The sequence below is a fragment of the Ursus arctos genome, unplaced genomic scaffold, assembly GCF_023065955.2.
Source record: "Ursus arctos isolate Adak ecotype North America unplaced genomic scaffold, UrsArc2.0 scaffold_24, whole genome shotgun sequence".
Lineage (NCBI taxonomy): Eukaryota > Metazoa > Chordata > Mammalia > Carnivora > Ursidae > Ursus > Ursus arctos.
In genome coordinates, this window is record NW_026622919.1 from 6,640,065 (window position 1) to 6,709,519 (window position 69,455).

Here is a 69,455-nt window from a genome sequence, read left to right on the forward strand (position 1 = left end):
TCCTGCTAGGGTTCATTTCGCAAGATGCTCGGGTAGCTGCTCCACATAATGTGTCTGGGTTCTTAGGTGCAGTTGGGGGAGAGGTCCGTGCAGCGTGATGACGTCATCTCACCCGAACTGGAAGCTCAGATACAGGGACGGATGTGTTGTTAGAAGTAAGATGGTAATGTGGGGGTTGGTGTCCAGACAAAGTGTGGAGGGTGTCCCAGTGAGGGGCCTCTGGGCATGGGTGTCAGTGTCCGAGTAGAGTGAGGAAGCCCTCTCCAAGGAGACTCAGCCCAGGCTGGGGTGGCGGAATCCAAAAAGGGTGAGAAGGGCATCCACACAGGAGGCGGATTGGTGTAGGACTTCAAAGCCCACGAAGGGTGAGGCTGGGGGCAGGGAGGCATGGGAGGTTGGCATGGGTGTCAAGGAGGGGTCTGCGCCTTCCAGGAGAGTCTCTTCCAGGGAACGAGATACTGGTTCTTTGCACCAGAACTTAGAGTTCACCCTTCACTTCTCATACAGAAATGGCACACTCAGGGCTCCCCCTGTGGTGCCGACCATCTTCTGGCAGGTGCTCAGAAACAGAGAGCCTGGAAGACACAGCCTGGTGTCCTTCTCCTTACCCACACAAGGGAAAGGGCCTTTGTCACTTCCCAGGAGTGTGAGTTCCCACTGTGACGATAAAGCAGGTCCCACTGAGTCATTCCACAGTAGCCCCTGCCCCTGCCATTTATCATTGTCTTTATAAATCACATGAAACGTTCCCTGCCAGCCACTGCAGGGGGCAGACACCCTCACATCTCCTCTGAGCATCTCCTGATTCTGGACAAATGAGGCACAAGACACCATACAGGTCATTTAAGCACTTCCCTTCACACACAAGGAAGCAGGCCAGACAGAAGCCGCTTGTCCAGTGCTGCAGAGCCCCGGGCATGTGAGCCAGAATTGGAAACATGGTCTTCGATCCCAAGTCTGGCGCTGTTTCTGCCCACCCAGGATGTGCGAGGTTGGTTCTGTCTAATGAACAGTTATGTGTTGGTCTGCCCGCTTTAGGTTGGTTCCTCTTCCAAGACCAGCACGCAAATGTCCAACATAACAAATACGGCACAGACACCATGCTGGGCTAAGCTTTTCATCCTAGCACTCTTGGATCTGTTGAAATCCAGTTGAGGGCCCCCCTAAATCTCCTCCACCATTACTCTAGACTCTTGGAAAGACTTCTCAACTGGTGGGTCCTTGGCATCTTCCCTGATTAGGGCTTTGCCATATGAATTTTGCTGGGGGGGTGGTGGGACGACACAGACATTCAGGCCATGGCAGGTGAGTATAGACATCTTATAGTCTAAACCAGACTCTGATCTTCCTCCAAACACAGCCTTCCACATTTCTGTTCACTGCAATCTCATACCCCCAGCTGCTCAGCCCTGAACTTAGGAGTGGCTCCTGATTCCTCTCTTGCCATATCTAATCTGTTAAGATATCCCGTTACTCTTTCTTCAAAATATCAATGTCCAGATTCTAACCAGGCTCCACTTGCCCACTGCTCCTAACTGAGTGTGGGTCACCACGGACGGCTGGTCATTCACAGACTAACTGGCATCCCAGTTGTTGCTATGGCCCGTCCTCACCTAGACGGTCTACCCCCCACTCAATGGGAGGAACAACAGTGATAGGAAAACACGAGCAGCTTCCTGTCTCTTCCATGCTCAAAACCCTCCATGGCCCATACCCCACTCTGCATTTCTCTCTGGCCTCTCTTTGGTCCTCACGGGCCTCCAGGTCTGCTCCCGATTCCTGGCTCCTGACCCCAGCCTCTGAGTGACCCGTCTTCCTGGCCACTGTCTCCTCCAGCCACAGGACAATAGCTCTTACGGAGCTTTGAAGGGACCTGCACCCCAGCTGTCACTGCTGCCAGCCGGCCCACCTCGGTGGGGAGCTGGGACTCACGCTTTTGCCTTTTCCAGACTGCTGGCCTCTGAGTGGCCCTCGCACCGTGATGGTCACCACTGCAGGGGGATCTCTGAGCATGACCTATTGGCATGAGAAGGAATTCAAGACACTTTAACCAATACTGATGTGGAGAACCATGTCATCAGCCAAGGAAGACTGTGAAGACTTTGGGGAAAGAGGCGGTGACAATCAGAGGCCACGTGTCCATCTTTGACCATCTTTGGGACCCGACCTTCACAGGTACCGTGGAGAACCTCCCTGAGGGTAATGCAGGAAGTGAATGTGTGAGATTAAAGCGAGTCCTCGCCGACTGTCAAAGTGACTGTTGATTTTCCCTGGCAAGTCCCTCCTTTGTGCCATCACCAGGGCTCATCTTGCTCTAGGGCCCACTGTGCATCCTGTTTAAAGTTAGTTCCTGGAAAGGGGAACCTTCTTACACTGTTGGTGGGAATACAAGCTGGTGCAGCCACTCTGGAAAACAGTATGGAGGTTCCCCAAAAAGTTGAAACTAGAGCTACCCTATGACCCAGCAATGGCACTACTAGGTCTCTACCCCAAAGATACAAATGTAGTGATCCAAAGGGGCACCTGCACCCCAACATTTATAGCAGCAATGTCCACAATAGCCAAACTATGGAAAGAGCCCAGATGTCCATCGACAGATGAATGGATAAAGAAGAAGTGGTCTATATACACAATGGAATATTACTCAGCCATCAAAACATATGAAATCTTGCTATTTGTAACCACATGGATGGAACTAGAAGGTATTGTGCTAAGTGAAATAAGTCAATCAGAGAACGACAATTATCACATGATCTCACTCTTATGTGGGATTTAAGAAACAAAATAGGGGATCATAGAGGAAGAGGGGGAAAAATAAAACAAGATAAAATCAGAGAGGGAGACAAACCATAAGAGACTCTTAATCATAGGAAACAAACTGAGGGTTGCTGGAGGGGAGTGGGGGGGATGGGGTAACTGGGTGATGGACATTAAGAAGGAAATGTGATGTAATGAGCACTGGGTGTTACATAAGACTGATGAATCAGTGAACTCTCCCTCTGAAACTAATAATACACTATATGTTAATTAATCGAATTTAAATAACAAAAATTAAAAAATAGAAAAGGTAATTCTAAGAGAAATTTAAAAGTTATAATTAGAATTTAGTTGCCATTTTGGGTTTAATATACTTTGTCATGACTTCTATTATATAATATTATGTTTATTAGCTGTCTATTAATATCTTGGAAGATAACAATCTAAGAGATTGTTAACACAAAAAAAATTAAAAATAAATAAAATTGGTTCCAGTCCAATTGCCACGTCCTCTGCCTATGGCCAAGCGTCTTGTCTGTGGCTAAAGAAATGAACCTCGGTTGGCTAAGCAGACCCCACGACCTCTTCCTGCCTTGACCTGAGACCCACAGGAAGCCATGAAGCCTGCATGCCCTGGAGTGAACTTCCACCTAAGCTAATAGAAACCTCCAGTCGCAGGTTTGCAATTCCTGCCACCTGTCCCTATGAGGGCATTATGCTACTCCACCCATTGACGTCAGGGCTGGCCAATGAAGGAGGTGCCTAAGAGACATGAACCCCTCTAAACTGAAGCTCTGGGAGCCACTGTGTGGTTTCCCTCTTCCTGTTGCAGACAGAGGCTGCTCCTTCAGGCTGGGTCCCCAAGTGAAGGTGGCCCACTGCAGACATGTAACATGAGTGAGAGAGCAGCATCACTTAGAAAAAGCTGACCCATACAGCCCTGGGCACAACAGCCCTCTGTTTACCTGGAATGAAGGTGGAGAGAGGGCCTTTCTGGGAAAGTCTGTGGCTATGAATTGTCCCCTCCGCAGACTCAGACACTACCTTCCAAGGGAAGAGTGTTTAACGGTGCTTCCTGCACCTGCCTCGCCCCAACGGGGCTCCTCCAGGGAGACTAAGGAGCAGGTGACCCTTTCCTTGTTCCCAGGGCTGTGAGCAGCTCTTGGGGGCTCTGTCCTTACAGGGCTGGTGGTGTAAGACGGGCAGTGGGCTCAGAGTGGCCTCTCACTGGCAGATGGCTGTCACAGGAAGGACAGATCTATCCCTAAGAAGCCTTCCTGAGCTGCCTAGGCCAATTGCCGATGGAACCATCTCTGGGCTCAAAGAGGGACACACACCCATGCCACACACACACTCACCTGCCCCCAACTGTACGCAGCTGGGGCGAGCTGGGAAGGAGGGGGTGAGTTTGAATCCTAGCCTGAGAGCAATCATGTAACTCGCCTAGGGTCACGCAGCTAATAAACAGCGAGGTGGAACTTTCTGGGGCACGTCACAGATCATATTTGAGGGGGAATGATTTTCCTTTAAGGTCATGTTGAAAAGAAAATCCTAATCCTCAGGCGAAATGTCACAAGGACTAGTGAGAAGACGGTACAAAAATGAATATGAATCTTTGTAGCTCTTCCCGTACCCAGCCCCTAAGGGTTAACAAGGGAGCGATGGAGCCCAAGTAAATGGAAGCTAATGAAATGGAAAATCCTTCTGCTTCTAGCAAACTTCCTCCTTCCTAGCTCTGCCAGTTTCTGTGTCATCGTTGAGCACGTTGTGCAGGAAATGACCTTCCACCATAAGAGGGGAAGGTACACGCACACACACGCACACGCACACACACACTCATGCACACACACACAAAACATCAGAATATATAAGGTCTCCCAGTAGAGCAAAAAACAAGCAGGCAAGTTATTTACTGAAACATCCAGCTAAGAATGCTTGACGATGGGATCCCAGAATTTTAGGCTTTTCTATTTACGTGAATCTGAGTTCTTGGATAAGATATCTCAAATTTGTACCTGACTTTATAAGTCCTCTCAGGCTGTTTTGTGTCATTTGGCACATTTCTGGCCAAGTGCACCTGAGTTACTGAAACTTCAGTAGCCACGAGAATCTTGGGGCCCATTTAACCACATAGGTTAAAGGTGAGGTTTGAGGGTGGCTTGGTGCCAAAGTGCTGGGCCCTGGTCAAGAGCACGTGACCAAGACAGGAACCCATTCAAGGCCTCTGGGGGCTGGTGAGGCCAGACTGAGGGCTGGGGGTTGAAAAAGGCAGAGCCCACACCGAGAGGGGACCCAGCCTCACACTCTGCTCCAGCAAGAGCCAGAGACAGGGCCGGCGCATGGGGGTGCCCCTTCGTAGGCATGCCAGGCCCCCACTCAGAAGGGCTTGATTTAATGCTCCTTTGTCACTATCTTGAAATTATTGGGTTCTGGGGCAAAGGCATTTCCATTTTGCCCTGGGCCCTGCAAATAGAGGGTCTTGTCCAGAGAAGGCTTGGTCATGCCTTTTCTTCGCAGGACTGCTCATGCCAGCCACATTAGCCACAGGGCATTTGCTATTCATAGATGGGGGGCCGGGGAGGGTCGGGGGGTTGCTTGGAAAATCTAGGTGGAAGTCAGTGTGACCGCCTGGCTGAATGGCACCAGGGTGTGTCAGCTGCGGGTGAAGTTATGGTAAGGGTGTCATCTCAGAGGGAACAGAAACAAGAACTGTGCATTCAAGTGTGCTTCTGACGACGAACTTCAGCAAGCCGTCTACTGACCACATATGCCCTGAGCCCCTCGCTTCCCCCATTTTCTGAGCAGTGTGAGAAAAGAACCAAGAAGCTGAAGAAGGAAGCAGAGAAATGCCAAGAAAAGCAGAAGAGGAGACAGGGTCAGCGGGCCCTGGGCGAGAAGGCTCCAGCTGCAGCTGGAGAGACACCAGAGGGACGGGACCATGTGGTTGCCATCAGCTCTGCTGCTCTTCTGTGTCCCAGGTGAGCGGGGCTGGGCAGGTCAGGGTGACAGTGGTGTGGGGCAAGGCTGGCAATGGGGAAGGGAAGAGTTGAGGATACAAGCAAAGAGGGGAAGAGGTGAGCACGGAGAAGCCTCGACCAGGGGAAGAGGAGGAGTTATTAATGGTAAGATGAGAGCACACATGGAGCGCTAAAGAAATTGGCCACTTGAATCATCACTCCCACCATTCTGGAAATCAGGAATTCTGTCTTCTGCATCAGCTCTGGGGAGGAGAGCAGAAAACTAATACTAATTGGACTAACCACTGCACGACCCGACTTTCCCTGTAATCGAATCCAATTCTTATTGCAATCCTATGAAAACTAGAGACCAAGACACAGAGAGATGCAAATTATTTACTCTAGATCAGCTCATCGAAGGCAGCTTTCTTTCCAAGGTCATCACCTTTTTTTTTTTTTTAAATAATACGTTGGTCACTCAGTACATAAGCCCCCTTGTGAATAGGCATTTATGTATCCCAGGTGCTGACATAGGCCCCCATGGGGGGCCCTGTGTCTCTGACAGGTCTGGCCTGGCCCGGGGGCGGGGGCGGGGGGGGGGCTGCACTCTGAACCCCCCCGTCTCCCCCAAAGGTGACATGGCTGGAGACTTGTGGACATCCAACTCTGAGAGTTCCCATCAACACAGTTTCTCTCTTTTTTGTTTTGGACACTGGAAGGAAAATAACTTTATTACAAGTGGGGGGAAAAGTCAAGACAACTCACCAGTTTGCTCTGGTCCTATGCAAACACAAATGTAGCAATTAGAATACAAAGTAATCTGAGGTCAGAGCCAACTTTCAGAGCCCAAGCAGGAAAAAATCTGTATTACATTAATTCCCATTTCCCCTCCCTTCTAGCTGTATTAATCAAGGTGCACCAAAACCCTTAAAAATATCACTCCCAAAATAGGACACTAAAATTCAGAACATAAAGATACTCTGCATGATAAAGCTGACTGACCGATCTTAGACTTTTAAACCTTAACCAACTTTAAATAACAATGCTTTAGTTAAGTGACTAAATTAAAAAATAAATTTAAAAAATAAAGCACGTTTAAAACACCAAGTTTTAGTGACCAGGATAGGTAAAGTAATTTTATTATAAATTTGAGGATCTAAAAAGTAATTTGTTACATTTACAAAGATAAATCTGGCCCGTATCAAGCATGTCTGTCGTGCACAGTGACACGGGGCTTCTCGGGCAGGAGAAGATACACACAGCCCCACTGCCCTTCAGGGATGGGACCAGCCAGACGAAAAAAAAATTATACTGACTCAGAACTAGGTCACACTGATGAGATCAGTTTGGTTTACACTCTGGCATTGGGACGGCGAAGGTTCGGGATAGGTCTCATTGAAGGTTGCCTCCAGCAATGCAAGCGTCTCTTTTCCTATTTTTTTTTTTTTTAAGATTTTTTATTTATTTATGTGACAGAGAGACAGCCAGCGAGAGAGGGAACACAAGCAGGGAGAGTGGGAGAGGAAGAAGCAGGCTCCTAGCCGAGGAGCCCGATGTGGGACTCGATCCCGGAACGCCGGGATCACGCCCTGAGCCGAAGGCAGACACTTAACGACTGCGCTACCCAGGCGCCCCTCTTTTCCTACTTTTTATCTCAATGATACGGAGGAGACTTTCTGTAATTAAGGAGAGTTGTGATTCAATTGGTCTGTAAACCTGAGTCTGAAAATGCATAGGAGCTGGTTGACGTAAGAAGACCGACGCCAGGCAAAGGGAAAACACAGAGGCCGGGGTTCTAGACCGTGACAGTCCAGCCACAGAGGTGCTGCGGGCAAGTCATGACAAGCCCAGCAGGGGGGCCATTCACACAAGGGCCAGAAGAGACCTCAAGCTAAGCCAGCGTCCTGCTTCTAAAGGAGATAAATGTGTCTAGCCAGTTACTTGCCCTTGCACTCAGAGGATGGAACCCGAGGTCTCTTTTACTTTGTAATGATGTTTTTAAGATTACTAAAGGCAGCATCTTTGAAGTCAGAGCTGTAGGAAGCATCGGGGGCTTGTGGGGTCCAGAGCAATCACGGTCCGGGTCAGGAGAGGAGCGAGCAGCACCCAGAGGCCGCTGAGACAGAGGGGAGAGCACCCTGGTGCTTCAGGGGATGAGTTTACTCCCAGGGGCCATTAGGCAACAATGCCAGTTGACAATTTTGGCTCTCGCCACTGGGGGAAGGGCGCTGCTGGTAATTAGTGGGGGAGGGGCCAGGGGTTTTGCTGAACTTTCTACCGTGCACCTGGGAGTCGGGACTTTCTTTTCCAGAGCCTGGTGGGCAGGAAGCTTGCTGTGGGGGTAGAGGGTGGGGTGGGGGGACACGGTGCTGAATCAGGTTCAGGGTCTGGGTGTAACAGAGCGTTCCTGACAATGTTTTCTCATCCAGCCCTGAGGAAGCAGCCCCACATGTTCAAGGCTGGGGCTTAAGCAACTGAAAGAGGAAGCAGAGTGGGAACCTTGCCCTGAAGGGTCCACCCACCCCCACTCAGGTGCCCCTATAGCCTAACCCCAGTTGGGAGCAATTGTATAGAGAAGATTCAGTGTTGTTGCCCCCATGGCCCCCAGCCCCAAGTCTGTGTCTGGAGGACCTCAGGCTGGGGCATTTTGCGCCCTTGAGCACAGATCCTCAACCTCCCCACTGCTGACGATGGGCCTGGATCATTCTGTGTCGAGGGGCTGTCTTGTGCCCTGTAGGACGCTTAGCAGCATCCCTGGCCTCTCCCCACTGGATGCCAGTAGCAGCTGACCACCCCTCAAGCTGTGACAACCAGAAATGTCTTCAAACATTGCCGAATGTCTCCTGGGGGGGCACTGTCACCCCCAGTTGAGGGCCACTGCTTTGCAGACTGTGGGTGGTTAGACAGACAGCCTTGTGATGGCGAATATCGGTCAGTGGGCCACTTGAGCTTGCTTTCTGGGAAACGCAGTGAGAAAATGCAAGGTATTTAGAATGAAGAAGCAAAACATTTAATTTCTCTTCTAATTTTAGAATAAAAAACAGGAAAGCCTCATATTCTGTGGATGACAATGTATTGCCTGGATAGGTGGATGGAGGGAGGTAAGAATGGATGGATGGGTGGACAGATGGATAGACGGACAGACAGAAGGATGACAGGTAGGTAGAGGACATGCACAATTCTTTTTCAGAAGTTTGGCATTAGGTATCCCTTTGCCCTGGGTTACCACCCTTCCTTGCTAAGAGCAGGTCAGACAATAGCCATGCCTTGGAGTGATGAGGACCGTTCAGGTGTCTGGGGCTGGCATGGCTCTTCAGGCAGGAAGCACAGAGTTTAGGAGGCTGCGTCCTGATTATTTAAAACTGGGGCCTCCAGGGCGACTGGAGGAGGGAGGACAGTGTCAAAGCCTTGGAGGTGGCGCAGAGCTAGAGATGAGGCCCAGGGCATGCCAAGGTTGGTGGGTGGCTGCCGAGGGGTGGGGGAAGGAGCAGCGTGGAGCAGGGAGTCCCTGAAGACGTTAGGTGATGGCAAGTGTTGCCAAAGGATTCTGTCCTGGGAGGAAAATCCAAGTGCGTTTATCCTTAAATCATAGCCAAAATGAACCCCTTCCTGATGGCCTCTTTATACCCCCTGGCCACTCCCATCTCCCGTGTGACATAGACCTTGAGCAAGAGGTTCCACCCGAACAAGAGGGGTTATAAGCTTGGGGTCTACAGATGATCATTTGGGAAGGGGACCTGCCAGAAAGAAGCTGATGGCTTCTTCTAGCTCTCAATACTGCTCTTCGTCTGGCCTTCCTTGGTTCCCATTCTTGTTTCCTGTTTCCTATTCCATCTGCCTGTTCATCCACGCATCCGTCCATCCATTTATCTGGAGTATACTCAGTGGCGTCATCAGTTCTTGGTGATGGACGAGCACAACAGCTGTTTTCTCTCATGACTGATATATCTGGGAACCCAGAACCTGTCTGGGGCCACCCCAAATCTCCCGCTCCCCCCACATTCTAAGTTGGCTGAGCACACACAGGCTGGGCATGGCCTCTAGAGTCTCAGAATCCCACACCAAGCATCTCCTCGGGTCTCCCCCCTTGTGTCTGCCAACAGCCCATACCTCCCTGGTTCCTACCCCTCCCCCCTCCAGCCTCAGGGTGACATCTGGGCTTCCAGGGGACATGACCCCTCAAGGCCCCTCCAGCCCAGGCTCTTCAGGTGAAGAAAACATTGATGGTGTCTTTCAGGCTCTTTGTCTCTGAGTGGCCCCAGCACTGTGATGGGCACCGTGGGGGGATCCCTGGGCGTGCAGTGTCGGTACGAGGAGAAATACAAGACTTTTACCAAATACTGGTGCCGGCAACCATGCCTGCCACTTTGGAACCAGCTTGTGGCCACCGGACAGTCTGAGGAAGAGATGAGGAGTGGCCGCGTGTCCATCGTGGACCATTCTGGAGACCTCGCCTTCACTGTGACCTTGGAGAACCTCACTGCAGCTGATGCAGGAAAGTACAGGTGTGGGATCGCAACAATAATGCACGAAGAAGGACTCCATGGATTCCTGCCTGACCTCTTTTTCCAGGTTCAAGTGTTTGTGTCCCCCAGGTAAGACCCTGCTTTTCTCCACTGCCACGGAAGACGGGATCTGAGCTCATCCCTGCAGAGCACTGGAGGAAATCTCAACTCAGGAGAAAAGAATCAGGCCAGGTGTTTGGGCCTCAGAGACTCAGGGCCAAGTGGGCTGGGTGGGTGTGAGTGCGTGGGAAATGTGGGTGCATGGGAGTGTGCACGAGTGTGAAAGAGCATGCCTGTGCATGCGTGTGTGAGAGACTATGTGTGCAAGCCCATGAGAATGAGGGAGGGTGTGAGTGTGACATCCTGCCGCTAGCCCAGGTCCTGATAAGAGCTGCGGGCCTCTGGAATTCTGAGGCTGGTGTGGATATGGAGGGCCCTGGGACATGTGTCTCTATCAGGACCAGGGGCTTGTGCTGCCCTCCTGTCCTCACAAAGTTGTGTGTCCCTGTTTTCTGACTTCCCTGACTTGATCTCTGCAGTCTTCTGGCAGGGTGGACAAGGAAGGGGGGCTGCACGGCTGGGGGTGGGACCTGAGGCCTATCTCCTGTGCCAACATACAAACATTTCTGTTTCCAGTGAGATGAGGGACGCTGAAGTGCTTAATGGGGAAGGCGATGCTTCTCTGGTCCTGGATTATGATATGTCCCCCTGCAGAGCAGATTGGGATGGTGTTGAATGGGGATATGCCACACTCTGCCAGGCCTGGGTCTGGCTAGGGGGAGATGGTGGTCCCAGAAGCTCTGTGCAGCCCCTTCCCTGGGTTCCCTCTGCTTTGTGAAGTCTCAGAGAGTTTCTGGGAGCCAGAACCTCCTGGGTCCCCTCATCTCCCTTTCTCTCCGTTCCTCACCACCACAACCTCAGGTGTCTGCTGCGTCCTTATGCTCAAGGTCAAGACTTGAGCTGAAGGACAAGATCTGGGGTCCTGAGCAAGGGGCTGTTTGGCCTGGTACCAACGAGCTTTGATGCCGATATTGACTTTTGAGGCCACAGGACCTGGGCACAAAGGCAGATGCAGGAAAGACAGAACCGGGGCCTCCTGTCCCGGAGGAAACTCCTACCCATCACTGCGTCCCTCCCACAGGTCCCCGCGCGGCAGCGTCCACTTCCTGCTCCTCATTCTCCTCAAGGTGCCCCTGTTTCTGATGATGCTCAGTGCCGTCCTCTGGGTCAACAGGCCTCAGTGGGCAGTTTGTGGGACACGGAGTCGGCCTGCTGAAGACAACCTGCAGCCCTCCTTGCCCGTCCATACCCTGTCCAGAGACACCGCCGCTCAGACTAGAGAAGGAAGAACTTCGGACCCCAACCTTCTATCTCTTCTGACCTTGTTGCCAAAAACTGGTAAATAAAAAAAAAAAGCTTGAAAAAACGCAATAAAATATCTCACACACACGTGTGCGTATACCGTAGACGTGCATAGGGCTTGGCTGGGAGAAGGGGAAAACATTCCCCAGGACTCCTAACGTCCCGGCAGACAGCGCCAAGCACAGCCTGGCTGGCCAGGGGTGCCCAAGGTGAGGGAGGGCCTGCTTTTTGGTGACCTTGCCCTCCTGAGAACCCCCAGTGCAGCCTCTCCACTCAACATTCCTTCCTTTCTCCATCCACTCACCAAACAGTCACCAGGAGCCTGCGTAGCGCCGGGCTTGTGTCTGGGTGCTGGGGATATAGCGGTCAACAAAACTTGGGCTTTCTATTCTGAAGGTGATTTCAGAAACTAAAGAAATAAAGAATATCGGTTTATAAGAAGTGTCATGAAGAAGAATGGATGAGAGTTCAGAGGATGGGGTGACAGTGGACAGGGAGAGCTTCTTCGTTATTATTATTATCATTATTATTATTTTTATTACTATGTTCAGTTAGCCACTGTATTGTGCATCTTAGTTTTTGATGTAGTGATCAATGATTCATTAGTTACGGATCACACCCCGTGCTCATCACAACACGCGCCCTCCTCAATACCCATCACCCGGCTGCTCCATTCCCAGCCTCCCCTCTGAAAGCCTCAGTTTGTTTCCCGGAGTCCATAGTCTCTCATGGTTCGTCTCCCCCTCTGGTTCTGCCCCCCGCCCTTCATTTTCCCTTCCTTCTTCTAATGTCCTCCCTGCTATTCCTTATGTTCCACAAATAACTGAAACCATAGGATAATTGTCTGTCTCTGCTTGACTACTGAGCATTTATCCCAAAGATGTAGATGTAAAATTTTTTTACTTTAATTCAATTAATTAACATCTAAGGTATTACTAGTTTCAGAGGGAGAGTTCACTGATTCATGAGTCTTATGTAACACCCAGGGCTCATTACACCCCGTGCCCTCCTTAATGTCCATCACCCAGTTACTCCATCCCCCACCCCACTCCCCTCCAGCAATCCTCAGTTTGTTTCCTATGATTAAGAGTCTCTTATGCTTTGTACAATAGGCATTTCTAGTTCCCAAGTCCTGGATGAGAAGGAAGGTAACAACCAGAGGACACCTCCTGTAGTTCTTCAAGCCACCAAAAGATGGCGATAGTGGCCACTTGCAGAACTTCTGGGCAGACTCTCTTCAAGGGACTGAAAATAATTCTGCTCTAAGGGGATTGCTTCTCAGCTGCTGAGTCCCTCCTGGCTGATTCATTGCTCTGATCCTGGCCACCCCCGGGGTTAGAACTAGACCCACTGCACCCTGATGACCTTTCCTCCCCAGGCTGAGTTCCACAGCCTGCCTCACTCCCCAAGCCCCATCCTGTTCATCAGCCTGAGCTGGTGGCTTAGGAATCCCTGTGTCTCCCTTGGGGCCAACTAGAGGGGGACCCAACATTCACAGGTGCAGAGCTCAAGGAGCAACCAGGGGTCTGGATTCCCGAGGGTAGTTCAGATTGGATTAGTCGGGGCCCTACCACCTGTGCCCGGGAAGGGGCTAGAACCAGGCAGAAAGACAGGGCACGTGTGACTCCAGCCCAGGGCTTCAGCTTTATTGAAGCAGCACCCACACGGCTCCTCTGGGTTCTTTCCCCCTGGAAGAGGGAGAGAGAGCCGGTGCCCCCTACTGAGCGTGGGCAGCTGGCTTGGATCTTGGTGTGGTGACAAAGGACAGTGCAACGCTTCCTCTAATTGCCCAGGAGTGAGGGAAGCAGCTCTCTCAAGACTCACTATGACCAGTGCCAGCAAGGTCTGAGGAAAGGCGGCGGAGGGGATGAGAAGCGAGGAGACAGAGGTGCCAGGACCAAGAGAGATGGGCAGGAACGGGCAGGAGGTTGGGGTGGGAGGGTCTATCCTGCAGCGCAGGGACAGAGGGCTGCCTTTTGCTTCTGGCCTGGCATCCCATGAACAGCCTCAAAGGTCATCTCTAACATTATCTCCTAACTGAATTATCTGTACAATCAGGGCTGCGCTGACATACATGTTTATCCTACTATTTCTACGTGTGTTTTCTTCCTACCAAACCACAAATAAATTGACATTTTAATTCAGGCATCATTTTTATAACCTAATTAATTAAGCCTTATGATCATTTCTATATCGAAAACTTGATTCATGAGCTTTACACATTTCAAATACACTATATATATATATATATATATATATATATTTTTTTTTTTTTTTTTTTTTTTTGGTCCCCGGAGTGCCCACACTGTCCCTTCAGCCATAAGCTCTCAGCATCTCTCGAGCCCTGGTGCACACGGCCCAAGGGCCTCTGCTCCTCATCCCCTTCTACTCAGAGCCTCAACAGATGGCTGAGGCCCGCCCACCCCAGGGAGAGCAACCGACCTCACTGAGTCCCTGGATTCCAATGCTCATCTCATCCAGAAACATCCTCCCAGACACACCCACACATAGTCTTCCATCTGAGCAGCCCGTGGCCAGGTAACCCATGACATTCTCCGTCACCCCGCGGACTCTAACCTGATGTCAAGTTTCTGTTGTAATCGCTCTGCCCACCTGCTGGGTCTCCCAACGTCCCAGCTCAACCAGGAGCTGCAGAAACTGAAGTGTTTTCAGAAGAGGGGAAGGGAGAGAGAGAAGGGGGAGATGGTGGTGGGCTGAGAAGCCTGAGGGAACAGTGAGTCTCTGTCAAGTTTCTCAGTTTGGGTTGCAATGGCCACCAGCTGCCGAACAAACCCTGTCATTCTTCTTCCTGGGTCTGAGGATGGTGCTTTGCGCTCTTGCTGGCTCTTGGCCACTGTCTCCCTGCCAGAGTCATGGTCTGAGGGAAAGGCCCTTGAGCAGTTGTGCCAGAGGAATCTGGGTTCGAATCCTGCCATCATCGCTTCCAATATGCTTCTGGTCGGTTTGCTGACTGAGCTGTTGGCAGGAAGCTAGGGGATGGGGGGAGATTATGTAAAGACATGAAAGTAAACCTCCCCCCAAAATCAAGCAAAGTTTCAGAGGGATGCTTTCATGTTTTAGTTTTTGGTTTTTACATTCCTTTTTTTTTTTTTTAAGATTTTATTTATTTATTTGACAGAGAGAGACAGCCAGCGAGAGAGGGAACACAAGCAGGGGGAGTGGGAGAGGAAGATGCAGGCTCATAGCGGAGGAGCCTGATGTGGGACTCGATCCCATAACGCCGGGATCACGCCCTGAGCCGAAGGCAGACGCTTAACGACTGCGCCACCCAGGCGCCCCTGGGTTTTACATTCTTTGATTGGAGAGTCGCACAAGAGCAGGACATCGCACAAATCCGAAATCCACAGCTTACTGACGTTTTAGGAAGGGATATCCTTCCTGGCCTCCACTCAGATCACATCTCCTCGTCCTTCGACAGGGGTCCTGTGCATTGTATCAGGTGGGTGTGTGGCCCACAGGTATGGCGGAAGCAGCGGTATACAACTTGCAAGGATAACTCATAAATGTATTGTGTCTTGCTCTTTCTGGGACACACACTCGGAGGAAGCTGGGCGCCTTATCATGAAGACACTAACGTAGTTGTATTGGGCGAGGAGCTAAGGTCTCCAGGCAACAACCATGTGAGGGCTCCATCTTGGAAGCAGCTCCTCCAGGCCAGGGCAGCCGTCCGATGAGTACAGCCTGGTCAACATCCTGACCACAACCTCGTGCAAGGACACCCTGAGCCACAACCACCCACAGGAGCCACTCTCCGATTCGTGACTCTAGGGACGTGTGAGAGAATAAATACTTATTGTTTCCAGACACGAAGTTTTGGGGGAATCTGTTATGCCGCCATCGACATCGAATCTGTTGGACCACCCTTTCCTAGGGCCTATGTCTGCAGCCAATTGAGTCCTTATTCATTCAGTCAGTCGCTCATTTGCTCACAAGGAAACATTTACCATCTGTCATTTGTCACATGGTGCTGTTGGGCGCTGGGTCATCTGTGATGAATGAAACAGACCCAGAACGCTGCTATGATATGAGGTCTAGCCTAGTGGGGGAGATGGATAGAAACCACCAACATATAACATACTCACAAGGTTTGATGAACTACGGAGGAAGCAAGCAGCGGTTGGTGATGGAGACAACTGGCTGCCCCACAGGAAGAGTGATCTGGGAGGCCTTTCTGCGGGAGTGACATCCAAGGTGAAATCTAAAGAAGAAGAAGGACCATGGCAGAGAGATGAGGTGGGCAAAGGATCCAGGGAGAGGGACAAGCAGATGCGAAGGCCTTGGGCAGGGACGGGCACTGTGGCTGGAGCACGGGGACATTGGGGTGGGGGAGTAAAATGGAACCGCAGAACCCAGCAGTATCTGCGTCCACTCAGGCCACGTAAGCCAAGCAAGGAGAGTGGGTTTTCTGAAGGGTGTGGGACAATGGGTGTACTTCAGGAGGAAGAGAGGATATGGGCAGACGGAGAGTGCTAGAAGAAGTATTAGTGGGGAGTGGCAGAGAGAGGAATCCTGAGTGACAGGGTCTGGTTGCAGTAACTCTCGGAATATTGTTGCCTTTCACCTGGATAAGATAGTGTGGAGGAGGGGCGGATCTGGGGACAGAGTGTTTAGGGGACTTGAGAGACCTGGGTGTGCATGACATGAGGAGCTGGCCTAACCCAGGCAGGACGTCGGACCCTGCACCCTGACCTGCCTCCCAACCATTTCCAGCATAAATTCACCCCAATCCCATCATGTCATGAGAACAAGCCACTCTGAGACAGCACAGACCCACCTCCCCACTTCCTGGCAAGGACCGTCCCCCATCTGCACCTTGAAGAGGCCCCGGTCACCCCTGTGAACCCAAAAGGGACACTGGCAGCCAGTGCTTTGTCAGACCACCCTCTTGTTACACAACCGCCCCTCCTGCCCCTGCATGGAGAGAAGCCCAGTCTCAGCTTCACATGTCCCCAGCGTCCCCTAACCTCCTTCAATCTCTGGACACTCTTGTCCATTGTCAGTACTCTGCCCTGCGAGTCACAGTAGAGTGGACTTTCCAGAGAAGAAAGAGTCAAATGTGAGGAGCTCAAGGGGTGGGTGACGCCTGCTCCACGTCCATGTCTGGACAACAGGGAAACACACAGGAGGGAAGCACAGCCTTGGGGATTTGTACCCTGGCTGGGAATGCAGAACCCAAATGGGACCTTTGAACACATGAGGTCACAGTGCCAAGTTGTGGGGCCAGAGAAGAGCAGGGTCCCATGGGGACTGTGGGTGCCTGGAGCTGCAGGCTGGGGGGTCCTAACACCCCTTGGTCACCTCTGATGCCTGAGAGGATGGGCTACTGGGGGCTCCACCCCAGACATGGTCCATCCTGACCACAAGGAAGTGACATGTCATGCGGGTGAGGAAGTCCCTCAGAGCAGGAAATGTTCAAGTGTGGCCACACTCTGTGGGATGAGTGTGGACAGTGAGAGGAGCAGCTGTGGACTGTGGAAGGGACAGCAATCTGAATGCCATCTTGGACCAGGAGCTGTCCTGACATTGGGATTGAGAGGATCCGGGTCACCAGGACGAGGGCTCTGCCTCGGACCGGGCTGCTTCTCTTCCCAGCTTCCTGCACCCCGACCGGCTTGAGTCACCGTGGAAGAAGATCGTGAGACCAAACACAGAAGATCGTGAGACCAAACACAGATCGTGAGACGAGGAAGCAAAGAGGCCTCGGAAAGCAGAAGTGGGCCGTGGAGACCGGACCCTCTGTGAGGAGGCTTGAAATTGCCCCCCCTCAGGAGCCTGGCTTTGCAGGGGGGTGACGTCTGTGCTGTAGACATGACCCCGGGGAACGGGAGGCCGTGGCTGCCCGTAGCTCTGCTCCTTCTGCAGGTCCCAGGTGAGCGGGGCTGAGCCTGGGCTGGGAAGTCTGCCCTGAGTGGGAGGGAGGGAGACAGGGGACGGGGTGTGGGGCGGCCCAGGGGATGGAGGGAGGACGTGGGAGGGAGGAGGGAGAGGAGAGAAGATTCTAGGGTCGGCCAGCACTGCCTCAGCAGTGACCAGGAGGATTCAGTGTATAAAGCAGGTGAGTCGTGTCCACTATAGTGGACAGAGCTGCCCGGACGATGGGGGGAGGAGGTCCTACACACCTGTACTGCAGTGTCACAGTCAGAAACGAGGTCTCAGCACATTACACACACACACACACACACACACACACACACCATGGACACCCTCTCCTTGTGCCACTCTGTGAGGAGGGAACTACATCTCCTCCCTCTGGTCTCAGGAAAAGCCTGTCTCCTGCCAAGTTCTCCTCCAGACCCCAAGGGCCCTTGAGGGACTCAAGAGTCTCTTGACTCCGGGTCCCCTAGACCCAGGCCCATCTGATGAGGACCCACACTTGGCTGTGTTTTCCAGGCTGTTCGTCTCTGAGTGGCCCCAACTCCACAATGGGCACCGTGGGGGGATCCCTGAGTGTGCAGTGTCGGTACGAGGAGAAATTCAGAGAGACTGCCAAATACTGGTGCAAAACCCCATGTTTGAGGGATATTGTGGTGACCAAAGAGGCAGACAGAGAAGTGAGGACCGGTCGTGTGTCCATCAGGGACCATCGTGCAGACCTCACCTTCACAGTGACCTTGGAGAACCTCACAGAGGATGATGCAGGAACGTACCGGTGTGGGATGGATACATCAGGGCTCCCAGGATATATGATCGATCTCACCTTCCGCGTTGTGGTGTCTGTGAGCCCAGGTGAGCTGTGCACACCCCTCCCCCAGCGCCAGCGCCAGGCCTGCCTGAGACTGGGCTGATCACCCGACCCTGTCAGGAAAGTGCTGGGGCCTAGGATAGAAGAGTGGGATGAGGATGGGGTGGGTGAAGATGTGCCTGTATGTGTGTGTGTGTGTGTGTGTGTGTGTGTCCGTGTGTGTGTGTGTGTGTGTGCATGTATTGTGTCTGGTATCTGTCCGTGTGTGTGTCTAGGTGTGTGTGCATTTGTGTGTGCGGGGTGGTGTGGTCTGCACACTCACACAAGCCCGTGCACCCTCGGGCTGTCCTGGGCGCCTCTCCGTGCCCCGTCCTGACACACTCTCCCAACTAAAGCTTTCCCAGGGTGGGCAGTGGGACTGGCCCTGCGTCTGGGGTCGGCTGCCTTCCTGTCCTGACAAGGGTCCTGTCCACGCTGAAGGGGAACCGAGTCTCTTCCCGGACCTCTCTCATCCTCCCAATGGAGAACGGGACCCCTAGGGCATTCGCTCCTCCCCCTGACTGGCCGCCATGACCCCGGGGCTCTAACAGGACATCACTGTGTCATGGATGGTTCCTGAGGTGCCAGTGTCACAGCTGTGTTCCTGGGGGTCTGCAGCAGACTCGACAGGGGCCCAAGAAGGAGCCCCAGACCCTGATGTGGGGCTTCTGTGAGCATTCGGGGACCACCCTGCCCCTCCAGCTTGACACACCCCAACCTTGTCTAGCACCTTGTTCCCACAGGAGGAGACCCAGAGAAACCCCTGAAAGCTCCCCTCAGACAAAGGAGAAGAACAATGAGAAAAATGAGTTCTCAGCTCTTATGGTTCCAAATTTACTTCCTTGTGCTGCTAAGAATTCTTTACTAGAACCCTGTTTTTGTTTCCTAACAACCAGAGGGAGGTCATCCATCTAAGTGGGTAGATTTGTATCTTGGGTTCTTATCCTGATGTTGTCCCTGGTTCCTCTGAGGTTGTTCTTATGGGTCTTCGATTCTCTCACCCGGACATTTCCCTGCCAGGCTCTTTGTGGGATCCTAGGTAACAGTGAGGAGCCGAGCATCCTGGGACACCACCGGCTGTGTGAGGGAAAGACCTCTGTCCAGCTGGCTTCAGGACAGTCCACTATCTGTGGGGTCCCCCGGGTGTGTGTCTGTCTCTCTAGATCTTTCTGTCTATCTTTCTGTCCTGTGGCCACCCAGGGCCATAGGTCTGGCTGACTGTTCGGGGGCCGAGTGCTTTGAGGTCCAGGGTCCCATCATTCAGTGTAGACTCTGCCGAGTGCCCTGTTTCATGACCCTCACTGCAGACATCAGCCCTGCTAAGGGCCCTGCACCCACCCCCAGCTCTGGCTCCCTCTCTACAGAGTAAACCTCACCCCAACCTCTTTCAGGGGAACCAAGGTGTGGGGTGGCTGAGCCCGGAGCCCTGGGCCCTTTGCACACACTCTCACATGCCGTGGGGAGCAAGACGACTCTCCCTCTGAAAGCGCCCCCCCTGGCCAGGGTGCACGTGGAGAGGGCCCAGGGGGAGGGCCAGAGTTCCAGGCAGGCCGCAGTGTGGCTGAGGGGGGATGTGGAGCCAGGACATCTGTCGTGATGGCCCAAGTGACCAGGACTATGTGAGTCAGAGCCACAGAGCTGACGGAGGGTGGGAGAGCCCGAGGGAGGACAGCAGGCCTGACATGTGCTTCTCCCTCAGCCCGCACGGCAGCCCCCAGCTCTCTGAGGCCTACCAGCATCCCAGGTCTTCACACGACCCTGCCGGCCCCCACGTGGAGCACCGTGACCCTGCAGGAGACCCCCAATCCCAGCCAACATCCTGGGTAAGGGGCTATCAGGGGAGACCTTTGACACCTGGGTGATTGCTCGGCAACACGGAGGGCTGAGGCACGAGGGTGTGACTGTCTCAGCCTAGGTCCCTCACTTCTTTACCAATGCCATCCCTGATGGTGCAAGTCCTACCAAGGTCCAGGTGCTGTCTAGGGATACGGCTCTGGGCCACCAAGACACCATCCTGCTGACACTTTGACCCAGTGAAGGAGTCAACCCGTTCATCAGTAGACGTAATGCCAGTTCGTGATGAATGCTTGGGGGCAATAGGACAGACGGGTCGGGGAGAGCCTGTGTGGGAGGGCGACGGGGCGACGGCATTTCTGTTTAATACACAATGGTCTGGAGGCCTGGCCTGTGAGAGGACGTTTCCCTGGAGACCTGTAGGATTTGGGGAGCCGACACTCGGGTATCTGCAGAGGTCCGGCTCTGGGGACAGGGAAGAGCACCTACAAGTGTTCTGCAAAGGGGGGCTCAGGACCCAGCCCAGGCCAGGTGCTCTGGGGGCCCCTGCACACTCTCTCCCCTGCTTCCCCCTCTGTCATCCCCCGCGCAGGCCCTCACTGGAGACCAGGCTTCTAAGGGAGAGGAGAGGTAACTGTGGTCATCCATTCCCTCCACCATTAACCCCTGAATGTCAAGGCTAAGGGTTGGAGGCCCCACAGAGGCGCCAGAAGCTCCCTGGGACTGAAGCAAACATTCATGGGAAATACTGTCTATGGGAGAGCAGACATCAGACAAGTAACCCCGGCAGTCGTGTCTAGTCCACAGACAGGGTAACCCCCAGTGGGGAGGGCTTAGGTAGAACCCTTTTCCCGGCCCAGGTCCTGCCTGCTCCCCAGCATCTCCCTCACGACACTCCAATGGCGGGACCCTTTCCATGTCCACATCCTGTCTCAAGGGCAATTGTTAGCCTGAAGGTCACAGGAGGGGTCTGTTGGGTGGGGCTGCCCCGCCCACGGACCCACCTGGGACTGATGTCTGTGTGGACTATTGTGGCCTCAGGACATGGGTGCAGGGACAGAAGGAAACGGGGGGTACCAGGGTGTCTCCCTGAAGATGTGGTCACTGCCTGTCACCGTGTCCCCCACAGGTCCCTGCTCAGCAATATCTACTTCCTGCTCCTGGTCTTCCTGGAGGTGCCCGTGCTTCTGAGCATGCTCAGTGCTGTCCTCTGGGTGAACAGGCCTCAGGGGCCTTGGGTGGAGGTCGATTCAGCCGGATAATGAAAACCAGCAAGACCAATTTTCCACTGATGACCCGCCCGGGAACACAGCCCATCTGATGGATGGGAATGGCCTTCTGACCAATACATCCAGCCATTGTCCATATTTCTATTAGAATACTCTAAACTTTTTTGGTAACTTTTCCTGCAATGTATTATAGACACAAAGATTGTTTCCAATAAATGCATACCCCTTAAGCCCGGAATACTCTTCAACCCTTGGGTGCCCACGTCATAGCTTGAGTAATAAACATCGTTCATATTTCTGAAGTCCCAGGCTCCCCTCTGAGGAAACCAACTATGAATTTCACATTCATGTTTTCCTTGTTTTCCTCATGGGTTTGCCATATATATGCATATATTTTTTCAAACGATATACTTATATGTTTTAGCAGTCCCCACGTTTACTTTTATTTTTTCTAGCTTTATTTAGATATAACTGACATATAATATTAAGTGAGCCGAAGGGGTAGGGTATGTTGATTTAATGCACATATATTGCGAACTGATTATTACTGTGGGGTTAGCTAACATCCCACCATGTCTCATCACTACTGTTTCTTTTTTGTGGTGAGAACATGTAATATCTTCTCTCTTAGCAACTTTCAAGTGTTTAATAGGACATTATTAACTGTAGTCGCCATGCTATGCATAGGTCTCCAGAATGTATTCTTCTTATAATCGGAAGTCTGTATCCTTTGACCAATCCAATTAAAACATGGGCAGAGAGGGGTGCCTGGGTGGCTCAGTTGGTTAAGCACCCACCTCTTGATTTCAGCTCATGAGCTCAAGCCCCATGTCAGGCTCAGCATCGAGCTCCACACTGAGCTCGTGGAGCCTGCTTAAGATTCTCTCCCTCTTCCCCTCCACTCATGCTCTCTCAGTCTCTCTCTCTCTCAAAAAAAAAAAAGGGCAGATGAACTGAATAGACATTTTTCCAAAGAAGACATATTAATGGCCACAGGTACATAAAAAAGTGCTCCACATCCCTTTGTCAGGCAAAGGCAAATCAGAACCACGATGAAACATCATCTCACACCTGTCAGAATGGCCATCACCAAAACGACAAGAGAGAGGAAGCATTGGTGAGAATGTGGAGGAATGGAAACCCGTGTGCACTGTTAGGGGAACTCTAAACTGGTCGAAGGAGCTGGTGAGTGGGTGCTCAGAAAGCACTTGTAAGTAGAAGAGCAGGGCACAGACCTGTATCCCCGCAATTACTCTTCCCCCTTGAGCTGGCCTGGCTGCATGGGGACACCAGCAGGGACACCCTGCCCCATCTGTGCAGAACAAGGTGGGCTCCAACCCCTTTGCACATCCCACACTCCCATGAGCCCTTCTGCTCTGAGCTCTCCCCTATGATCACCTCTGGTCCACTTTGTGTGGCATTTGCCCCTTGCTCTCAGCCCAGACAGGGAACTCAACTAATTTCTCAATTTTGACACAAGATTATTCACGCAAGGATGGTGCACATGGGGCAAACTTTCCTGAAGGATTGACATGAAGAAGAGAGTTTCCATCTCAGAGTCAGGGAAAGGAGAGATTGAGATTCAAACAGCCTTATGCTTTTAAAACCCATTGGCCCTGTTCCTGAGTCCTGCTCCCAGGTGACGGCTGTCCTAACATCTCCACCTTCCTTCAGACCAGCTCTCGACAAAACACATAGACCCGATTAATAGTTCTACTCATCACAGTCTGTGTTGATGAAAACCTCCCATATGTTTTTTATTTTTAATTAATTTTTAAAGATTTATTTATTTATGAGAGAGAGAGCAGAGGGAGAGAGAGAGAATCTCAAGCGAACTCCCCACTAGTGCTGAGCCCAACGCGGGGCCCGATCCCAAGACCCTGAGATCATGACACGAGCCGAAACCAAGAGTAAGCCACTTAATTGACTGAGCCACTCAGGGACCCCCAACATATTTTTTAAAAAACGAGACCAATCACGTTATAGGAATTGTTATTTTGTTGTTGCTGTTACTGGGCTGTATGAGCTCTTTACATATTTGGGATATTTACCCCTTACCTGCTATATGAGTTGCCAATATTTCTGCCCATTCTGTGGGTTATCTTTTTATTTTATTGTTTCTATTGTGCACAAGTTTTTAATTTGATGCAGTCCTACTTATTAATTTTTGCTTTTGTTTCTTGTGCTTTTGGTGTCACGTCTAAAAAGTATTGCCAAGACCAATGTCAAGGAGCTTTTCCCCTGTTATCTCCTGTAAGTGTCACAGTTTTGGGTCTTAAATTTAAGTTTTAATCCATTTTAAGTTACTATTTGTGAGCTGTCCAGTTTCATTCTTCTGCAAACGGTTCTCCCGTTTTCCTATCACCATTTCTTGACGGGACTGTACTTTGCCCCATTGGCTATTCTTGGCTCCCTTGTCAAATATTATTAGTTGACTTTCTATGTGGGAGCTTATTCGTAGGCTTTCAATTCTGCTCTATATGTTTTGTCTTTTTAAAGTTTTTTTTATTGAAGTCATCTCTACACCCAACATGGGGCTCGAACTCATAACCCCAAGATCAAGAGTCACACGCTCTTCCAACTGAGCCAGCCAGGCACCCCTCAATTCTCATCTGTATGTTCTTATGCCAGTAACATACTGTTTCGATTACTCTTTGTAATATGATTTGCGTCACGATAGGACTGAGCCCTCTTCCTCCTCTCAGCCCTTTTGCATGGGCCCCCAACCGCAGGACTTCCAGGAAGACCTCTTCCCTCCACAGCCTGGCCTGGACACGAGGCCAGATACCGTTTGCTTCCCAAAGCTGTTCTTCAAGAATTGTAGCTACTGGGTTATTAATCAGCATGCTAATTAAATTATGTCAGGTTAAGGCTGGAATTTACCTTATTACTGATGAGGAAACCCAGGCCATCAGCCTTCCCTCTCTCAGCCTCTGCCCTGCCCTTATTTTATGCGACTCTTCATCTGGCATCTGAGGTTTTGCCCCGGACGCTAAAACAGATGTGGAGTGCTAGCCCGATCCCAGCATTGGGTCCTCAGAGCTTCACACACTTTTTCTCACTTAATTCGCGTAACAACTCTTCTGTTATTCCCATCAAAACCCAGTTTACAGATAGACAAACTGAGCCTCAGAAAAGTTCAGTGAGTTGTCCATGGTCACACAGCTTGTAAGTGGTGCTCGGGGTTAGAGCCCAGGTCCGTCTGATCCTGCAGCCTGCACTGTCATCTCCGGGTATGCCAAGCTTGCTCACGTGACACCTGCATGGGAAGGAGGTTCCCTGCCACTGGGACCCGTTGCTGTGGTAGAGAAACATTTCTGGAGTTGACACCCAGACTATTGTACCCCTTGGACCCAAAGCCCGGTAGGCCAGATGCCCCCTGCTCTGGCCCCGCTGCAGACACGTATCCTGCCCCTCCTTACTCCACACAGCCCAGGTTCCTCTTTCCTAAGCAGCGGTGACTCGTGTGCCCTGTGCACCAGCCCTTCCAAGAAATGACACTCAATTTGTTGACTAATTAAAAGCAGGAAACCCTCTATAAAAGGAAGTGAGTGGGTCAGAAACTCAAAGGCAGTCCAGATAAACAACGTGCAAGCTTGGGCTCAGGCCGAGCTGCGAGAGTGCAGCTGGGATCCGGGGGTGCTCTTCAGTGGTCGGCAGAGGGGCAAGGAGCCTGGGAGGCAGGACCATGCGGCTGTGGCTAGTTCTTCTCCTGCTCAGCCTCCCAGGTGAGTGCGGTGGGGGCTCCGGGGACTTGGTACCCCTGGGACAGGGCAGGGGACTGAGAGTTATCCCAGGCAGAGGGGAGGTGTCGTATCGGGGGAAATGAGAGGTGGTTTTGTGAATTTATTCAGCAGAAGCACACTGGGTTCTTACTTTGTGCCAGGCATTCAGCAGGCCCTGAAGACTTGAAGGGAAAAAAGAAACAAGACTGCCCATTAGAAATGGGACCCCAGACAGCTCAGTGGGTGAGCAACCGATGGCAAGGCTCGAGGGAGGAGTGCTCAGAGGCCCAAGCAGGTTTGGCTAAAGGAGCTACAGAAAGCCATGCAGACACCAACCATGTGATGAGCCTTGAAGAGAAGGATCAGCCCTTCAAGCAGAGAAGGGAGAAGAGCGTTCCAGGGACAGAGGACTGCTTGACCAAGACACGGAGGCTTGAGAGGGGATGGTGCATTCGTGCACAGGGGTGATCAGTGTGCAGGGGGCTTTGGGGTGACTGGTGGGCCGTGAGGTTGGAAAGGCACTAGAAAAGATTAAGAAGGCCCTTTGACACCATGCCCAGGACCTGAGGCTTTCAAAGAGAAAATTGCTCAGGAACCGGGAGGGAGGTGGGAGGGGGTCATGTATCTTCTCTGTGGGAAGCCACTGCACACACTGAGAGCAGACATTAGGGTCAGCCCAAAAGTTTGCACGACGTATGCCGCATGTGTGGGCCGCACACAGCCTTCTCTATGAGCCAGGAGACAAGCCTTCTAGGAGAACAGACTGGTCTGCAGGGGTTCCCAAAAAAGGGCATAGCCAGGGACTTGGGAGCCTGGAGTTCTAGTCCTGACAGCAGTGCATGCCATGGGCAAGCCCCCTTCTTTTTCTAACACCTGGATTTCTAGTGTGAATGGAAGGTCTTTGATGCCCTTCCTAGCTGTAATGTTGGGGGACTCTGCTATTCGGATCAGATGTAAATAGACAAGGGCTGTGGTCTTTCTCGAAATATCAAGGCCATTTCTGATTTTATCAGTGGCGGAAGCCCTGTGATGATAAGTACAGATGGGCAGGGAGGGCGGCGGTTTCTCTGTGACTACTACGTTCCTTAGGCAGGACACCGAATAGCCCAGAATTCCCAAATGACAGCAGTTCAGAATGTCTGCCTCTCCCCCTGGACTCCAGGTTTGCATTTGAGTTCAGAGACCCCCATGTGCTCACTCTCTTAATCCCAACGTCCAGCACACCCGGAGGCCAAGGGAAAGGGTCAACCGCCTGGCCTCCCACGCACGATGTGCTCCCACAGTGGGGTCAGACGCACACACCCACAGGCACTCATGCCCCATTCACATCTGTGTGCTTACACACTCCTACAGAGTTAGACACACACTCACGTGCCGTGTCCCTCACATGCACACACCCACACAAACAGTCTTCTCCCCCAGATGGAGGCTGAGACCCACAGTGGCTGCTCTGTGGCTTTGGGCAGGGTGGCTTGGCTGCAGAAACAGGACAGGGTGTCCGTCCTTCTCCAATTTTGCAAGTTCACGAGGGAAAGGGGTGAAGTAATCAGTGATGCAAGAAAAGCCACCCCACTAACAGACTGCTTTTAGATGTTCTGGGGTTACTTCTGCAAAATGAAAAGGAGAGAAGGTGGATGGAGTGAAGTCAGAATGACCCAACTTCCAGTAGGACGTTCTTGTCGGGGCCTTTACACGGTCCTGCCGCAGCCCTGACGGGGAGGTAGGGCACCGGCACCGATGGTGCTCAGTGAGTGTTTACAAGTGGGGGAACGGGGCACAGACCTGCACCCCAGAAATTACTCTTCCCCCTTGAGCTGGCACGGCTGCATGGGGACACCAGCAGGGATGCCCTACCCCATCTGTGTGAAACAAGATGGATTCAAACCCCTTTGCACGTCCCACACCCCATGAGCTCCTCTGCTCTGAGCTCTCCCTTTGGCTGCCTTGTTATGAACCCAGAAGGGGGCTATCAACCCAGACAGGGAGCTCAACTGTTCTCTTGACTTTGACACAAGATTATTCACGCAAGCGTGGTGCACATGGGGCAAACTTTCCCGAAGGATTGACATGAAGGAGAGCGTTTCCATCTCAGAGTCAGGGAAAGGAGAGATTGAGATTCAAACAGCCTTATGCTTTTAAAACCCATTGGCCCTGTTCCTGAGTCCTGCTCCCAGCCGACTGCTGTCCTAACATCTCCACCTTCCTTCAGACCAGCTCTCGACAAAACACACAGACGGGATTAATAGTTCTACTCATCACAGTCTGTGTTTGTGAGAACTTCCCACATGTTTTTTTTTTTTTTTTAAACAAGCCCAATCGCATTATGAATGCTTTACTGCCAGATTAAATTAGCACAGCTGGGATTGGTAAAACTTCTATTTCAAAGGAGCAACATCTCTAATCCTGTTTATGATTGTCGGCAAATACCAGCCAACTGACCCCCAGCGTTGGGTCATAGCTGTGCTGTGTATTGTTGTCTTAACAAAGAAAACCACCCCTTCTGCCAACTCTTGTATTTGATTTTAACTGCCATCGGTTACTGTCTCTTAGCAATCTTTTTCCTAATTGAGTCCTTTCGATTATTAAAATTTTTTCTTTTTATCGGTTAATGGTATTGTAAACATTTACACATAATAGAAATGTAGATTTAGAAAGGGAAACTCCCCCCCCCAAGCCCCAGGTTCAGCACTGACCACTGTTAAGAGCTTACAACACCTATTGTCCAATTTTTTTCTATGCAGGCACCACAGAAAAACCACAGAAATGGAATCCAAACACTCAGGCAAATTTTAAAAACCCAGTAGTAACGTATCTGGGACGTCCTCCCTATTAGTACTAGTGGTTTGTCTTCTTTTAACGACGGTGTGGGAGGACGGTGATTGACTAGCCCACTCCCCCAGGAACGGTGTCGGAATTTGCTTCCAGAGTCTACTGTGTTTTACGTTATTAGCACTGTAATTAGCAGCCTTAAACTTCAGTGCCCCCTGGTGTGGAAATTAGAGTTCACGCCAGAATCAAAACGATTATGTCCCAGATCATGACAGCCAGCATCTTAGCAAAAACAACCGTAAACTTTATTGGTACCTTCCAGGATCCAGAGACCGTGCAAGACACGGGGACTGGGGATGGGGAAGAGAGAGAACATAAACCCAAAGTCTCTGCCATTCAGGAAAGAGTGTCCTAATAAGGGAGACAGAGAGACTGGTAATGGTGACAAAATACCAGTGTAACACTCAGCTTCCTATAAGGGCATGGAGAAATGGGAGGAAGCAGTTCTGGTTGGAAAGGGAATAAGGTGATCAGTAGGCTGGCTGGGCTCAGAGAAGGGTCTCCAGGTAGAAGGAGGGACGTGAGCAGTGACTTAGCTCCTGGGAGGGCACATCGGGGTCAGAGGAAGAGAAAAGTGGGTGTGGGTTATAGGGTCCAATGGAAGGCAAGGAGGAGCATGACATGGTGCTGGACAGAGAACTTGGATCTAGAAGGAAAAAAAAAAAAGTTGAATGCCCAACGAAAGCATTTTAAATCATTCTGAGGCAGTGGGGAGCGGCTGCAGCTGAGGACCAGGTGGGAACAATTTCAGCACGTAACTCCAGCAGTGACACGGAGACATTGGAGAAGGGACTGCAACAGGAGCTGGAGAAGCTTCTCTGACTGCCACAGCCCTGATCCAGGCACCAGATGAGCTCCTGACCTGGTGACAGGCTCTCACTGATGGGGCAACCCCCAAAAGAGTATCTGCGTTTGACACATACCCACGTCTTACAACAACCTGCAAAGTAGAGAGGAGCATAGCCATTTTGCAAATAGACCCAGGGAGGCGAGGTAGCTTCCCCAAGATTTCCCAAGTAGTGTGTGGTACATGCGCCTCCTTGTGTCCAAATTCGCTCTCTTTCTGCTGCGCCATGCTGTCATCACGAATCGTGACAGTAGGGAGGAAAGAAGGAAATCCTTTTGAGAAGCATTTTTGAGGTAGAGTGGACTAAATGGCCAACCAATCAGTTGTAGAGAAGGGAAAGACGGGATCAGTGGAGTTGCCAAGTTCGCTGTCAGCACGCTAGAGCGCTGTTGGTTTGGGGAGAGTAGAGTCAGTGCCGCTGATGGAATACTAAGTTTATTTCCAACGGCTACTGTAACAAATGGCCACAAGCTCAGTGGCTTGAAATGATAAAATTTATTATCTTACAGTTCTGAAAGTCAGAAGTCCAAAATGGTCTTTACTGGCCAAAAGCAAAGCGTTGGCAACGTTGCATTCCCTCTGGAGGTTCTAGGGAAGAATCCGCTTTCTCACCTTGTTCAGCTTCCAGAGGCTGCCCAACTCCTTGGCTCCTGGTCCCTGTATCGACCTTCAAAGCCAACAGCATAGCATCTTCCAATCTCCCTCTGACTCTGACACTAACTCTTTTTCGTCTTATACGAACCCTTCTGATGACATCAGACCCAACGAAATAATCCGGGATTATTACCCCACCTCGCACGTTCTTGGGATTACGACGTCAACATCTTTGGGAGGCATACACCTACTGAGCGCAAACGCAAACCTCAAGTGAACTAAGAGAACATCAGGGAGAAGGTACAGGGTGTGAGGTGGTGCACCTTCCGGCGCAACAGACCTGAGTCCCGTGGCCCCGTGGAGACGCCCCCCAGCCCCTGGCCGGACCCTGAGGCTCTGGGGCTAAGACAGTCAGGAGAGGCTTCCACTGGGTTTCTCTGCTTCTCCCTGCTTGTTCGCCTCCATGTGATCAAGGCACAAGAGGCCATTGCCAAGGACAAAGAGTGTCTGTCCAGCCACATGCATTCAGCTTGATGGAGTCGATCCCCAGAGCAGCACGATGCCCTTTCCACTTGTGCTTGTCCCTGACCCATCCCACTCCCCGCACACCTTTGCTAGTCTGCCACATGAGCCCTCCAAGGGAGAGGAGAAGTACTGAAGCAGGCCAAGTGCAGGGTGGATTTAGTCCTGTGACTCTGGACTTTGGGGTAGAGACGTACGGTGTGTATCTGGAAACGGTAGGCTGGAGCTAGGGAAAGAATGTGGGTCACAAACATGGATTTGGGGAATCATCAGCATGTTGACAATAACCAAAATCATAGGAAGGGAGAATCCCTGCATGGGGTTGAAATAAGGTGGGACAAAATGAGGCCTGGAGAGGGACCCCTGGGCTCCCCCCGCGACGCTCTGGGGCCGGTTCACACTGGCTTGGAAGACCCGACTCTTCTCAGCTGTGTGTCCGGTGGCATTACACTGACTGCCTGAGATCGACCAGGGTGGCAGTATTTACACGACAGAAACTGGAAAATGCTACAAATGGAGATTTTCTTCCCCAGAGGGCTAGTTGTGAAGTATTTATCAACATACCACTTTTGCACCAAGATTTAAAGAGGGAGGAAGAGAAATCAGTGGAGGCCTCAGAGATGAGCAGTCTGAGAAGGAGGAGAGCGGATGAGGACCAAGTTTCGAAGCCAAGACAGACAGTGTCAGAAAGTCAGGAGGGTCACGACTGCGGGCAGGACCAGGGAAGCGAGGACCGAAGAGGCTGGACATTATCACTGCGGGAGGTAATGGTGAAGCTGGACAAAGGGGGCGGATCTTTGGGGTCAGCCAGGGGGTGGCTGCAAAGGCCCGGACACTGGCTCAGTCCCTGGACACCAACCCGGGGCCACTTGAGCCCATGGGGCTCCCAGGCCAGGCCTGGCTCCAGGTGGCAGAAGTTGTATCTTGGGGTTCTGTTTTCCAGGCTGTTTCTCCATCCAAGGCCCAGAGTCTGTGAGGGGCCTAGCGGGGGGCTCCGTGACCGTGTGGTGTCGTTATACACCAAGATGGGAGGCTTACGAGAAGTGGTGGTGTCGCGGAGCAGAGTGGAACTCATGCCAGATCCTCGTTCAAACCAATGGATCGGAGCAAGAAGTGAAGGGAGACCGTGTGTCCATCAGGGACAACCAGAGACACGGCTTACTCACGGTGACCATGGAGGAGGTCAGGCGAGATGACACAGACACTTACTGGTGTGGGATTAGCAGAAATGGACCTGACCTTGGGGCGTCTGTCAAAGTGACCATTGACCCAGGTAAGAACTTTCTCGTTTACACAATGAGGCCCTCATGCTCAAGACAGAAAGAGTGAGGGCTTCCGCTTCCCCCTTCCCAAGGGTAGATGGGAAATGGTTGAGTACCTGAGAACAGTGTCCCCATCACCGTCCCTGAGGTCACATGAGGTATTGGACTGATGCACATGGGGCTGGCAGGTCTTAGGGTGGGGGTGGGGACGTGGACCCCGCCTTCACTGCCCATGTCCCAGGCCAGCTTTCCTGGGGACCCACAACCCTGGCAGCCCCACAGTCTCTCATCAGAGGCATGGATGGACCTTGGATGCTTTAGGTCCCAGGGCATGGCTCTGGGAAGTGGTCACTGGTAGTCACACTCCAGACCCGTGACTACACAGAGAGGGGCAGGGGGGATTCCTGGGGAAGCTCTGAGGGACCCAGCACTGAACCCCAGGAACTTGGCCAACCCAGAGTAGCTCTGGGCATTCGACAGTGCCTCTCCTCTCTGGGCCCCCAGCCGCCCTGCCCTCTGCTTTCCGTGGCTGCAGAAGAATGAGCAAGGAGTTAGAGGGACCCCAGAAGGGGCTCGAATAACAGTGGATGCTGTAAGGAGAAAGGAAGGCCAACGTCAGGGCCCCTCTGGCTGTCCTGGGGTCTCCTCGGGCCTAGGACTCAACTCAAAAATAGGTCGTGGACACTCAGTGCCAAGCTGGTGTCAAGAATCCAAGACCAAGCAGACGACCACAAACCGTCTTCATAGTTTCTCATAAAGGTGTTTAATTTTTCACAGCCATTGCTCACGGTTCAACCAGAGTGTGCCCTCTTACTCACCAGCCCTCCAGAGTCCTCCTTCTCCTCCTTACCTCCCCAATAATGGGGGCCCCGTTTCCAGAACCACGTGTCCGTGAGCCCAGCTCAGGCACTGCTTGAGGACTGGGGATGTCCTCCCCCCACACCCGGCTAAAGTCCCACCTAGAGGGGTAAGCGGAGAGAAGTAGAAAGACGGAGCTCTCTCCCCAGAAGCAACTGCCTTGCGTGCTTCTGGTTCCCTTTTATTTCTTCTTGCCACACCTGAGTCTATGGAAAGGCACTGAGAAGTGGTTCAGAAAACCCAGCGGAGGGCCCCTGGCTGGCTCAGTCAGTTAAGGGTCTGCCTCTTGGTTTCGGCTCCGGTCACGATCTCAGGGTCATAAGATCGAGCCCTGCGTGGGGCTCTGTGCTCAGCGGAGAGTCTGCTTGAAATTCTCTCTCTCCCTCTGCCCTTCCGGCCCCCTCTAAAATAAATAAACAAAATCTTAAAAACAAAAAAGGAAAGAAAGAAAGAAAGAAAGAAAGAAAGAAAGAAAGAAAGAAAGAGGGGCGCCTGGGTGGCACAACGGTTAAGCGTCTGCCTTCGGCTCAGGGCGTGATCCCGGCATTATGGGATCGAGCCCCACATCGGGCTCCTCCGCTATGAGCCTGCATCTTCCTCTCCCACTCCCCCTGCTTGTGTTCCCTCTCTCGCTGGCTGTCTCTCTCTCTGTCGAATAAATAAATAAAATCTTTAAAAAGAAAGAAAGAAAGAAAGAAAGAAAGAAAGAAAGAAAGAAAGAAAGAAAGAAAGAAAGAAAGGAAAAGAAAACTCAGCAGAAAGGGAGAAGCCTGGGGACTGTACCCAGAGACGCAGTTTCCCAGTCCAAGGGCAGGGGGACTCCTGGGGTACTGGGAGCTGCCCATGAGCCCTGTCTGTCCCCGTAACCTGTGGCTGACTCTGCCTGTGTCTAGCGGACAGGGTTCTGAGCACCCCGGCGAGCCTGCTTTCTACAACTACCAGCGGCCGTGCCGGGGCGTCGTCCAACTCCTACACCAGGTAAGTGGCTGCCGTCCTCACCCTGCCCCGGCCTGGGGCCTCTCCGACTCTGCTTCTGCGCCCTCATAGGATGCCAGAGCTGTCCCAGCCAGGGTCAAGGCCCAAAGCTACCCCCCCCACTAACCCACTCCTGCCCATGTCACCCCTCACCTCCCCTCTCCCCATTCCGCCCTCCCCAGGAAGCCCATCTGCAGAATCTTTCTCTATATTCAGTTGTCAACAAAAAAGCCCCGATGACCTGGAGCGTGCCCAGGGGAGATAAGACAGAATCCCCACGGTGCGAGGCCCCGGGTGCCAGGGAGCAGGAGCGCGGCTCAGCTGCCGGAGCTGGCATTTTCGGCAGCGGCAAAGGCACACAGCCTGTCATTGGTCACCCTAAGGGGCAGAGCCGAGACGCACTTTGGAGAAGGGGAGCCGCAGGACGTGCGCTGAGAAAGGAAGGTGGGCCCAGAGCAAAGCAAAACCAAGGAGGTGAAGTTCCTTCCGAAGGGCCGTCACAGTCGAGCCGGAGAGGTTCACGGTGGTCTTCGGAATGGGGCTGCCGGGCCCAGGGTCACAGGCCTTGCGGGGCTGGCCAATGCTCCACCTTGTCCGGCCGCTGGGAGTGACGGGGCCTGGGGGCCTAGGGCTCTGACGTCTCCGTCCCCTCTTGCAGGGACCACTACATTCTCCTGGTGTTCCTGAAGGTGCCCGTCCTGCTCGTGTTGGTCGGTGCCATCCTCTGCTTGAAGGGGTCTCAGCAGAGACCATCCATCTATATGAACTTGCCCTCTGTTCGCAGCAGACACACAGCCCCTTAGATGGACGAGCAGAACCTTCCGCCCCCGGACCCCATTTCCAGAGGAGACACAGGCTGTGGCAGAAATGCCTCTGGGTCCTCGGGAGGCAGTGACTGAGGCTGGGGTGCTGAGGGGCTGGCCGGGCACCCTCCCGACTCTGCACAGCTCAGGGACGCAACTTGGGGCCCCTTTTGAGGCGTCATGGCCTCCTGGACTTGTTCCCACTCCTTCGGGTAGCAAATGCCCACCTTGCCCAATGTGGGACCAAAGCTCATGGTCGGAGCTGTCGGGATGGGACCCAAACCGTGTCCTCTCAGCTGGAAGAAGTCGGGGCACAGAGCCAGCGACCAAAGCATAGAGAGAAGCAATAGGGGTGCAGACAGAGACAGAGATGGAGCCCTGCCCACGCCCTGGTCTCCTTCACGCCCGAGACCAGCTCGGCCCCCTCCATGTCCGAGCTTCTGATATATAAGGTTTTTTTCTGAGCCAGTCAAGTTGGGCCTCAGAAACTCCCTCAAGGTTGGGGAGGGCCGTCAGGAAAACTGAGGGAAATGGATTTTGCCTTTCCTACATGATGATATTTTAATAATCTTAATAATTTGTTTAAATAATCTTAATAATTAAAAATGTCTGTGATAAACGATTTTTTTTCATTTGTCCATTCGGGTGGACTCAGTCCCTTTGCGCCGTATGGGCCGTGGGTCCTCCCCCCGAAGGGAGCGTCACCTCACGTGAGAAGGAAGAGCCCCATTTGAGACGCGTCCACCCACATGCAACACACACCAACACGCCCGTTGGCGATGTTTGTTTTCCCCTGCAGCTTTACTGAGCTCTAACTGACAAATAAAACTATATATTTAAGGTGTAAATGTGATTTTTTAAAGGGGCACAAAGTGATGATTTAACATATTTTTGCCTCGTGAAATGAGCACCCAACCTAGTTCATTAACACACCCAACACGTTACATACTTCTCTCTCTCTCTTTTTTTTTTTTTTTTTGATGTGGGAAGAACACTTCAGATCTACCCTCTTAGCAAATTTCAAGTATACAACACAGTATTATTAACCATGGTCCTCATACTACACGAACTATACTCAACACAGAACCAGGTGTTCTCTGAGCAACATCACCCCATTTCCCCCCACGCCCCAGCCCTTGGTTCTATGTGGAGTGTTTCCCTCTGAAAGTCCTCGGAGGATGTGCCCACCCTGTCCTTTGTCCTCATAGGTAGGCACTGGTTCTCAGCCTCAGGAGGCCGTGGGAAGGTGCCTCACCAGGAATCCCTGTCCCTAACATGGTAGCCGGAACCTCCCCTCCCCACCCGGAAGCAAGAGTCCCCTCTCCTTACCCTTCAGCCAATGAGAAATTTCTCCCACTTTCACTTGGTGTAGGGCTCTGGTCAGTGGTGGGCCTGAAAATTCCACTGCGCTCAGAGAGCATAAACTTTGAGCCAGACTAAGAGCCTTTGAGTCACCCTGTTTGGGGACCAAGGTCCATAGTCCACCAGCTCCAAAGGTCCCTCTCTGAGAATACTTCCCTGGATCCAGCCTCCCCCGGATGCGACCAGACTCTGGGGACAAGCAGCTCTTGGGGGGCAAAGCCAGAGCCCGGCAGCTTCACCAGCTGGCCCCAATGGGTGCAAGGCCTCTGGCAATTGTTGCCTCGGTACCTGCTTTTCCCGCGGGGCCTTCTTGTTGATATTCAATGACTCCTACGTCTTTGGAGATTCTGTGGTTAGGTTGTTACTCTCGTGACATCATCAAAGAGAATGCACTGGAGTAGGCATCTGTGGTCTGTCCTGAACACCACCCCCACCACACATACACACACACACACACGCACACATGCACATACTTCTGGAAACTGCCCCTTGGGTTCCCACGAAAATGGTGAAGCAAAACTTGCCTCTTACACCCGCTGTCTGGGGTAGACAGAAAGGCAGACATTGTTAAGTTAGCCTCTGGGGCAGGATAGCATTTGCCAGCAAATGTGTTTCCACTAGGAGCCTGGTGCCAGGGCCCCCGTGCCCGCAAGCAGCTCCAGACTAGGACAGGGCTCACGTGCACACTCGAGTACACGTGTAACCAGGAGATGGTGGAGGCAGAGAAATGGAGAGAGCAGGAGCCGATTGCTCTTTGAAGAAGAAAGCACAACTTCTTCTTCCCCGTGAGTTCCTCCTCGTGGGTCCTTACTTCCTTTTTCTTTTTTTATGGAGATTTTTTTTTTTTTTTCCACTTCTGAGCAGCTTTGCAGACACAGAGGAAGTCCATCAAGAGCGGGGAGAAGCTGATCAGGGTCAGGAGAAGCAGCAGCAACCCCACCTGGGAAGGACACCACAGCGGGAAGGACCCTTACCACCACCTGGGACGTGGGGTACGTTCTTCTTCATGCTAACTATGTCCCGAATGGTGTTTTCTTAATAAATGAAGTTAAAGAAAGAAGTTTCCAGCACCTTCCAGCTCACTAGTCTGCCTTGTGCCACCTGCCTCAGGCTTTCCAGATCCCCATGGCTGGTCTGCTTATGTCCCCCCTGCTCTGCACCCGGGCTGTCTGGGAGTCAAGTCTGCACCCAGAATGCAGATCCAGGAATAGCCCTGGCTATTCTTCTGGGCTCCCCCTAAACCCATGCTGGGAAGGCTAATAGGGAAGAGGCCTGGGGTCTCATCCTCTTGCTGGAATGGCACCATGTGTTGCCCGTACCATCTCCATCACAGCTCCTAATTTGCTGGTCACCTTACTTCAAACCTTTTCTGAGCTTAGGCCCCTGCCATCTCCTGCCAGACCCGGTCGGGTTCATGAATCACCCTTGAGTCTGTGCGGCCCCACGATTGGGGCCAACTCAGCATGGCCAGGACGGGAGGCATCCTGAGGGTGGAGGCTAGCCTCAGTCCCCAAGAGATGGGACCACTGTCCAAGGGGAAGCTGTGAGGATGCCTTTTGGGGAAGCAGGGACAAGGCTGCTGTTGGCATTGAAAGCATGGGTTTGGGGCCAGGTCAGATCCTTACCCCTCCCTTATTCACCCGCCCATGCATTTCCTTCAACAAATGTGACTGAAGCATCTGTTAAGTCCGGGCACTCTTTTCAGGGCACACGGATTATTGTATGAATGAGGGGAGCCCTTTGCTGGCTCCTTCTATACACTTGGCTTGAAATGCAAGAGCCTGATCTCGTATCAACCGCTCTCCTTTTATCACTGAAGAGAAAGGTAGCAGCTGAGGAGGAAAATGATGGGTGCTCCTGCGGCAGCCACCGTTGGACATGATTTAGAAAGCACAGCTTGGGGGGCGCTTGGGAGGCGCCTGGGTGGCACAGCGGTTAAACGTCTGCCTTCGGCTCAGGGCGTGATCCCGGCATTATGGGATCGAGCCCCACATCAGGCTCCTCCGCTATGAGCCTGCATCTTCCTCTCCCACTCCCCCTGCTTGTGTTCCCTCTCTCGCTGGCTGTCTCTATCTCTGTCGAATAAATAAATAAAATCTTTAAAAAAAAAAAAAGCACAGCTTGGGATTAAAACAGTAACGAGATACTGCTGCACACCTATTAGAATGGCCAAAATCCAAGGGTGGGGGGATGGGGTAACTGGGTGATGGACATGAATGAGGGCACGTGATGTAATGAGCACTGGGTACCATATAAAACGGATGAATCACTGACCTCTACCTCTGAAACCAATAGCACATTATATGTCAATTAATTGAATTTAAAATTTTTTTTAAAGATTTTATTTATTTATTTGACAGAGACAGCCAGAGAGGGAACACAAGCAGGGGGAGTGGGAGAGGAAGAAGCAGGCTCCCAGCAGAGGAGCCCGATGTGGGGCTCGATCCCAGAACGCTGGGATCACGCCCTGAGCCGAAGGCAGACGCTTAACCACTGCGCCACCCAGGCGCCCCGTAATTGAATTTAAATTTTAAAAAATTAAAAAAAAAAAAAGAATGGCCAAAATCCAAAACACGGACAACACTAAATGCTGACAAGGACGTGGAGCAGCAGGAATTCTCGTTCATTGCTGATGGGAATGCAGATGGTACAGACACTTTTAAGACAGTTTGGAAGTTTCTCACAAAACTCAGCATCCTCTAACCATGTGACCCAGGAATCCTTGGTATTTACTCAAAGCAACTGAAAACTTATGTCCACACAAAAGCCTGCACACAGATGTTTATAGCAGCTTTATTCCTAATTGCCAAAACTTGGAAGCAACCCAGACATCCTTCAGTAGGTGAATGAATAAATCAACTGTGTTCCATCCAGACAGCGGAATATTATTCAACACTAGAAATAAATGAGCTATCAGGCCATAGAAAGACACGGAGGAACCATAAAGTTCTATTAGTAAATGAAAGAAGCCGATCTGAAATGTCTCCATACTGTATGATTCCAACTATACGACATTCTAGAAAAGGCAAAACTATGGAGACAGGAAAGAGACCGGCGGAGCACCAGGATTTTTAGGGCAGTGTAGCTACTCTGTGGGATACCATCATTGTGGACACACTTTTGTCTAAACTCATAGAATGTACAAAACCAAGAGCGAGTCCTAACGTAAACTGTGTTCTTGTGTGATAACGACGTGCCCGTGCTGGCTCATCGATCACATGTAGCGAAGGTACCATTCTGGAGCGGAAGGCTGATGGTTGGGAGGCTGGGCTGGGGCAGGCGCAGGTGGGAACTCGGTATTTCTGCTCAACTTTGCTGTGAATCTAAGGCTGGTCTGAAAAATAAAGTCTATTAGGGGGGAAAAAAAAGACCTTGCACTGGATACTGAAAACTTTGGGAAAAGTAAGTCCCAAATTCTAAAGCAACTGTGGAGGGAGCCCCTCCTTCCTCTGGCTGACGCTGAGCCTCCTCTGGGGTGGGACCTAGCCTCACTTGCCCCCAGGCTCTTGGGTCTCCCTGCTCCCGTGGGGAGCTGTGAGGGGTGATACAGACCACACCTGATTCCCAAAGCTTCTGCCCCTGGGCCCTTCAGCACATCATCTAGGATGCCAGAAAAATTACCCCCGGGAGTGCATGGGTGGCTCAGTCAGTTGAGCGTCTGGCTCTTAATATCAGCTCAGGTCATGATCTCAGGGTCATGAGATTGAGCCCCACATTGGGCTCCGTGCTGAGCACGGAGCCTGCTTGGGATTCTCTCTCTCTCTCCCTCTGCCCCTTCCCCACTTGCTCACTCACACACTCTCTCTCTCCCTCTCTCTAAAAAAAAAAAAAAGGAAGAAAAGAAAAAGAATAATTACCGCCCTCTTCGGCCAGTCACCCAGTATGCCTGCACACGATGCTTGCAATAGACAGAAATTCTTGTAACAAGGAAGTGAGAAGCTGGGGGAGCCTGCATGTACAATCAACCCGAAGCTTACTAACAGGTTTTAAATAGTTACCAAGAAATGTCAACCAAGATAAGAGAGAAGAAGATATCTTTAGTTCAGGCACAGTGCGGAACAGACATCTGAAGACAAGGAAGTTGTGAGGGAGATTTTATAGGGCGATGGTTCACATTACGGCCTCTGAAATCGGACAGACCTGAGTTCACATCCCAGCTCTGCCGCTTCCTTGCCTGCCACCTGGGACCATTTGCTTTCACCAACTATCTGTTTCCTTAGCCGTAAAATGGGCACGACCGCAGATCCCGTCTCAGAGAGTGACCACAAGGATTCAAGAAGACCCTGCTGGCGACGCGTGCACTCAGAGCCCTCGGTCCACTCTCAGAAGTGCTTGGTGAGGAGGCACCTGGGTGGCTCTGTCGGTTAAAGGTCTAACATTGGCTCAGGTCATGATCTCAGGGTCCTGGGATCAAGCCCCACATCGGACTCCCCGTTCAGAGGGGAGTCTGCTTCTCCCTCTGCCTCTGCCCCTGCTCATGCTCTCTCTCTCTCAGATAAATAAATAAAATATTGAAGAAGAGGAAGAAGAAGAAGAAGAAGAAGAAGAGGAAGAAGAGGAGGAGGGAGGAAGAGGAGGAGGAGGGGGAGGGGGAGGGGAGGAGGGGAGAGGGAGAGGGGGAGGAGGAGGAAGCACTTGGTGAAGTCAGGGAGAAGCCAGGAGCACACAGGCTCTTTGGGAGCTCTTCCCAGGCAGAGGAGAGAGGAGATTGGAAGTTCTGGGCAGCAGGACAGCTCCCTTAGGACACTAGCTTCTCATAGAGGACACAGTTAAACACTGAACTACCTCAAGGCAGGCCAGAAAAGACCTGGGAAGGGGCTCGAAAGGAATTCGTCTAGACTGGCAGGTAAAACAGAAAGTACATTAAAAAAAAAAAAATCCTTCTGTGCTAAGTTAGTCCCCAAGACAAAGTTAAATTTACGAGAATTAGCTATGTGACTTAACACCTTGGTTTCATGGGAAAAACCACTTCCTTTTAGAGAGGAATTAATGGTTTGGACGATCCAGGAGACACAGCTAGGTGAGGACAAAGCGGAGGTCAAAGAAGTTTCTAGATCCCTCAGGTGGAAGTGCTCAGTGGTGCCAGCCCAGGGCGGGCCACCCGAGTTCACACTCAGAACTGGGGACTGAGAGTTTCCTGTCATCTGCCTCTGCGTGTAGCAACAAGAATGGGGTAAGAAAGCTGGCCTCTGGGGCAAATTCAGACTGCCCCACCATCAGCCCAGAGTGGTGGCTCCTGCAGATGAGAAAGCCCACTGAGCCACTGCTCGCCCTCCTCCTGGGAAGCTGAACCTGGGCCCCTCACCCAGCCCCAGGGCCATCCCCTGGTCCTAGCCCCTCATCCCAGCCAGAGTGGGGTGGGGGTGGGCCAGGAGCCACATGCAGTCACCAGTCCGCCCAGGTCCCATCCCCCGTCTGGCGCATTCGGACTCTCTCTTCGTTAATGATCTCATTTCTCTGTTCTGTGCACTGGTATCGCCCTACCAAGTGGGCCCAAAGCACTGCAGGGAACCCTGTGGGGGCCCCTGGATGACACAGACACCGAGGAAACCACCCCCACACCTGTGCCCTGGCGAGCCGATCAATAAGTCCTGTCCACGCTATGGGAAACAACTCAGCAATAAAAAGAAACAACCTATGAGATGCCCCAGAGCAGGGATGGATCACAGAACAGCTGAGCTAAGGGAGAGAAGCCAGGCACAAGAGACAAAGTCTGCATGATTGCCTCCGGGTAATATCCTAGAAGAGGCAAAAGGAGAGCAATAATAGAGACAAAAAACAGACTGGTTGCCTGGGGCCAGGGCAAAGGGGAAAGGCGTGGGGGTTGAGCATTGCATGGGGTTTCTGCTGCAGGGATGCACATTTTTTGGAGAGGAGTGCCTGGGTGGCTCAGTCATTTGAGCCTCCAGCTCTTGGTTTCGGCTCAGGTCATGATCTCAGGGTTGTGAAATTGACCCTAGCCTCTGACTCCACACTCAGTGCAGAGTCGGCTTGAGATTCTCTCCCTCTCCCTCTGCCCCTTCCCCAATCCCCTCACCCCCACTCAAGCGTGCTCTTTCTCTCTCTCTCTCAAATAAATCAATAAATCTTAAAAAAAAGGAAAGTGTTTTGGAGCAAAATAGACATGGTGATCGCACAACACTGTGACTGTATTAAATGCCACTTTAAAATGGTTTACTTTATGTTGTGTGAATTTCACCTGAAATTCACATTTTAGGTGAATTTCACACAAAACACCTGAGGAAAGAAAATTTGTAACTTTTTAAAGCAGCTCAGTGGTTGCCAGAGACTGGAGGTGGGGGTGTGGAGTAACTGCAAAAGGGCACAAGGGAACTTTCCAGAATGATGGGAGGTTTCCATATTATGAGTATGGTGGTGGTTTCACAGCTGGATCCATTTACTAAAACTTGTCCAACTGTATACTTACAAGTAGTGATTTTCATTGTATTATAAATTATACCTCAATGAAGCTTCTTTTTTAAGTTCTCAAGTGTATAGCCTGGCAGGGAAGAAAAGTTATTGGACCCATCTCGCTCAGAGCCAGGAACACCCCCACCAAGGGTGACAACCAAAAAATTGTCTCCTAACATTGTCAAATGTTCCCTGGGGACAAAATCCTCCCGGAGGAGAAGCACTGGAGTAGGCACGTAGTAGGTCTTCCATTCTGGCTTCCGTGCCTCATAACCTTCCTTGCATGGGTACCATCTGCTCATCTCTATGCCTACATTCGGGGGAACCTGTCCAGATCATAATGTCCCCTCCGGTCACAAATCTGCTATACAGCACAATCATATGTTTTTAATTTCAATTATTATAGATTTTTTCTATTTTAATTATTGTATTTCTTTCCTTTCAGATGTTCTCTGCCGTTGTGTTTCAAACCTGCCTGGTCAATGTTGAGTAGTCTCTGCTCCCTTCATCATATTCGCAATGCCTTCTTAGGTTTCTTTAAGACCATTCAACAGACTTTATATTCTTCATCAGATCATTTCAGCAGCCGAAGTCTTTGGAGATTTAAATCTACAGTTCGGTTCTACTGACTCTTATGGTGACTTGTTTTCTTCTATGCTTGGTAATATTCTAGGTGGAGTTTGCACTTGGCTAAATTTACTGTAGCCAGATGTGAATTGAGGATGCTTCCCAGAGGGAAGCTTCTGTTTGCTTCTGCTGGACATCATTTTAATTTAAGTTTTCTTGCTTTGGGTTTCCCTACATGTGTGGGAAGGGTAAATTTGAATCTCGGACCCGTGCTTACAATTCTCAAAGGATGCTTTTTATATTATCATGATTGTTAATTACCTTTTCTCCCTGAAGCTGTGATATAGAGAGGCTACTATTGTTATTATTATTTCTATTACTATTTTAAGCATTTCACTTTGTTCACAAGCAGGTAATTCCAACCTATCGTTTTCCTGAAGACATGGACCCTTTAAGGATTCTGGTCTTAAGTGGTCTTGCACGTACAGCTCCTCCTGTTCAGTGGGATGAGTCTATTGTCCCCCAAACTCCAAGTTCATTCCAAAACTCTGGCCCCCCATAAGAGCATTTAGCTGGAAGGAGCCACAGCTTCCTCTCTGGTTTCTCCGGTAACTATTCATTTTGGGGTTTTAGTTGCTTTGTTTGACCTTTGGGGATGCCCTTGGGGATGGATGGTGCAAGTTGCTTCCTACCCTTTGCATCATGGCCTCAGCATTGTCTTCATCCCATGGCTGGTTCTTCCCCAGAGAGTATGAAGCAAACAGTGATCACACCCAGACTCAGGACTTCTGAGAAAGAAAATCAGGAGCCCTGACCATAGATCTCCCCTGACACCTCATTGGCTGGTTCAGACGAAGGTGACCACCTTCAACCAATCACTCATTGGCATGGGGAAGTGGGGATAGCCAGACAAGATGGCGGCTCCACCTTGTGGGAGCAGAAATTGGGTAAGAGGGGCGCCTGGGTGGCGCAGTCATTAAGCGTCTGCCTTCGGCTCAGGGCGTGATCCTGGCCTTATGGGATCGAGCTCCACATCGGGCTCCTCTGCTGGGAGCCTGCTTCTTCCTCTCGCACTCCCCCTGTTTGTGTTCCCTCTCTCGCTGGCTGTCTCTCTCTGTCAAATAAATAAATAAATAAAATCTTAAAAAAAAATTGAGTAAGAGGCCGCCCAGATGTCTGCTGCAGAAACCTTCCTAGAACCCACTCTACTCTGGCTCATCTCTTGTCTTCCTGTATCCCTGCACCTCAGTTTATGTGAATAGGACAAACTTCCTGATCCCACACCCACCTGTCAAGGCTCAGGCTGGGTTGCAGCTTTGGGAGTGTGACCCTTTCCTCCTCTCCTGGGTTTGCCAGATCAATCCCCTCGGGGCAAGGACAACTCCCTTTTTGCAAACCGAAGGCTCCTGGAGGGTACAAGCTCCTCCCAGCTCCAGTCTTGCACTAGCCACCCTCCCTTTCCAGGTTCTAGGGTTAAACCCAGGCAATCGTGGCCCTGGTAACAACAACAGAAAGCATTAATGCTTTATTCGGCTGCCAATTTCTCTCCTAAATTTTTCCAGATTTCTCAGGGAACAACAGCCCTTCAAGTACGAATGGGCTTTGGCTCAGCTTTCCTCCCTGATCCCAGGGAAGGTGTGTCCTCAGGACATCCTCAGGGGACATCAGCCAAGGAAAGATGGGGCCTTGTTGGTGTGGACCTGGGAGCGGGAAGAATCAGAAATTGTACAACGTACAGACCAGAGTTTCCAGGTAAGAGTTCCCCCGTATGTGGTGGTAGAGTCTAGACTGATCCTTTATTAGACACACCTAATGGAGCCTCAGAGACATCACTGCTCATCAGCTGGGGACCATTTTTCTGTACAGAGTCGCCAGAGACAACACAAGATGTTATCAACATACGACTCTCAAGGTTATGCAGGGAGTGGAGGAATTCAGATGTGTCTTCCGGTGTCTCATTTGGAGATGTGTGCCTGCGATTTGCTGCCCACACCAAACAGCCCTGGGGAAAACAAAACAAAACGCAGATTATATTACCAGGCTAATAGAGAACTGACAGCCTCTCCCCATGTTGGTGCCACAGACACTACCCCAGAATCCTATGCGTCTCCACCGCCCAGCATATGGCATCAATGTTCCAAAAATAAGATGAACGCCAATGAAACCAACATGGGAAGGGAAAAAGAATCCAACACGAATTGTACCCTAACAGTCAAACAGAAAAGATGGGCAGAAATGTCATCTTCAAAAAATTGTTTTTCAGGGCACAAAGAAAGAAAATGACAGCCTTGGAAAGGAAAGGCAGCTGGCCAGAGGCAAGACAGAGCTGTGACAGGGAGTCAGGAGTGGTAGTGCAAGAACTTTGCACGCCTTCTGCTTATTGTATTATCAAGACAAAGCTCATGGTCAAGTTTCTGAAACTCAACCAGCTCTGAAAGTTTCTGTCATCATTACCTTTTCTAATATGAGAAATTGAGACACAGCTGAAGGCGTGGGAGGAGAAGGTAGATGAAAGGGGATCTGGGCTGGGAGCTGGGTAATGAGCACCCGGACCAATATGGCAGCCACAAGCCACAGGTGGCTACTGAGCATGCGAAGATGTGGCTGGTCTACACTGAGATATACCATAAGTGTCAAATATACACTAGCTGTTGAAGATGTATTATGAAAAAAAAATGTTTAGTATCTCCAATATCATCGAGCGCTAATATTTTGAGGGTACTAGGTGAAATCAAATGTACTACTAAAATTAATTTCACCTTTTTATTTATTTTATTCTTATTTTATTTTATTTGTTTTTTTAAATTTATTTATTCGACAGAGAGAGACAGCCAGCGAGAGAGGGAACACAAGCAGGGGGAGTGGGAGAGGAAGAAGCAGGCTCCCATCGGAGGAACCTGATGTGGGGCTCGATCCCATAACGCCGGGATCACGCCCTGAGCCGAAGGCAGACGCTTAACCGCTGTGCCACCCAGGCGCCCCTAATTTCACCTTTTTAAAAAGTCTTCTTGATGTGGCTACTAGGAAATTTTAAATTACACATGTGGTTCCCATTAGATCTACTGGACAATGCTGGGGTAACGTCCACATGACGTTGGGATTTACTGCCAGGAGAAGTAGGAGCCAGAGAGGGGGGATTCTGAGCCTGCTCCCAGAGCTGCTTGGGGAAGTATCTGGGGAAGGGGGCTTCTTAAGACGGCGGGAGGAGGGGACATGAGGCTAGAGGAACAGGTTTGGGTCAGAGAGCTAAGGTCATCCGCTAAGATCAAGAACTGAGAATAAAATCGGGATGGGTACTGTAAGATTTGCTAGTCTTTCCTTTCCTGGGTAACTCTCTTGAATCCTTTTAGACTCAGAAGGAAACTATGTAAGACTAAAAATAATTTTAAAAAGAAGAAGCAAAAAACTCTGCCTTGATTGCACATTAACTGATAAGGCTGGGTTCGTCAAGCACCCTGTGAAAGCCTAGGGGGTTGATCATATCAGGACAGACACACCCAATTCTGGATAATGGGAGTGAAAGAGCGCTATCGAGGGTTCAGGACGTGTGGATCCTGGTCCTTGCGCTGGTGTGATCTTCTCCTCTGATCTCCCTGCTTCTGTCCTTCCGATGTCCTGTGTGTGGTGAGGGCATAGACGTAATGGCTTCTGACAGTCTTTTCATCTTAAATTTCTAGAACGCTTGATCCCTCTTTCTGCATGTTGGGCACCAAAAAATGTTTGTTATTGGTGGTGATGAGCAGAAGGAGGAAGAGGAGGGGCGCCTGGGTGGCGCAGTGGTTAAGCGTCTGCCTTCGGCTCAGGGCGTGATCCCGGCGTTCCGGACCGAGCCCCACATCAGGCTCTTCCACTGTGAGCCTGCTTCTTCCTCTCCCACTCCCCCTGCTTGTGTTTCCTCTCTCGCTGGCTGTCTCTGTCTAATAAATAAATAAATAAATCTTTAAAAAAAAATGGAGAAAGAGGAAAGCTGTAACGTAGGGACTTTGTGCGTTCTGCACGTCCAGCCCAGTTAGCAAGTAGGTGTTAAATAAGGGAAGGAGGAAATGACAGAAAAGGGGGTGCTCTATGTATGGGGGGCTCTGACTCTGAGAAGGACAAGGTAAATTTTTTTGAAAGATTTTATTTATTTATTTGAGAGAGAGAGAGAGAGCACAGCAGAATGGCAGGGCAGAGGGAGAGGGAGAAGCAGACTCCCCGAGGAGCAGGGAGCCCGATGATGCTTAACCCTCTGAGCCACCCAGGCACCCAAGGTAATTTATTTTTGAAGTTTTTATTTAAATTCTAAATAAATAAATAAGGTAAATTCCAGTTACTTAGCATACAGTGTAATATTAGCTTCACATGTACTCTACAGTGATTCGACACTTCCATACACCACCTGGTGCTCATCACAGGTGTGCTCCTTCATCCCCAACACCTGTTTCACCCATCCCCCCACCCCCTCCCCTATGGTAACCGGCAGTGTGTTCTCTATCCTTAAGAATCTGTTTCATAGGGGCGCCTGGGTGGCACAGCGGTTAAGCGTCTGCCTTCGGCTCAGGGCGTGATCCCGGCATTATGGGATCGAGCCCCACATCAGGCTCCTCTGCTATGAGCCTGCTTCTTCCTCTCCCACTCCCCCTGCTTGTGTTCCCTCTCTCGCTGGCTGTCTCTATCTGTGTTAAATAAATAAATAAAATCTTAAAAAAAAAAATCTGTTTCATGGTGAGAAGGACAAGATAATTTAATTAAAACTCAGCATTGGGGGGACTGGGAGGGGAAGTTTAGAAGGATACATAGAATGTTTCCCAAGCCCAAAGGATGAGGGTCATGATTTGACTTTACCTTAATAAGCCAAATGAACCCTCTAAACCAGAGGTTCTCAACCAGGGATGATTTTGACCCCCAGGGGACATCTGGTGAATGTCTGGGACTATTTTGGTTGTCACAATTGGTGTGTGTTTAGGGAGGGTGCTATTAACATCTACTCGGTCAAGGCCAGAGCTTCTGCTAAACGTCCTACAATGCATGGGAGAGTTCCCACAGCAAGGAATGACCTCATCCAAAATGTCAATAGTTAAAACCAAGCATTGAGTTACCATAGGAGCAAACAACTCTACTCCTAGATATATACCCAAGAGAACTGAAAATATATGGCCACACGGAAATGTGTGCATGAATGATCATAGCAGCATTAGTCACAATAGTCAAAAAGTGGAAACAATCCAAATGTCCCTCAATTGATAAATGGATAAGCAAAATGTGGTCTACCTGTTACCATGGGCTATGACTCAGCCGTAAAAAGAAAGAAGTACTGACCCCTGCTGTGGCACGAATGAACCTTGAAAACATTATGCTGCAAGAAAGAGGTCAGACGCCACAGGCCACCTGTTGTAGGATTCCGTGTACATGAAGTGTCCAGAACAGGGCGATCTACAGAGACAGAAAGCAAATTAGTGACTGCTCACGGGCACAGGGGTGGGTCTTTCTGGAATAACAAGAATGTTCCACAATTGAACAGCGGGGGTGGTCATGCCATTTCTGAATATGCTGAGAACCACGGCGTGAACTTTCTCGTATGTGAATTAGATCTTTAAAAACAGTCACTCAAAAATAAACTGAATAATGCCAAGTTTGAGAGACTCTGTTCTAGACGAAATGTGAAGTCAACATCAGATTACTTGGTAATGGAACACAGAGGGAGATGGAGACCAGGGCGCCTGGGTGGCTCAGTCGGTTGAGCAGACGTCTGCCTTCGGCTCAGGTCATGATCCTGGGACCCTGGGATCGAGCCCTGTGTCAGGCTCCCGGCTCAGCAGGGAGTCTGCTTGAGATTCTCTTTCTCCCTCTGCCCCTCCCCCCACCTGTGCACTCTTTCTCTCTTTCAAATACATAAATAAAATCTTTAAAAGAAAGAAAGAAGGAAAGAGGAAGAAAGAAAGAAAGAAAGAAAGAAAGAAAGAAAGAAAGAAAGAAAGAAAGGTAAAGAAAGGGACCAAGTAGGCCCTTGGAGGCCAGCCTGGCAGTGGAAGGCAAGGGCTCAGTACAGAGACACCTGTTTTTGTCCAGGCTTACGAGCTGCCTTTTGCCCACTCAGGTGACCTGCCGGTGAGCCGACACCAGAAAACTGAAGGACATGCTGTGACACCGGTCGAGACGTTCAGATCCCCGGGAGGGAATGTTCCCCAAATAAATCTCGTGGATTGAGTCTCATAAAACGGAGTGTCTCCACTTGCCTGGAGCCTGGGTTCTAGATTTGCAAGGATGAGGACCAGACTTGGGTAAATTCACCAACGTAATGTTTCATGGAAAGGACTCCACATAATCTCTCATTTCTTAACATCATTTCCTGACTCTGTTAGCCTCCAAAGCTCTTGGGGTGTTGGTCCAACTGGATGAAACAAAGGGCCCTGTGTCCCACTTCATAATCTGCAAGGGGACGGGCACCTCTGTCTGTCTGCTGGGCTCCAAGTCCTCATGCTGCTCGTGAACTTTCTCCTTTCCTCTCACCCCAGCAGCACCCCCGCGTGTCCAATCACTGTGTGGAGCCAAAAGTTCACAAGAAGAAAGAAACGCCCCCAAGAGGGAAGTCAGAAAGAATCAGTGGGCAGATGATGAGGGGAGGAAAGGGAAGTGACGTCATAGGTCGCCATTCACGTGGAGTACCATGAACACACATCCCGTTGACAGCTGGCCTGCCCCTCTCAACACCCTTCTTCCCACTTCGGATGGTGGGCAGGCTAGTCTCAAGCCCACTGCACTGCTGAAGGAGTTCAGCTCAAAGAAGATGCCTTTAGAGCTTGGACTTTAGAGCCTGGTCCTGAATCCAGGCTCTGTACCAACAGTGCGGACTAGGGCACATCCCTTCACTTCTCCAGACCTCAGTCTTCGCATCTGTGAAATGGACAATGCAAGACCTCCTCCACCCCTTCCAGCCTGACTTCTCTGACTCTGAGCCACAACCGGATACCTGTTTCCAGACACCGTGTCCAGGCCTCTCCAATAACTGACCAGGCTGATTATGTTTATCATCTGTCCACCCCCGAGTAGGGAACAAGGTAGAAGAGGAAGGGACGTTATGTATCTCCTTCCCTGCTTTCTCTCTGGTGCAAAATATAGGCTGCCTTGATTCCTGCACATCCGTATTCAATAAATATTTGTCAAATAAATGAACGAGAGGATGAAAACAATGCAACCGTATATAAAAGAATGAGGTCGATTGATACGTGCTGCTAGTGAAAATAGTGATCTTTTCAGAAAGAAGTACTTTTAACATAATAGTGAGTTTTCTGGCCATGCAACAGATAGCTAACACAGTCACTTTGTGGAAGGAGATTAGTATGTTGGAGCCAGGGAGGAGAAAGAGGACTTTTCAGTATATGTTTTTTTCTTTTACGTTACCTTTCTTTTGCCTTTCCTTCTTTATTTTTATGTTTAGAGACATTATCAGGCTATCGGATTACAGGGACTTTTCTAAATTAATGATCTTTTCATGAAAAGCAAGGAGATATCATTTCTGTCAAATTGGCAAAGGTTTCAAATACTTTTTTTTAAGTGCATTCCCAATGTTGGCAATGGGATATGCTAAAGCATATTTTCATGTGTAGCTGATAGGAGAATAAATAGTTTTATTATATGTTATATTATTATGAATATTTCTGGAAGGATATATTTTATATATATAAAATTCCTTATAGAAATAATAAATTATGAGCAAGCTCTGTGTGTTCAGGAATAGCAGTAGAAAGAAATTGCAAACAGCCAAAATGTACAACAGCAGGGAAGTGATTAAATCAATTATATTACCTTCCTAAAAGAAAATATTATACAAACCGCAGAAGAGATGATTCGAATCCATATTTAGTAAGGAAAAACATAAATACGTGGGCACCATGTTATTTTCCTCTTTATGTTTGTCTACAGTTTCTAACTTCTCTATGATGAATATACGTTTCTTGCTTAGTTAAAAACATTTTTTAAAAAATCATAAACTTCCAGTAGCTCCTGATTGGCTTACAAAATAAAATCTAGGCCGTCTTGGTACCCATAGCAGACGTTTTACAGCCTGGTCTCCCGTCCAGTCTCACTTCTCATCCCCCTTGCCTCTCGCTTTGTGATCCAGTCGACAGCAGCTCCGTCCCACGCCCTGACTCACCCTGTCCTCTTCGCGTGCTGCCCACTTCCTTCCATGTCACCCGGTTCACTTACACTTTTCTCTCAAGACTCTATTCATCATTCAGGAGTCATCTTTGGGGAACCTGGGCGGCTCAGTGGGTTAAGTGTCCAACTCTTGATTCCGGCTCAAGTCATGATCTCAGGGTCTTGAGATCCAGCCCTGCGTCGGGCTCCGTGGTAAGTGCGAGTCTGCTTGAGATTCTCCCTCTTCCTCTGCCCCTCCCCCTGCACACGCACACACACACACACACACTCTCTCTCTCAAATAAGTAAACAAATCTTAAAAAAAAAAAAAGAGTCATCCTCCAGAAGCTACCCGATATCTCCTTGCTCTCCACCTTGGTGGGATGCACACCCATCCTCTCTGCTCCCTAAGACTCCGTGTGTATCTTTCCCATTGCAACGTATGCTGTTTTGTCATAAGATTTCAACATTTAAGTATCAGTCTCCCCAACTAGTCTCTGAGCTCCTTCTGGATCGTGTCTGCACACAGTCAAACTCCATACACCTGCATTAGTGGATGAAATGAAAACACGAATGAATGATTTCCTCCTTAACTCCTCCTGGTACTGGTTTCATGATGGTGAGTGGCTGGTTAGTTGGGTCTGCCCAGTGTGGATACCTCTGATTTAGATGCCCGAAGAGGCTGTTCACTCATAACTTGAGAAAATAAGAATGGGAATCACTCGAGAAGACCCAAAACGACACTCTGTATGAATTGCATATAAGTTCACCAAAAAAAAGACAGTTTCTCATAAATGAACAGTTAAATAAGGAGGCGTAGTGAAGTACCAGCTGACATGGATGATTTATTAGGTGGTTGTCACCTCTGTCATCATGAAGCTCCCCCTGTGCCCCCCAGCAAACCTAGCTCACTCGCTCTTGCTCTCTCTCTCTCGCTCTCACTCTCGCTCTTACTCTTGCTCTTACTCTCTCTCTCTCTCTCCAGGGTTTTCCTGGGTGCCCAGCTCCGGTCTTAGTGAGGAAGATACAGTTTCAACTTCATTTGTGACATGAGTAGAAATGGCCTTTATTGTCCCAGAACTTTCTCTGGCACTTGTGGATAATTTTACGCAGACCCTTCTCCTGCCCCCATATCCTGTGATTAGCTGGCAGCTCATGAGGCCGATATTCTGGCAGGTTAAGGACACGTTTGACCGTGTGCTGACTGATATGTGGCATGCTCAGACCAATCCCACACTGTGAGGACAGCTCTGCTTCTGTGGACGTGCGAGCAACTGGGCCAACAGACCTACTGCAGGTGTCTTTGATCTTGAGTTCAGTTCACTGAGTGTCAGGGGTCGCAGACTCTTGTCAACCCTAGCTAGCTCCCTGCTTCTTCTTTTAGCCCATCACGCCTCTGTTCACCCTCCTCCCCAGTTCACCTGCTTGCACACATTGACTGATAGATGCCAACCTCATTCTTTACTTATTAGTTAGTGTGTCTGGTTGGTACTTGGCCACCATCCTTACCATTTGTCCTTTTTTAAAGATTTTATTTATTTATTTGAGAGAGAGAGAGAGAGAAAATGTGAGCACAGGGTGGGACAGAGGGAGAGAGAGAGAGAATCCCAAGCAGTCTCTGCAGTCTTCTTCCCTCCCCTGAGCACGGAGCCTGCCGTGGGGCTCGATCTCACGACCCTGAGATCATGAATGAGCTGAGACCAAGCGTTGGATGCTCAACCGACGGAGCTACCCAGGCGCCCCCCCCCATCATTCGTTCTAATACGTTACTATAAAACCCTGGCTGTTTGCAGCTTGCATAAGGCAGCTGAGGCTGACCCAGTCACCCCATCACTCTGCAATCAACCAGTGTGCCTGCTGGGTTCTACTGGTAGAGAGAGACTAGTTACTCTCCCTCTTATAATTTATTAAAACAAAGGTCACAGTGTCTTATGGACTTGCTTAACAATTACTATAAAGAGGAAGGGAGGGAGGGAGGGAGGGAAGGAGGGAGGGAGGGAGGGAAGGAGGGAGGGAGGGAAGGAAGGAGGGAGGGAGGGAAGGAGGGAGGGAGGGAAGGAAGGAGGGAGGAAGGAAGGAAGGAGGGAAGGAAGGAAGGAAGGAGGGAGGGAGGAAGGAAGGAAGGAAGGGAGGAAGGAAAAAGAGAGGGTGGGGAGAGGAAGGGAGGAATTCATACATCTGGAGAACAGGTTTTGTTCAAGACCTCTACTCAGTGCACCAGAGGACTCTCTCAGCAATCCTGAAAGCAGACACTGCCATTTCCATTTCCACCTTCCTTCCCAGACACATGGAGCCCAGGGTCTGCCCTTGGCTTGGGTGTTAGGATGTGTTGTGGGTTCATTGGCCCCAGTGGCCCAGATTTGCATGTGAGGCCAACGGGGAGTCCAAAGGGTCAAATTCAAAGTTGCTGGGGATCCGCCAGTGAAAAATCAAAGAATTGGCAACAAAGAACTCTCAGCAGTGAGAATCCAGGTCGGGGTGTCTGGCAAGAGTCTCAGAGGCAGCAAAACAGCACGGAGGATGGGGGGTGGGGGAGTGGTGAGAGCCTTTATAAAAAGCTTGCTTCTGAGCCTGGTGAGGGAGGAACTATCCTTGGTTATGGACGGCCTTGAATGCCAACCCCAGCCCCTAGAGCTGGTAAGGGCAGATGTGAGATGTAACACCTGTTCTGTCTGACACCAAATGCGACACACCAACTACAGGTAGGGTGACTGCCCTTCCCCCTGACATGCTGAAGTCAGGGTGGGGAAAACCCAGGAATCAGGAAGAGGTAATTAGGTGCAAAATAAGGGAACTCAAGGTTGGGGAGGAATGTTTTCAGCACAATAACACCCAAGGGGTGGCTGGCTAGGGGAACTGCCACGCCAAGCAGAAGTCTTCCTCTCCCTTCCCTATTTCAGGTCCTCCTCCTTCTCAGCTGCATTGACCTGGAAAATACAGAGTTCCTTCTGCCCTGACCTGCGAGCCAGAGCAAATACGTGGTGGGGCTTGGAATCCACGATGTGTGATTCCAGATGTGGCCACAGGGTGGAGACACACAGCTGTCCAATCCCTCTGTCCTGCTGCAAGGCTGAGCCACATCAAGGGGTAGACCCTAGGAGCAGACTGGCTGGGCTGAAAGGTTTAGAAACAAACCAACATAGTCTTTTTTTTTATTTTTAAGATTTTATTTATTTATTTGACACAGAGAGAGACAGCCAGTTAGAGAGGGAACACAAGCAGGGGGAGCGGGATAGGAAGAAGCAGGCTCACAGCCGAGGAGCCTGATGTGGGGCTCAATCCCAGGACCCCGGGATCACGCCCTGGGCCAAAGGCAGATGCTTAACGACTGAGGCACCAGGCGCCACCAAACCAACATAGTCTTAAATCACTTTCTAAACCCTGATAAGAAGTCTTGGGTCATCTTTCAAAAGGACCCAGGCTAATTTAGAAATACTTTCCACCTCCTTGGACCAGCTGTAAATATACTGATGCTTAACCTAACATTTTTTAATCCTGCAAATATTAACATGTTGGCGTTCTGTGAAGGAGAATCTGAACTACAAAACAAGGCAAGGCACAGCTAGGGGAGGATGCCATCCAGCACCACGGGACACACAGCAGGACAGTGCCTGGGTGTCCCAGGCTTACTCCAGTGGAAGTCATGTAAGTAACCTACTCACAGAAGGTTCTGGAAAAAATTATATTTATACAGATAAACATATACAAATGTGTTTATACGGAATAAGAAAACAGATGGGGTAAAGTGTTTTTAAAAATAGGTGAATTTGAAATAAAATCTTTAAAAGTTGGGGGGATGCCAGGGCGGCTCAGTCAGTTAGTGTCTGCCTTTGGCTCAGGTCATGATCTCGGGATCCTGGGACAGAGCCCTGCATTGGGCTCCCTGCTCAGCGGGGAGCTTGCCTCTCCCTCTCCCTCTGCTGCTCCCCCTACTTGTGCTCTCTCCCTCTCTCAAGCAAATAAATAACATCTTTTTAAAAAAATAAGTGAATCTGGGTAAATGATATATAGGACTTTGGGGTATTGTTTTCATATTTTTTCTATAAGTTTGAAATTGTTTCCAAATAAAGGTTTTTAAAACACCAAGATCCGGGAGTCCTGGATGCAAGAATCAGACTTTCTATTACCCCTCTTCTTGGTATTTGTCATTTCAGGCATCCTCTCTGGCCATTGGTTCTTCTTCTAGAAAAGAAAGAAAGCCTTCTGTTTCCCCTGCTCTAAAGTTTCCATTGGATGAATAAACCTCAGCTCACCCATTCCCAGAAAGAAAGAGAAGTCGATCTTACTAATGTATTTTATTTACCCCAACATATCCAAAGTATAACCATTTCAACATGTAATCATTGTGTTAAGTTATCAGTGAGAGATTTACTTTCTCTTATTTGTGCTAAGGCTTAGACTCACAGGCCAGCCCCTGAGACCAGCACCTTTCACGAGTTAGGACCCAGCTGTGGCCAGCAGCTGCCTGAGCTGCATAGTGCAGTCTTTGTGCAGGCTCTCTGGGCATGTCCGAGTCGGGGCCCAGCCCCACACCTGGCCCCCAGCCTCCTTCTCCCCCTTCCCGTCCAGGCCACCCTTTCCTGGTCTGAGGCTGGAAAACGTTCTTTTGCTCCTCACTGTTCACTCAAAATCTCTGATCTGGGCACATCTCTTCTTCCGGCGAAGCCTGGAAGGTTTTGGAACCACCAAGGCAAGCAGCCTTCATCCTCTGCTTTCCGGCTGTGCCGCGCCGTCCCCGAGGCAATGGAAGCAGTAGGCCTCGTGGAGTGAATGGAGTAGAAGAACGACCAAGGGGCGCCTGGGTGTCTCAGTCGTTAAGCGTCTGCCTTCAGCTCAGGGCCTGATCCCAGAGTCCTGGGATCGAGCCCGGTATCGGGCTCCCTGCTCCACTGGGAGCCTGCTTCTTCCTCTCCCTCTCCCCCTGCTTGTGTTCCCTCTCTCGCTGGCTGTCTCTATCTCTGTCAAATAAATAAGTAAATAAATAAATAAAATTAAAGAAGAAGAGCAACAACAACAATCAAGAACAACAGAAATGCATTGGGTACCGTTTCACGACTATTTTCCCTCCACAAGGTATGTTTTCTTTAATTCCGTTTTGCATGAGTGCACGTGTGTGTGTGTGTGTGTGTGTGTGTGTGTGTGTGTGTGTGTGTTGTGGGGGGGAGGGGAGAGCAGTGGACAGCTCTTTAGTAAAAGAAAGACTCCCCCCTCCCCCGACCCCTTCATTTCCGCAGGAAGTAGCAGTTCTGAGTTCGAGGAGTCCGCTCTTCACGTCAAGCCTCTGACCCTTCAGCATCTTCAGTGTCAGTGCGGCCATGAGGGCTTGACTCAGAGGCCTGGGGAGTGACGGCCAGCAGGGGGGGACTCAGTGGGCAGGGGCGGGGTTTTATATCAGCTGCCTTTCTTAGTACTGCGTGGCGGGATCTAAGCAAGCACGCTGCTGTATCATTGTATCCTCCGCACAAACGTATGAAGAATTATAGGGTTATTTCCGCCTTTACAAGTTGAAGGTCAGGGATATAGATAGCTAGCTAGATAGGTAGTTAGATCTCCTATGTATATATGTGTATACATATACATGTATCATATATTCATACGTATGATGGATAAATAGATGATAGCTGTGTAGATAGGAAGGTACATAGAATCCGATATATGGTGTCTAGATATATGCTCTGATTAAATATCTCCGGGAAGAAACATAAGAAATATTAACATTATCTCTGGATGTCTGGAGATAGGAATAATAAAGACGCTGATTTTCACTGTCCATTTTCCTGTAAATTTTGAGTTCTGAATCACATAATACATTGCCTAATTTCTAATAAATAAAATTAAAAATATGATATCAAATAAAACGTTGGTTGTGGCATTTCCTGACAAATCGCCCGGAACGAAGGAAGAGTCACCAGGTCGCCTCTCTTCATGATGTGATTCTAAGATGCACATCCACCAGGGGTCTTGGACGAAGGCTCTAAAAGAACTTTCAAGAAATCTGGCTTGACAGAGATTGCCTTTCCCCATGTCCTTTGGTATGCAGCGCTTCCCGAAAGGGAGCCGGACGGTTCGTGTAGATTAAAGCAAGAGGCGTTCTGGGGAAAAAAGATGGAGAGCCGGCACACTCCCTCGTGCTGTTAGACCTTCTCTGGAAAATTGGAATGGTCCTAACTGAGACCCACTGTGGGGAAGTGATATCAAGGACCCCCAAAGGGTATCCACCACGACAGGTGGTCTACACTGGGAAATGAATCCACACCATGCCTTAGAGATTCACAGGGCAAGAGGGTGGAGACGGTATGTGGCTATGACAGAAATAGCCCCTTGATCTAGCCCCCACTGCCACTCCAAACAGTTTTGTTGGCATGGTTGTGGGTGTTAGAGCCGCTAGCTGGCATCAATTACACTTACTTATACTCTAGAACTTCACATTTTTCTTTTAAGATTTTATTTATTTAGTTGACAGAGACAGCCAGCGAGAGAGGGAACAGAGCAGGGGGAGTGGGAGAGGAAGAAGCAGGCTCATAGCGGAGGAGCCTGATGTGGGGCTCGATCCCATAACGCCAGGATCACGCCCTGAGCCGAAGGCAGACGCTTAACGACTGCGCCACCCAGGTGCCCCTAGAACTTCACATTTTACAGAGGATTTTTTCCTAATTGGTGGAAATTCAGACTAAAAAAAGATGAAAAATCCACTGTATTTGAAGAGAAACGGTCCTTCAAATAACCCTTCAGGTCTTGATCCTATCTCCTACCATGTCCCTCTGTTTTAGACCACGTTCAGGTTTATTTGTCATACAGCATAAAGTTGGATAGGTGGTGGCAGCAAGAAGACTTACCAATTATACATATTTGTGCATCTAACAACAGACCATTAAAATAGATGAAGCAAAAACTGATAGAACTGAAGGGAGAACCAGAGAGTTCTATGATAATGGTTGAAGACGTCAATGGCCCACTCTCAATAATGGATAGAACAACCAGACAGGAGATGAATGAGGAAAAGGAAGACTTGAACAACATAGTAAATCAACAAGATCTCACAGGCATACACAGAACGCTCTACCCAACAACAGCCCACACATTCTCCAGTACACGTGAGACATTTTCTAGGATCACCATATGTGAGGCCACAAACTACATCTCCATAGATTTTTAAAAATAGATATCAAAGTATTTTCTCCGACCATAACAGGAGGAAGTTAGAAATCAATAACAGGTAAAACCAGAAATTTCACAAAACTGTGGAAACGAAACAACACACTCTTCCACAACCAGTAGGTCAAAGAAGGAATTAGAAAATACTCAAAGATGAATGACAACGAAAATGCAACATACCAAACATGGGACGCACAAAAGCAGTGCTAAGGGAGGGATTTAGAGCCGTAAAGGCTCACGTTAAAAAAAAATGAGAAAGATCTCAAATAAAAAGCCTAACTTTGCAATTTAGGGAATTAAAAAAAAAAAAGAAAACAAAATAAACCAAAAGCTACCAGAAGGAAGGAAATAATGAAGATTAGGGCACAGATAAACAAGACAGAGAATAGGAAAAACCAAAATAGAGAAAATCAAGGAAACCAACACTTGTTTCTTCAAAAAATCAACAAAACTGACAAAACTTGACCTAGATGGACAAAAAAAAAAAACCCAGAAAGGAAACTGAAATTACCAAAATTGAAAATGAAAGTTGGAGCATTACTACTGACTCCATAGATTAGAAAGATTTACAAGAAACTGCTGTGGACTGCTGTACACCAGCAAAGTGGGTAATGTAGGTGAAATGGGCAAATTCCTAGACCTTAACAAGACTGAATCAAGAAAAATAAAATCTTGGGGCACCCGGGTGGCTCAGTAAGTGTTTGACTCTTGATTTCAGCTCAGGTCATGATCTCAGGGTTGTGAGATTGAACCCCACGTTGGGCTCTGCGCTCAGCACAGAGTCTGCTTGAGATTCTCTCTCTCCCTCTCCATCTCCCTCTGCCCCTCCCCCCACTCACATGCTCTCTCTCTCAAGAAGAAGAAGAAGAAGAAGAAGAAGAAGAAGAAGAAGAAGGGAAAGTCTGAACAGACTAATAACAAATAAGGAGACTGAATCAGTAATCAAAAATATCCTGATGAGAAAAGCCTAGAACCAGATGGCTTCCCAGATTAATTCTATCAAATATTTAAAGAAAAATGAACACCAGTCCTTCCTATATTCTTCCAAAAACCAGACGAAGAAACATTTCCAGACTCCTTGTATGAGGCCAGTATCATCCTGATACCAAAGCCAGACAAAACACTGCAAGAAAAGAAAACTACAGTCCACTATCCCTTATGAACATTGATACAAAAAAATCTTCAACAAAATACTAATAAACTGAATTCAGCAAAATAGCAAAAGGATTACACACAATGACCAAGTGGGATTTATTCCTGGAATGTAAAGGTGTTTCAGTGGAAAAAACTGATCAATATAACACACTACATTAATTGAATGAAGAAGAAAAAAAAGATCATTTCAGTTGATGCAGGAAAAGCATTTGGCAAAATCCAACACTCTTTCACGGTCGAAAACACTCAACAAACTAGGAATAGAAGCAAACCACCTCAACATAATAAAAGCCATGCATGAAAAATCCACATCATGCTCAACTGTGAAAAACTAAAGGCTTTTCCTCTAAGATCAGGAACAAGGCAATGATACCCACTTGTGCTTCTTCTAGTCAACATGGCATCGGAAGATCTGGCAGAGCAATTAGGCAAGAAAAATAAATAAAAGGCATCCAGATTGTAAAGGAAGAAGTAAAATTATCTCTGTTTGAAGATGATATGGTCTTACCCGTAGAAAACACTAAAGATTCCACCAAAAAAAAAGTTCAAACTAATAAATGAATTCAGCAAAGTAGCTAGATGCAAAGCCGACACACAAAAATCAGTTGCATTTCCATACATTAACAATGAACAATCTGGAAAGGAATTTATGAAAACAATTCCATTGATGATAAAATTTTAAAAAGTAAAATACTTAAGAATTAATTTAACCAAGGTGGTATAAGACTTGTAGTATGAAAACTACAAAACATTTCAGAAAAAGCTAAAGAAGACACAAATAAATGAAAAGACATCCCATGTTCATGGATTGGAAGGCTTAATATTGTTAAGGTGTCAATACTACTCAAAGTGATCTACAGATTCAATACAATCCCTATCAAAATCCCAATGACAATTTTTGCAGAAATAGAAAAACCATCCTAAAATTTATACAGAATCTTGTGGGTTCTCATGGGAATAGGAAAAACAATCTTTGAAAAAGAAGAACTGGAGGACACATAATTCTGGTTCCAAAATTTACTACAAAGCCACGGTAATTAAAAGATAGTGATGCTGGGGCACTTAGGTGGCTCAGTCGGTTAAACATGGGACTCTTGGTTTCCACTCAGGTCCTGATCTCAGGGTCTGAGGATTGAGCCCTGTGTTGGTTCCATACTCAGTGGAGAGTCTGCTTGAGATTCTCTCTCTCTCTCTCTATCTCTCTCTCTCTTTCTCCCCCTCCTTCTGCCCCTCCCCCCTGCACACACACACTCACACACACACGCACACACACACACACTCTCTCTCTCTCTCTAAAATAAAGAAATAAATATTAAAACACACACACACACAAAACACAGTGATGTTGATGTGAAGTCAGGCATAGAGACCAAAGTAAAATAGAGTCTGGAAATAAACCCTCATACGTGTGGCCAAATGATTTTCAACAAAGGGGTCAAAGCCATTCGCTAGGGAAAGGACAGTCTTTTCAATAAGCAATGTTGGAAAAACTGGGTGTCTACATGCAAAAGAATTAAGTTGGTCCCTTACCTAATAACGTATATAAAAATAAACTCAAAATGGATCGAAGACCTAAATATAGGACATAAATCTATAAAACTCTTAGAAGGAAACTTAAGGCAAAGCTTCGCAACATTGAATTCAGCAATGATTTTTTGGATCTGAGCCAAAAGACACAAGCAACAAAAGAAAAAAATAGACAGGACATCAAGAAAATTAAGTTCTGTGCGCATCAGGATGCCTGGGTGGCTCAGTCTGTCGAGCGTCTGCCCTCGGCTCAGGTCATGATCCCAGGGTCCTAGGATCGAGCCCCACGTTGGGCTCCTTGATCAGTGAGGAGCCTGCTTCTCCCTCTCCCTCTGCCTCTCCCCACTCTGGTGCTCGCTCCCTCTCTTGTGCTCACTCTCCCTCTCTCTCTCAGATAAATAAATAAAATCTTTAAAAAAAAATAAAGTTTTGTGCAGCTAAGATGCTATCAACAGAGTAAAAAGGCTACCTACAGAATGAGAGAAAATATTTTCAAATTATAAATCTGATAAGGGATTAACATCCAGAATATATAGACAACAAAAATTCAACAACAACTCATTTCAAAACTGGACAAAGGACTTGAATAGACGTTTCCAAAGAAGACACACAGCTGGCCAACGAGCCCATGAAAATATGCTCGCCATCACTCATCGCTGGGGAGAGGCCAGTCAAAATTCCAATGATATGCCACATCCATTAGGATGGCTCCTATCAAAACAAACAAACAAACAAACAAACAAACAACAGAAAACAAGTGTCGGAGAGCATGTGGGGAAATTGGAAGCCTTGCGCGCCGCTGGTGGGAATGTAAAATGGTGCAGCTGCTGTGGAAAACACGATGGCAGTTCCTCAAAAGCTTAGAAATAGATTTATCTAAAGATTCAGCAATTCCACTTCTGGGTCTATTTCTAAAAGAGTCGAAAGCAGGGTTTCAACGAGCTATTTCTGCATCGTGTTCATAGCAACGTATCCACAGTAGCTAAAACACGGAAACCAACCCAGCGTCGGTCGATGGACGAAAGGATGAGCATAGCGGGACAGCCTTCCAAAGGGAGGCGCTCCTTTAATACAGGATGGCAGGCACATAGCAGGAAAGGCTTAAATAACGTTTTTCTTCTCTCTGAAGATATTTTAAACTGTATTGATCCTTCTTAATATTAAAAATAAAGTCATCTAAGAGTCCAGGGGAATGTGTCACTGGCTCTGGGGTCATGGGCAAGCCTCTGCTCTCTGGGCTTCAGCGTCCTTGTCCATGAGACAAGGGAGACTCTATCTTCAAGGCCTCTGTATTCGCCTGATCCCGCCGCCAGTTGTCCCCATGCTGTAGCGATCCCAGACACTTCCATGGAGCTGTGATTTATAAAGGTATTTGCAGGTACCAGCCTACGTGGGTCACGTCTTTTCCCGGAGCCACACGGGACCGAGCTCCTGCCCTTCACACAGCTGGAAGGAACCAGAGAAGAGAGGAAGGATGTGACGAGAGCCTGTGGGATGGAGGGCTCCCTACAGGTCCCCACTGGAATCCCGCTCCCACTCCTCCTCAGTGAAGCCAGCCAGGCTGAGGGAGCCCAGCTGCCTTGTCGGTGACCCTCAAAGGGAGCAGGCTGACGGGGACACAGGTGAGGGCTAAGGGGGCTGGCCCTGGGCTTCTGTGGCCCACAGAGACCTCCAGATGGTGGGGCTGGGGACACAGGCTTATGTCTTCTTAATGACGCTGTACTGTGTCTCCTCCTCCAGGGTCCTCTGGGAGCGAATCCTGCTGGCCTTAGAACCCTCATTCTGGAAGTCAAACACCACGGACGAGTAGTGAGGCTCTTCCCTGGGAGCTTTCTGCAGAGAGAGAGACAGGAGGCTCAGGGAGACCGGGCAGAAGCACAGGCCCCCAGCTCAGGACAGAGATGGGGGACACCCGATGGGGCTTGCGGTGGGGTGGGGGCTTCACCGCGGGGGAGGGATCCAGACTTCCCCACTGTCTTGCCCACACCCCTGCTTCACCCCACCTGTGAAAACACAGCACAAAGTCCCAGGCTTCAGACCCAGGCACAGGGCTGCGGGTGGCTCTGCCTGGGAACCACTTTGAGAACATTAATCACCAAATTAGAAAAACAAGGATGTTGCTAGTCCCAGACCCCCATGTCTGATGCTTATCTCTCCCTTATCTTTTCCAACAACTAGTCCCCCAACCTCTCCCTGAACTCTTTCACTAGCAGGTGGGTCTTGACCCCAGTGTGGTGATGGTGCGGGGGCGGGGGGGGGGGGAACCTCTTCCATGTTTCACTTTACAGTCGCTGTGCCTAAGGGTTGACCTACAGGGGGTCACTGATTAAAAACCTGAAAAGCAGAGTTGATAGCAAAGAGATGGTGTACAAAAACGGTAGGAAATCTCAGGCTTTCACATCGGCGTGTAGTATACAGTAGGTGCTTAATAAATGCTATGCTCTACTGACTAGTGACTATCACTGACTACTCCGACAGCCCCTTCATCTCCCACCTCAGCCCCCAGCTATGATGACACCAAGCTCTGGCAGAATCGACACCTGCCCCACGTTCTGTGTGGCCCTGTGCTGGAGAGACCCAGGATCCCCAAGCCAGCCCCTCCTTTCCCTCTCTGCCTGCTGCCACCCCCCAGGTGGTACCCCTAGCAGAGCCCAGGACCCCCGTGAGGGAGCCAGGCCCTGGCACTTACCACTGTGCTGTATTCCACCTCCACCTGCCTGGGGTGCATGGGCTCTCCCCGAAGGGGCCACGTCTGCAGCTCCAGGTTCGCATACTGGGGCTCCCCTTGCTGCGTCGCCTAGGTGGGCAGGAGATGGGCAGGCTTGGTGGGTGTCCACGGAGGCCCTCCATGGTCCAGCCCAGAGGGGCTTCTGTTCCTGTCTGTGTGCGGACATCTCCCCCTTCTCTCGATGCCCTGGGTGCCCCAGCCTCCCCGCCTGCCTCCTCCATCCCCCACTCTGGTCTTCTCTGGGCAGTATTTGAATGCCCCCCGGTCAGCATCGAAGGACCCTCCCCTGTTCCACTTTCTATGGGGGGTAGGGGTAGGGACAGACTGGCCAGAACTCAAGACAAGACCCAAAGACCAGAGCTCCCAGGGATCACTCTCCCTGCTCTGGGCGAGCACCCCACTCCATCCATCGACGATGCACTGAGACGTCTACCGGCCAGTGGGATTGTTCAAGCCCCCAGCATCCTCCGTTCTCCCCATCAGCCACCCCGGTACACCTCTAGCCTCTTACCTGACTAGGGGTCTGGAGTGGCTCTGGATTCTTACCCGCTAAAGAGACAGGAGAAGAGTTAGGAGTTTGAACCTCAGAACAAGGCAGATGGGGATCCCTATGACCCATCGGGAGGAAGGAATTTCCCTAGAGGCTTTGGCCCTGGGGACCTGTCCCTTCGTTGCTCGTTGCTTCCTGCCACTGGGCAGGAGCTCGAGGCTTTGCCGAGAGGGTGATTTGGTGACGAGGGAAAAGACGAATGAATGAGAGTGGAGGCGTGGAGGAATGAACCAGCAGGAAGGCGCACTGGCTTGGGGAGAGCGGCCAAACAAAGCTAGTTCTCGAAACAGTCATTCAAAGAATGTTCCCAGGTGGGAGAAGACAGGAAAAAGGACACCCCTTTATAAGAAACTTCCGGCAGGATGACACAGCCCTGGAGCCCTCTTTCACCAAAACATGAATATACTCAACATCACCGAGCTAGAAACTTGAGAATGATGAAGACGGCAAATTTCACGGTATGTGCTTTTTACCACAATAAACAAAAATGCAGATCCCCAGGCCCTGCCCCAGACGTCCGGAATCCGAAATCAGAACGGCTGGGGATGGGTTTGTGTTTTAGGAAGCCCTAAAATTTTTTCTAATTAAAAAAAAAAAAAAAAAAAAAAAAAGAACTGTCCTTGTGGAGACCTAGAATTGTTTCAAACCAGGAGAGGTCACGGGGGTCATCTGCTCCACTCCCCTGGCCTGGGGGGCTGTCCCCACATGCAGGAGGCCACGTGGCTCCCGGGGATCACGGCTTGGGGCACAAAACCTCCGGCTCCTGGCGCCTGCAGCATTGCTCTGCGGACGTCCTGCCTCTGAGCCAGGCTCTGTGCACCCCCGGCCCTCGCCACCTGGAGCCCCAGGAGCGAGGGGACCCCCAGGGAAGCACACAGTCGGAGTGCCTTTGGTGTAGCTGCATGGACGTAGCCGGGGAAGGGACGTGCACCATAGCCGGGTGGACAGAAAACACCCTGAAGGTGGAGCCCCATCTACCCTGGTCACAACAGTGTCACCCAGAGCCCGGCACAGGGCCCGGTGTCATAGCAGGTGCTTGGGACAGCTGTGCTGTGTGCGTGAGGGAGGGAGGAAGGGAATGAGCGAGAGAATGACAAGCGGGCTGAGGGGAAGAACCACCAGCGGGTGTGATAGAGCAGGCTTCAGGCTGCTGGGAGAGGGGCAGGGACAGTGAGGGGACAGGAGCTGAGACTTGCAGGGATGGGGATGGAGACTCAGGATATTTGAACAGAAGGCTTTTTCTCTTGTTACAGAGGATCAGTGAAGCAAGGTGTAATCTGCCCCCTTCTCTCCCCCCCCCCCCCACATACCGTTAAACTCTGCAGTAAGAGACTTCCAGAACATTTCATGGCAGGGAAAATGATGCAATAGGTTAAGTGCAAAAAAAAAAAAAAAAAAAAATAGGTTTAAAAGAGGGATTATGGTACGAAGCAAACCATAAGTGAGAAATCATATCTGCATAAATAAGCATTGAAAAGCAGCTGGGGGGCTTCTGGGGGGCTCGGTTGAGCATCTGCCTCTTGATTTCGTCTCAGGTCCTGATCTCAGGGTCGTGGGATCCAGCCCAGCCATGGGCTCGGTGCTCAATAGGGAGTCTGCTTGAGGCGTCTCTCCCTCTGCCCCTCCCCCAACATGTGCATGGGCACACGCTCTCTGTCTCAAATAAATTAATTTAATTAAGCTTAATTTTTAAAAAAATTAAAAAAAAAAAAAAGAAAAGCAGCTGGAAGGACACACCTCGAATGTCAGTGGTTGTTTTTCTCCGAGCGGTGGAAGTTTTCTTTCTTATTTATTATTGGGGGATTTATTTTCTTCTCTGTGCTTTTACTTATTTTTTGAATGCTCTACAACCATCTTATATCCCTTTTTCAGAGGGGAGGCTCTCTAGGTGAAAGGGCAGAGAGGTCTGAGGCAACCCGGGCTGGGAAAATCCTGCCCCCCCTCCGGGAGCACCCCCGCCCCCGACCGCATGGGCCCCAGTGAGGGGGAGGGCCCTCAAAAGTGATGTGGGAGAAGCAGATGAGGAAGAGGAAGTGGTTTTCCTTCCCTGCATCAGGCACACACACGCTGGGGCTGACTTCTCTTCTAAGGCCTGACCTCCACCATGGGGAGGGGCTGTGGGAGGCAAGAGCTCAGGTGGCCGAGCCCCCACCCCCGACCCTTGGCATGCACCAGCTCCCAGAACCCTGCCTCTGTGGGGCACACACCCCCTCCCCTAAGGCCGGACAAAGATTCCCCCAAGAACCGGCTGCTCATAGAGTCAAAAAGTTTTAGGACAAGAAGGAAATGTAAGGCTCACACCCCAGCTCAGGCAGAAATCTGCACAGCAGGTCGCATCTGCGTTCTTCTGTGCCCGTTTCATTTAATTGGCTCGTTGAGTTTCTTGAGCACCTACTGACTGTCAGACAGGGTGCTGGGTGCGCCACACATGTTCTCTCCTGTAATTTGAGCCCAGAGGAGAGCAAGTGGGCCCCAGGATGCCCAAAGCATCCCTTAGAGGGTGCCCTTCGAGGCTGGAGATATTGAACAATACGTTAATTTAACAAATACTGACTGTGAGCCTTCTTGGATTATGGCCCCTGGTCTTGGGGAGGAGCACAGGCTGGCGGGGAGACAGGCAAGGGAGCAGGTGGGGACCGTCTGCAGTGAAAAGGGCATGATGGTGCCTGCACGGAGGGGTAGCCAGGAGGGGCCCCCCTATTACTTTGGGGGAGCCAGGAGAAGGAGCCAGAGGGAAAGAAGCCTCCGGGCCCTGAGGCCCACCAGGAGCCGAACCAGTGAAAGAAGGCAGAGAAGACACTCCAGGGGCCCAGAGCAAACGCAGAAGGGGAGACTGACGTTAGAGCTCCCGCCAGGCTGTAGGAGGCTGGGAACAGCTGACGTCCGGAGTGTCGCGATGGGCAGGGGGTGGGCAGAACGGGTTGCGGAGAGACCTGGACTTTTGAGGGTGTGGGAGGTCATGGAAGGGTTTTAAACAGAAGAGGGTAACGGCTTCACAGACGACCTTCTAGGGAGCCCCCTCCCACATAGCCGGGATACCCCCTCTGGGGTCTGGCCTCTAGGGTCAGCCAGGATGTGTGGACTGAGGGTACATGTGTGATGCCCATTCTGGGGGACAAGGACACAGAGCCTCGAAAACGAGAGGGTGTGCCGGCCCACCCTCCACCAACCTGGCAGGGAACTGACTCACATTTGACCTGTCTGCGAACCATCCTCCAGGCCAGCAGCGAGCTGCCCCCCAGCAGAAGCAGGAGAAGTGCCAACAAGGAGAGGAGTACTTGGAGCCTAGAGGGGGACACAGGGCGAATTGAGCAGGCGGGGAGCTTACAGTGCCCCCCTTATTTGCAATAGATAGATAAGGTCACATTGCAAAAGAAAAAAAAAAGGACCGTATAGTCTCCTTTCTACACAAAAGCAGTGTACTTAAGAACCTTCCATAAGCTCTTTATTCAGATATAAGAAAATAGAAATGTGCATTATTTTTCTCCTCCTTTCACACAAAGGAGGCATGATACAGCATTAGATTTTTACTTAGCAGCACATCGTGGACGTCTCTCCATATCCGTGCGCAGAGAAGACCCCACCCTTTTCACAGCTGCATAGTATCCCATGGGGTGCACAGTCCATCATTTATTTAATTCTTCCCTCTTCACTGGCATCTCCCCCAGTCTCTCACAATTACAAACATTGCTACAAAAACCTGCCTTTTACCTCTGCCATTTCTTTCTCTCTCTTTTTTTAAGATGTATTTATTTATTTTGAGAGAGAGAGATTGAATCTTAAGCCGACTCTTCGTTGAGCACAGAGCCCGACACAGGGCTCGATCCCACGACCCTGAGATCAAGAATCGGACGCTTAACCGACTGAACCACCCGGGCGCCCAGTAGGTCTGTCATTTCACCCACGAACGAGCCAGCGCAGATGGGAAGCTGACTTTGGGTCCCTCATTTGCCAGGCCCTTCTTTTATGTCTAGTTTGCATTCATAATGTTCTAGTCTTTTCCTGAAAGATGCACCTCGCCCCCCCCCCCCACCAAATTGCACAGGCTCTGAGCCGCACAAAACCTAGCTCTGACCCGTGTGTATCTGCAGTCAGTTCTGGAAGTGGTGTGTTCAGGGCCTGAATTTAACCTTGCCTGATGTTAAGATTGTCACTTGGGTTGACAGGAGGCCCGTGGAAGGGCTTCGGGGGTCATATAATAAAGAATCTGAATAGGGCCGCCTGGCAGGCTCAGTCGGTAGAGCACAAGACTCAGGATTGCAGGGTCGTGAGCTTAAGCCCCAAATTGGGTGTAGAGATTACTTAAAAAAAAACTCTGGATGGCTTTTGCCCCTGGCTCCTGGAAGGAAGGCTCTAAATCCCTGGGATTTCCCTAATAGTAGGCTTGCCTTTGTTTTTTAAGGACCCCTTGGATCACACCCTAGTTATGCTAAGAGACGAGGTGAGTCAGAATTGGGGCTGGTCACCAGAAGGACCAACCCCATGATCATAGAGACTTGGGGCTCTGAGCCAGCCTGAAACTCAGGGAGCAGAGTGGGGCTGGGGATTGAGTTTAATCATGTGGCCAATGATTCAACCAGTCATGCATAGGTCGTGGAACCCCAGTAAGAATTCTGGGCACCAAAGCTTGGAGGAGCTTCCTGGTTGGTGAGCACATCAATGTTCCAGGAAGGCGACGAGCCCCAACTTCCCTGGGAGTCAGCAGGGATGATCTGTGCTCAGGACCGACCCTCCCAGACCTCACCCTATGTGTCTCTTCATTGGCTGGTCCTGGCCTTTATCCATTATAATAAAAGCATATTTGTAAGTACAGCGCTTTCTTGCATTCTGTCAGCTATCCAGCCAATTAGGAACTCCAGGGGGTCATGGGAACCCCCAAATTCGTAACCAGTTGGCGAGAAACGTGATGGCCTGGGGATCCCCAAAGTACTCTGTCATCTGAAGTCAGGCAGTCTTATGGGGCCGAGCCCTCCCCCTGCAGGGTCTGTGCTAACTCCAGGGGGGCAGGGCCAGAGCTGAATCCCAGGACACAAGGTGCTGCCTGGATAAGGAGTCTGAGAACCTCAGAAATGGCTTACCCCCGGCGTGTTTTCCCGGAGAGAGTCTACAAACACTGTGGGATTCTCTTGGGGGTTTGTGCCCCAAAAGGTCAAGAATCGCAGGTTTGGAAGGAAGAACCCAAGACTCTGAGTCACATAAAGCTGGGCTGAAGCTCAGCCTGCCTCTCGCAGCTACGTGACCCGGCGAATTGCTTAACCTCTCTGAGCCCCCCTCTGCTGCTCTGGAACACCGGGGCAGTCACGGAGAAGGATCTGGTGAGATGAGAGCATGCGCAAAGGACATGTAACAGGTGCCTGGTTGGATGACCAGCGCTCGCTCAAGTTCCTTTCCTTCCATCCCCACCGTGTCTTCTTCCCCGGCCCGGAGCAACTCCTGAGGAGAGGGCCCACCTCCGGGATGGCGGACGGGGGACAGGGGACGGGGGACAGGGGATGGGGGACAGGGCGCCTTACCCCAGGCCCTGGCTCGGCGGGAATTCCTCCTGGCTGCTTGCACTGTGGGTGGCTCCCATGGCGGTCGGGGCAGCTGACGAGGACTGAGACGGTGTGGTCAGAATTTTAGCTGTGACTGTTGACACCGGGGTTACAGTGGTGCTGACAGGTGGCACAGACGTTTTTGCTGGTGCAGAAACACAAATCAGACCCAGGATAGCTCTCTCGGATTCTCCCACTACTTGCCAAGACCTTTTTGGTTTGATTTCACACAAAATGCTCACTCGGGGGGGGGGGGCGCAGGATGGAGGACCAGGGGGGCCAAAGTCTCCCCAGGGCTATCCTGAGCCAAGTGAGCGGTTCCAAATGGGACACGGGCACTGACGACCCCCAAAAGTCCTGATTTCATCCTGCGGAGGAGAGTCAGGACCTCGGGAGAGCCCCTAGGTCACCCCTGCACTCCAGCTTCGACACCCTCCGGCCACAGCCACAGGCTGCCTGCCTGAGATGTCTGTCTAACCTGCAAATCTGACCGTCCTGGCTGGAGCTCCCACTGCACCCAGGACCTTCACCGCCAGGCGGGCACTGCCTGCCTCTATGCTGGGCTCCCACCCTCCTGCAGTGTGGCC

The 69,455-nt window shown here is 50.3% G+C and overlaps 4 protein-coding genes across 4 annotated transcripts in view; 3 read left to right on the forward strand and 1 right to left on the reverse strand.

Moving 5' to 3' along the window:
- The first annotated feature begins 5,558 nt into the window (after positions 1-5,558).
- Positions 5,559-11,657, forward strand: LOC113265197 (protein CD300H-like). Its single transcript, XM_026512296.4, has 3 exons — positions 5,559-5,735; positions 9,952-10,309; positions 11,361-11,657. The coding sequence occupies exons 1-3, from the start codon at positions 5,696-5,698 to the stop codon at positions 11,623-11,625; spliced, it is 663 nt and encodes a 220-aa protein (XP_026368081.1). The 5' UTR covers positions 5,559-5,695; the 3' UTR covers positions 11,626-11,657.
- Positions 11,658-17,019: 5,362 nt separating this feature from the next.
- Positions 17,020-23,652, forward strand: LOC113265198 (CMRF35-like molecule 6). Its single transcript, XM_026512299.4, has 4 exons — positions 17,020-17,471; positions 17,993-18,328; positions 20,023-20,146; positions 21,247-23,652. Exons 1-4 carry the CDS (start codon positions 17,411-17,413, stop codon positions 21,377-21,379), a joined length of 654 nt encoding a protein of 217 aa, XP_026368084.1. The 5' UTR covers positions 17,020-17,410; the 3' UTR covers positions 21,380-23,652.
- Positions 23,653-24,899: 1,247 nt separating this feature from the next.
- Positions 24,900-34,383, forward strand: LOC113265199 (CMRF35-like molecule 7). Its single transcript, XM_026512301.4, has 4 exons — positions 24,900-25,074; positions 30,807-31,136; positions 32,877-32,961; positions 33,617-34,383. The coding sequence occupies exons 1-4, from the start codon at positions 25,035-25,037 to the stop codon at positions 33,759-33,761; spliced, it is 600 nt and encodes a 199-aa protein (XP_026368086.2). The 5' UTR covers positions 24,900-25,034; the 3' UTR covers positions 33,762-34,383.
- A 26,719-nt stretch (positions 34,384-61,102) lies between these two features.
- The window catches only part of CD300A (CD300a molecule), an 11,474-nt gene continuing 3,121 nt past the window's right edge, over positions 61,103-69,455 (reverse strand). Inside the window, exons 3-8 of the mRNA XM_026512303.4 lie at positions 68,848-69,013; positions 66,525-66,619; positions 63,296-63,333; positions 62,746-62,853; positions 61,726-61,889; positions 61,103-61,502 (exon numbers count right to left, since the gene is read on the reverse strand). Of these exons, the coding sequence (XP_026368088.1) occupies positions 61,755-61,889; positions 62,746-62,853; positions 63,296-63,333; positions 66,525-66,619; positions 68,848-69,013 (542 nt within the window). The 3' untranslated portion in view covers positions 61,103-61,502; positions 61,726-61,754. The remainder of the gene's footprint in view (positions 61,503-61,725; positions 61,890-62,745; positions 62,854-63,295; positions 63,334-66,524; positions 66,620-68,847; positions 69,014-69,455) is intronic.

Excerpts from the sequence above, each read along its gene's own strand:
- LOC113265197 (XM_026512296.4), top strand. The coding sequence starts at position 5,696 with ATGTGGTTGCCATCAGCTCTGCTGCTCTTCTGTGTCCCAG. Across the intron at positions 5,736-9,951 it reads GCTGCTCTTCTGTGTCCCAG|GCTCTTTGTCTCTGAGTGGC; the intron begins GTGAGCGGGGCT and ends GGTGTCTTTCAG. Across the intron at positions 10,310-11,360 it reads CAAGTGTTTGTGTCCCCCAG|GTCCCCGCGCGGCAGCGTCC; the intron begins GTAAGACCCTGC and ends TCCCTCCCACAG.
- LOC113265198 (XM_026512299.4), top strand. The coding sequence starts at position 17,411 with ATGACCCCGGGGAACGGGAGGCCGTGGCTGCCCGTAGCTCTGCTCCTT. Across the intron at positions 18,329-20,022 it reads TGTGGTGTCTGTGAGCCCAG|CCCGCACGGCAGCCCCCAGC; the intron begins GTGAGCTGTGCA and ends CTTCTCCCTCAG. Across the intron at positions 20,147-21,246 it reads AATCCCAGCCAACATCCTGG|GTCCCTGCTCAGCAATATCT; the intron begins GTAAGGGGCTAT and ends TGTCCCCCACAG.
- LOC113265199 (XM_026512301.4), top strand. The coding sequence starts at position 25,035 with ATGCGGCTGTGGCTAGTTCTTCTCCTGCTCAGCCTCCCAG. Across the intron at positions 25,075-30,806 it reads TCTCCTGCTCAGCCTCCCAG|GCTGTTTCTCCATCCAAGGC; the intron begins GTGAGTGCGGTG and ends TCTGTTTTCCAG. Across the intron at positions 32,962-33,616 it reads TCGTCCAACTCCTACACCAG|GGACCACTACATTCTCCTGG; the intron begins GTAAGTGGCTGC and ends CCCCTCTTGCAG.